This window comes from Cupressus sempervirens, chromosome 8 (genome assembly GCF_028749045.1).
Source record: "Cupressus sempervirens isolate cs-2001-9-10 chromosome 8, ASM2874904v1, whole genome shotgun sequence".
Lineage (NCBI taxonomy): Eukaryota > Viridiplantae > Streptophyta > Pinopsida > Cupressales > Cupressaceae > Cupressus > Cupressus sempervirens.
In genome coordinates this window covers 715,927,569-715,999,657 of record NC_143125.1, presented here as the reverse complement: position 1 = coordinate 715,999,657, position 72,089 = coordinate 715,927,569, and positions in this window count along the sequence as shown.

The window sequence follows — 72,089 nt, the reverse complement described above, 5'->3', positions numbered from 1 at the left end:
TTCTCTTTCTAAGGCATTTCCTTAGTTCCTCTCTTGCTACTTCAAGTTTCTACAGTATGAGTTGGATGTCAATCACTTGATTGTCAATAACCTTTCCCAATGTGTAGGTCTCCATCTCTAAGATCTTAACTTATGAGCTATTAGACTTCCTTTAAGGGAACCAATTCTTTGATACCAATTTTTGGAAGTTTAATTGAGAAACTAAGATATTGAGAGGAGGGGATGGGTGGGGTGAATCAAGATCTATCAAAATTTTATCCTTCAAAACAACTTTACTACATTCACCATATTGACATTCTCATAACTAGTTTATACATAACATAACTTATAAAAATCAAATGTTGTAATAAATATATCTAATTAGTAATCACACCAATGAAATGTAAATACTTCACACAAAAGATTTGGTTACCCAGAAACCCTCCAAGGTGAAGGTAAAACTAGGGTGGGGATGACACCCAAAAATCTTCACTACTATAGTAACAAAGTTAACCTATTAGGGTTATAATTTTGATCACTTTTGATGATTTCTTTAATGAAGGCATTTAAGACTATTATATCTTACCCTACTAAAGGATTTTACACTTACAATGACTTTAGGACTCTATTATGAGATTTAAAAAGGTTTGTTTGTTAAGAGATTTGTCCTAATTCAATTTGTTAGAAATGTCTTAGTACTTGATCCTTCAGTCTTCACTATAATTTCTGATTATGGATCTCCTCCTTCCAATCTATGATTTGATTTCCAATCTAATATGTCTTTACTCAATCCTTCACTGCTTCATAATGTTGCAATACTCTTTTCTTCTTAACTCTCACATGAATGTAGCGTCCAAAACTTAGCTCCTTTTCTTCCTTTGCACACTACACAATACCTTCTGTGATAGATCTCCTTGCTTGTATATGAAATAAGTTTGGATCTGCCTATTTAAAGACTTCTGTGGAGTATTATAGATGCTTCCCTTTTTGCCTCATCATCTAATTGGTTTTTCATTCCACATAGGGATCAATGATCAATGCCAAAAAGCATAACATTTTTTGCAAAAGGCTCTAAAATCATTAAATGTCATGTCCATGTTAGCTTGATAGCTCCAAGTTTGTAACATTTCAGACTTTTATGTTCTCTCTGTGTTACACGACACTCACTATTTTTGATACTTGGTCATAACTATTATCTCTATTGTTGCTCAGCCTTAACTATACTGAGACCATTCTATATAAACTCAGCATCAATGTTCTCTTCTTTTCTTTTCATTCACTAGTCTTGAATTGTATTGAAAATACTCAGTGACCAAAGACTTTCTTGGCTCCTATGGAGCTCTACATATACATGATTATTTACAAGTCTTTACATTGCTTGGCCTATATAGAGTAGCTCGATCACAATGATGACAATCTAATGAGTTCTACATTACATATGACTATGTGTTTGACACTTATAGACAACAAGAGTTAGATATATCAACACTTTATAATTTATTGACATTTGGAATTAGTTGAGAGAAAAGATATGTTGAAGACCTAGAAAACATTATAGGGAAGATAGGAGGTTTGGTGGTTTGAATTATTACTCCCAAAATCCATTTAATTAAACTTTTTTATTAGTCCTCAAATCATTCTTATTATAGAAAAACATAACAAACATACTAAGAAGAAGACAACCTATAATTTTACTATGGAAAATCCAAATGATTAAAATAAAATTGAGTATTAACTCAGAATATTGTATAGATAGTTATTGAACATTGTAATTTCTCACCATCGAAGTGCTCACTACCAAATATATAAAGGAAAGGTCATTGTAAATAGCTCATTATCCAAAATAAAAAATAAAATAAAATACTAAAATTAAAATATAAACAAAACACAACTATTATAATTTTATTCTATGCATGCAGAAATAGGTTCATTTAAAGATCAAAACATATAAGCTTCATGTACCAAAAGAATCCATACAATTTTAAGTTCAAAAATATTGATCACCTATTTTATTTTAGAGGAATAAGAAACTAGCAAATTAAGTTACATGAACAAAATTCAAATCCAACAAAATAAATGAAAATCATGAGATATTGACTATAGAATAAGTAAGTATACAAAAATATGTCATAAACAATTTATATTTTGATATATTTATTTGGAGACACATAGAACAAAAGAACATCGATTGTATCACTAAATATTTGAGATCCAAACTAAATAAATCAATAAAATCAGTATTGACATCAATGAAGAATTAATATTTCATCAAAAAATATTGTCCTTTACAAATGATAACTTTCTAAAAATCACACCTTTTTCATTGATGATAATATCCTAAAAGAAAAACTTATTGATAACTTTTAAGATACAAAATATCCCTATACACCATTATTCATCTTAATTTCAATATTCTATTATACTTATCTATTATTTTTTTCTACTATTCTCTTTCTTTTCCATTAAGGATAGAGTGTATAAAAAAAGGATACAAAAAATGTGAACAAAAAACTTAAGTTATGTTTAAGTGAAACTCTCTGTGTAAGTGAAACTCCTTGTATTCAATTATAAGTTCTAGATTGGAACCTCTCCAATGAATAAAACCCCAAGTATTTCACTTCACCTATCAATTAGAAATAATGATAATAACATATTATTTTGACAAACTCAATTCTTTCTCAATTCTTGTTTTCTATGCTTCTTTCTATAGCTTGATATAGTATTCTAGTTTAGCTTCTACAATCTCCTTATCTTTCTAAAAGGTTGTGGTGAAGTTTTCTATGCTTCTTTCTATAGCTTGATATAGTATTCTAGTTTAGCTTCTACAATCTCCTTATCTTTCTAAAAGGTTGTGGTGAAGTCATTTCTATGTATTTGAATCTAGATCAATTTTGACTCTAGTGTATTTATTCATTTACTTTTTGTACCATCCTATTTACAAAAATATCAAATGGAAATGCTAATTCATTTAATTTGGACTCAATAATGTTAATATATGTTATGTATTTCTTGAAGGATGTAGTCCATCTAAAATAACATATATACTTACTTACCATAACACTAGCATAAGTTCTCATTTTCTTTATGCAATAAATTAACCTCTAATGAGCTAAAGTATATTTAAATAGTTTCTTTTTAGTAGTTTTTAATATATAGTCACCTTGGATTAGAAGTACACATTCAAATAGAACACCTTGGACTATTTTCAAAATATCATAGGGAATAATGCCTTTCTGTAGTAATTGACAAACTAGTGCATTTTAAAATCTTACCCTATCACACAAGGGTCTCAAAATAAATATGGAAACCATTTTATTAACCCCATCTTCTTCTTTTATTACTAGTTTTATCTTATCCACCTCATATGGATCTTCATAAGAATCTTCAGAGACTTCTTTAGGTGTTGTCTTCATGCACACAAATAATTTATTTGTAGGTTTCCTCTTCTTCCATCATGGTTTTAGACTTATTGTCATCTATAAGTATTGCCACCTTCTTATTTATTTTAATTTCTTATTCCTTTTTTTGTTATGTTGAAGATGGGGAGGTCTCAAAGGATTTTGCAAGCCTTCTCTTTTTGTAAAAAAATCCTCTTAGAGTATCATGGACCACACTAGTTTTTTCAATTAATTCTTCATAACAATTAAACTTCTCATTTTTCAAATCCATGGAACATTTTAGTAGTTCCTCTTCTTTCAACACATACTCTTCCATGCTTATCTCATAGACAAACTCTGTTAACCTATGACTACTAGTTAGAATTTTTTCCCTAAATCTCAATGATCTACATTCACTAAGAATTTAATATATTTTATTACAAAGAAGAAGTTTTTGAAGCAATATAAATCCCTTTCACAAAAAGTCTTAGTGAATACTACATTAAATAGTAGAGGCCACAACCATAATATTAGACAGATAATAATAGAAAAATAATAACCAACAAAAAGTAGACAACTAAATGTTAACAAAAAAATTAAAATAGTCCAAAATAGAGAAATAGAACCAAAGAAAGATCTCCAACATTTTAGCAACCCATAATTGAAGGATATGTATACATTACTCTACAAAGAAACCCATCATCAATTGTTCAATATGGGTGTTTTTTTTTAAGGACAATTGGTTTCATCTTATAGGGGTTGTATTTCACACCTTAGCAAAAAAACATGCTGATGGCATTGTATTTGATAACATCGCCTTAAACTTTAGTTATAAGTAGGGAATCACCAAGTAAGTTAAGGTAAAAAGATGAGGATAATGCCAAAATTCTACATAGGATTTTGAGAAGGAAAAAGTTTAGGTGCAAAACAATTGGGCCCTCTCTCCTAGATTCTTTTATTTGGAAAACAAGGTGATTTCAGATCTATAGAATTTAGATTAAAAAAAAAAAAACCAATGCTAGCACTAATATTTTTTACTTTAGATTTTTCTAATTTTGGGTTAAATTTAAATCAAGGTGTTCCATAAAAGTGTTTTATAATTTAATAATACAAGTGCAATGTGAAGTAATAAATAGAATTAATAAAGATTATTTTATAAGGTCTGTAATATAAAAACAATTGTGAATACTATTGAGATTTTTAAAAAGTATTTAAAAAAAGTAATATTATGAATTTCATAATTTGATTTCAGTTAAAAAATTTAAGCTCTAAAATTTATGAAAGACAATGGTCTTTTTAATTTATTATTTTAAAGAAAAAATATAAAAAATTATTTAAAAAATCAATTTATATCAATTGAAAAACTTTAATTAAGTTACAGTTAAAAAATCAAAACCTAGACTAATCGAACAATTTCTATGGCCCACAACAAATCATATCTGTATAATTCACTGAAAACAAATGAAGGCTGTTGGTTTCAAAGAACCGAGTTCTAATTAAACAAACAAAACCTAGACTAATAGAACAATTTCTATGACCCACATCAAATCATATCTGTATAATTCACTGAAAACAAATGAAGACTCCTGATTTCAAAGAACCGAATTCTAATTAATCCAAGTTCATTAGATTTCCCACTCTTAAGAAATAGATCTATAAATTCCTTGCATAGAACCCTGCATTAACATTAACAATTATATTACAATACTTCTACAAAATAAATATGAGTAATCAATGTCTATCGTAAATAGAATTTTACAAAAGAATATCAGAAAATAGAAAGTTGCCTATAAGAGACATAGATAGTGGAAGAAAACGCAGATCTAAACGAAATGGCGTAGTTGATAGAAGAAAACTATGGATCCGACCCAATTTCAAATCAACGAAGAGGTTGCTTATTTCATTTAGAACGGTCTCACGTCTCACCCTATCATGGACGAGTTTATATTTTTTAAGAGTTAGCTTAATCGTTTTTATGATTACAATCTGCTACGCCTCCTATTCCTGCAAGAATAGGGTATATGTCTCTATAACTAATCAACATGTCAAGTTTCTTTATCTATATGATGCGCAATACCTCCTCCTTTCTAAAAGTAGAACATCAAATTTCTTTTATCAATCGATGTATTCCTCTTAAACTTTCAGAGGTAAATGGCAAGGAAGCATAAGGTTGAGAAGAGTCCATGTCCACAAGAATATCAATATAAGAATTGGCAAGGTTATTACCACCTCCTATAGAAAACACTTTTCCTCCCCATATTTTACATTGGTTGAGATTTGAGCTCGCTCGCTCAGTGCTGCTGCTTTAGGTTGTGTTCTTTCTCTCTTTATTTGTTCATTGCTTGGGTGAAATGGCAGGGCGTGCTCCTTTGAAGTCCACCACAGATGTGCTTTTTGACGAGTTGGTTGAGATCCTTCTCGAAAATGAGATCAGATTTAGGAAGAATTTATTAGGCAGCAATGGAGCGGAAAGGATTTACCAAGGAATGTGGTGATCTGATTAAATCTGGATGCGGTTATCCTTATTACAAATTGTGTCTTTAATTAAATTTAAAAAAAAAACAAAAATACAATGATTTTTTTTGAAATTTTTAACATTTGATCTTCATGATCTGTATATTTTGTGATCCAAAACAACAAAATTTTTGAAAAAATTTTACTGTGTTTTATGAATCTTAAAAAGAATATGTTTGACTTTTTTTTGTCTTTAGTACATTTTGTGTGAAGATTAGCTCAAAGTATCCTCAGAAAGTTAGCAGTTGAAGCTTTTAGAAAAATGGTGATTTTAGACAATAACGAATGGGATTTCAAGGATGTTGTTGCTTTTTCTAGGTTGTGTAGGAAAAAGGTAAGCACGGATGCTATTGTTTCACTTACAAAGGATCATAGTATAGGTAAAAGAAAAAGAGAGGATGCTTCTTTTAGCCCTCAAGATTATGCTTGGGTTTGTGTTCTTGATATTCAACTGGCAGAATTATCTGCAGATGCTGTTTCATACAAGGTGGAAGCCAAGAAGGAGAATTCTGAGCTCAATAATAAATTTCAAACGATTAGAAGAGGAATTGAGAATTATGAGAAGTGTAGATAAACATTGTTGATTGCTACCAGGCATTATAAAACTCTCAATCCCAAACAAGCTGCAAGACAATGCTGGGAGAGATACATACGTGAGTATCAAGAAGATGGTGTCCCTCCCCCTACGTTTAATGAAAACAATCTTTTCTGCTGTAATTGCTAAGCATAAAGACTCAACTTATGAGGAGCATAAAGCATTTTTTGTGTGCAGATAACTCAGTTCTTGACAACCTTGAGAAATATCTCAGGGAAAAAATCAGCAGGTTGGAGTCTATCAGAAACCTTGGTCTCGCCAAGAAATACAAATATTTTCTTGTTGCTACAGGTTGTGAAGTTGATGAGGAAGTTGTTGAAGTTGAGGCAATTAGAATTGATACCTGTGGATAGGGTGAAAGTCTTTAAAACAACCCCTATATCCTCAATGCTCTTAAGGTTCCTTCCATGGGAGGCACTGGTGAGGCGAATGCAGCTAAGGATCAAGATGAGGTGCCACCTATCTCAACTAATTCATAGACAATTTTGCATTGCTATGATGGTATACATGATCTATTAGAAGTCATGGTTGAAGCTCTCTTAGATTAGGTACCCTTCTTACGCTCCTATTAGGAGGATCATATGCTAGTAATTTATTTTCCCTAAGCGATACATTAGGCTATCATCCATTTTAAAGAGTGCGCTTGGTTCAACACTTTCTCTTTTGGCCATCAATATTAAGCTAATATTGAACTTTAAAAGCAACCAGAAAATGGGGCTGACCTGAAAGAACAAAATATGGTAAAATAGTTATAAGTCAGAAGAGACTATTAACTTTAGCCTAGCACCTTTTTTAATTCCGAATACTCCCCATTAAAGTATCACAAGATCTAGCAAGAAAACATAAGATATACAAAAATCACACCTTATGTTGCTTGCTTGTCAAATAAATCTAGATTTCAATCCATATAGTATATGACTGTTGATGCGTCGTTGGTAAACACCTTATAGCTGTCTCTCTGGAACTTGTATTGCCAATGCTTTATAACTAAATAGTTTGACATGATCGTACATATGTTCAATGACTTTTTCATTTAATCTAACAATACTATTTCTTTAAATTGTGAGCTTAAAATTTGCAATACAAGGTTAAGGAAATTTCCTCTTCTATTTTGAATGACAGGTATTACTATTTCAGCATTCAATATTATGGAGTTTCCTAAAAACCTAGGTGTTGCATAAAATGATAAAAATAAAATGGCTAGTTGTGAAGAACATCATAGAAAATATCAATTTCATGCAAGGAAAACAAGTGCCACATAGCGGCGAGTACTTGTTGTTAAATTTAATCATAGAAATTATTATAGTATTATTGTAATAAAATTATACATCATTGTAACTATTTCTAGTAGTGAAAGATAGACTAAATATAATTGTATATAAGATTTATTAATTGAAAAAGAATTCTAATCAATAATAAATAAATAATTCTAATAACAAGAACTAATGATATTATATTAAGTATAAGCAACCAATATTATGTGGGTGAGAGTAATGTAAATCCAAATAGACAAAGGGGTTCTTGATTATCCATTTGTAAACAATTAAATATGTTAAATAAATAAATCTATTAAAATATTAATATTTTTATAAATGTAAATGAAGTAAGAAAAAAATACAAGTTTTAGAATATTATATATTTTCTAAAATAAAAATATAATGTATTTCATTGAAACAAAGTTTGTTGAATGTGTATTTTAATATTTATTAAATAAAAAATCAAAATGAATTATTTAATATTGAAAATAAATTAAATTGATAATTATTTTATTTCTAATGCACAAATATATTATTTTAATTTTAATTTTTAAAATTTAATTTAAATTATTATTATTGTATTCTTTTATATATTCTTAATTATTTAAAACTTTAATCCATTTGTAAAAGAAAATTTAGAATTTATTTTACATAAAATTTGAAATATAATTATTTTATTCTCTCTGATATATTATTAATTATTTTAATTTTTAATCTTTATTTTTTAAAGACAACCGATAGCTTATTTTTGTAGTAGATTTTTATACTTAAAAGTTTTCTAAAAGAGTAATTCTAAATACTTAAGTAAATCAACAATTGCTAAATAAATTGAATTTTTAACTAAATTAATATATAGTTTAAAATTAATGCAGAGTATTAGTAAAAAGTTGAAAAATATTATAAATTGCTAATTTCTATTAAAACCCTATATTCACATCTACTAATAACAAAATTATTCATAACAAAAAATAACGCAAACCAATAAGTTTTCCAATATAATAAGATAAATAAGGAAACAATAATTGTTTTCAAATACTATATGTTTTCTAAACAAAAATTATAATACATTTTATGAAAACGAAATTTGTTGAATGTAGGATTTTAAAAGTTTTTAAAAAGAATTAAAACTTAAAATAAATTATATAATATTTATATTTTTATATATTTTTTAATTATATTTTCTAATTTAAAAAAAAATAATCGATTAAATTAATTTTTTTGTAAAAAGAGTAATTTACATAAGTTTTAAAATCAAAGTTTTTTTTAAAGGTACTCTTTTATTGGAAAGAGTTTCATTCTATTATTAATTTATTTCTAATTTTAAAAGAGATATTTTGAATTAAAAAAGAGATGGTTATAATTGTGATATTTGTCAATGAGCCCTTGGTCTACTAGTGAAGTTGAATGGCTCATAAAGAGTCCACTAGGGATCAAGTCTTGCAGAGTGCAAGGCTTGAAGACATCATAAGAGATGAGGTTGGGATAGTGCTCAGGTATCTAAAACTTATTTGTGATGACCTCCATAAAAATAAAATAAAAATTGTGATATGTGTATAAGAAAATTTTTAAATAAAAATTTAATTATTATTATTCTATTGTATTTTTATATATAATTTTCCTATCACTTCAAAACTTCACATTTTAAATTAAATTTTGTCTTGTAAATACTTTTATAAAAATTTTCAAGTATTTGATTAAACTATTAATACAATTAAAAATCAAATGAAATAAGTATTTTACCAAACCAATCTCATTTTCATTGTGATGAATTTGAAAAGGAAATCTTCATCTTTCTACAATTATTTTCACCTAACACATTTTTAATTAGCCCTGCACATCATTATGAGATTGTTATAATTTCGCAAAGCATAATGAATCAATAATTGGTAAATCTAAAATTAATTCCTTCTTTTTTTAATATTAGAATAAAATTATAAACTAAAAAAATATGTTTTACATATTCGTATTTTGTATATATTATACGAGATTACTTTAAAAAATAGTAGTAATAGAATTATTCATTATAATTTTTTTGAGGCGCAAATTAGAATAAGAGTTTTATGAATTAAAAAATAATTTTAACTAAATTAGTTAAGAAAAATAGTAGATAATTGATTTACTTGCTCACTAGAATGTTTTTAGACCATAGGGTGATATAAGAAGAGAAATGTGTAAATAAATATAATTAAAAGCATTACATAATATTAAAAAAAAAAAATTGGTTTCCACCAAAACACTTTACACATAGTTTGATCACATGAGATTTTTATAGAAAAATATTGCTATCTATGTATTAAACGTTAAAAAAAAGTTTTTATACAAAAAAATCATTCTTATGTTATGAATCGCAAAACTAGTTTCTATTCACAAACAAAAATTTCAGAGTGAATGATTTTCCATATCCCACAAAAAGTGGTCTTATAAGACATATTTTTTTGAACAAATCATATTAGAGATAAATAAGTTCTTTTTAAAGAAAAAATAAGAATGATGTGTTACCTTTTGATCATAGTACTTTATTTTGAAAAGAAGAAAAATAGATTATTGTGATTGGTGCAATATGAGTAATTAATTGAACAAGTACTAATAATAACATGTTCTAGAGTGCCACCAAGATTTTTAGCTTCTCCTTTAAATAATACAAAGGCTTCAAACAATGTAAGGATGATCAAACTCAATAAATCAAACTAATAGTTGCATGCTATTGTGCATGCAACAATGAGCCAATAGAGATGATATAATTTTTCTTATATAAATAAAATGATCACTAAAAATTCCACCTAATTTATATATACTATAGGAGAAAAATCTATAAAGAAAAAGAACTCAAACACTATACAAAAATCATTTTGAGGCAATCTCAATTCACATTTCATTAAAAGTCAAGTTTTCCAATTTACTCAAATTTGATCAATACTTTTAATTATAAATCATTTAATTAAATTTATATTATTAATTATTAATTATTTAATTTAATTTTAAATAAGCTTTATTTCTAATATCTCACTTTTAATTAATTTTTTAATAAATCTTGTGAAATATTTTTTCATTATTATATTTTGATTATTAGTTTATATAATATTAAAATTTACTTCTTTGTATTTAATTATTGACTTTGTTCAAATATTTTATTTTTAAGTAATTGCTAAAGACTACAATTTTCTTTTTAAATTGTGAAAAATATTAATTCTAAAACTTAATAAATTTTTAATATAATATAAAAATTATTATTTATTTCTAAATATTTATTTGTTACTAAAGAAGTAAAATGAGAATTAAAAATTTATGTTAAATTGATAAATTATTGATTAGAAGGTGAAAAAATCACTCTTATGCTCATATTGCTTTCATTCCAATCATAAAAAATCTAAAAAATCTAAGTGTACACATTTCAACCATGAATAAACAAGTGTCATGTAGTAGCTAGTACTTGTCATTGCAAATTATAGTGATGGTTCAAGGAGATCTTTAATCTATAATTATAAGATGAGAGCTTTAATAGTATAGTTGTCTTAGTCTAAAGTTAACAATATTATAGTTTTCTTAATTTACAAAAGTGATAACAATTTTTGTAATAAAAAATATAATTATATTTATAATTATCATATTAATTGTAATCTTAACAGTAAAATAGTATTATGTATGTTGTAAATAAGTATACTTTATTAAAATTTATAATTATATATTCTATTTTTATGGTTGTAAGAATGAATTGATAATAACTGAATGATAAGAACTTAGTTAGACATGATTTATCGTATCATACATTCATAATTGATTTTGTTGATAAATGTTTTATTTAATAGGATACAATTTGTTACTTATGTTTCAAAATTAACTATGATAGAATATGTGCAATATTCTAATTAATGTTATTGATATTGTTGATTTTTTTTATTTTTTAAATAATCAATAAGTATTTTATTAATCTATTAGATAGTTAATCAAAATAATCTAATTATATTTCTATTTTTCTTGTTTTATATTTGATAATTACCAATACTCATTCTCTTTGTGCATCCAACAAGGCTTGAGTTTTCTAAAATGTAATTTATGGTTTGTATAAAAGTTAATGTAAAATTTGAAAGATCATTCTAAAATTGTAAATTATTGAATTCCATTAAAGTATCAATACAAATTCTTCCAAATCTACTAGGTGTCAATACAATTGCATTAAAAAGCTACTTTAAATCAATAAATTTAAATATAGAAAGAATAAAAAAAAAATGTTCTATAAAAGCTCATAGCTTAAATTTTGAATAAGTAAACCAAAAAATTTCATTAAATTATTTATTGATATTTTTAATTTGTTTGAATATTTTATTTTTCTAAATTAGTTTCTCTTGCATATTTTACACTTTTCAAGTAAATGTTTCTATTATTACCATTATTATTATCAAAATGAAATTTTTCTCTAAAATGAAAACTTTTTTTCCTCATTGCTGCACAAGATTTTAGTGGTAAGTATTATGATACTACCACTAGGATTTAACTATGTGATTTTGGGTCAAACTCATTGACTTGTGTTTCATGGATAGTGATTCAACATTAATCGATCTCTCATGAGAACAAATGGAACACTTAGCACTCATTTGATCTAGGTGATGCTCACAAAGGTGAAGCATCAAGACTTACTGAGAGGTCACTCATCCCAGTACTACTCCAGCTTGAGTGTGCTTAACTACAGAGTTTCCTCCATGGTTAAACCCAAAGCTTGCAATCCCATTTGAGAAACCTTTACCAAGTGTTTTTCCCTATGAACCATTCATTAGAAAGCCCCTTAAGCTCATCAACTGATAAGTAGGAGATAATTTCCATAGCAAGTCAAATAGTGATATTGCTATTAGGATTTAACTGTGTGATTTTGAGTCAAACTCATTGACCCATGTTTCATGAGTAGTGATTCAACATGAATCCATCTCTCATGGGAATACATGGAACACTTATAAATCATTGGTTCTAGGTGATGCTCATAGTGGTGAAGCATCGAGACTTCCTACGAGGTAACCCATCCTAGTACTACTCTAGCCTAAGCGCACTTAACTACGAAGTTTCTTCGATGGTTAAACCCTAAGCTTACAACCCCATTTGTAAAATTGTCATCAAGTGTTGTGCCTTATGAACCATTCATTAGAAAGCCCCCAAAGCTCATCAATTGATAAGTGGGAAATAATTTCCACAAGTCAAATTATAATATTGCTATCAAGATTTAACTATGTGGTTTTGGGTCAAACTCATTGACCCGTGTTTCATGAGTAGTGATTCAACATCAATCCATATCTCATGAGAATAAATAGAACACTTAGCACTCATTAGATTCAGGTGATGCTCATAGGGGTGAAGCATCAAGACTTCCTAGGAGGTCACCCATCCCAGTACTACTCCAACCTGAGTGCACTTAACTACAAAGTTTCCTCCATGGTTAAACCTAAATCTTGCAACCCCATTTGGAAAAAATTTACCAAGTGTTGTTCCTTATGAACCATTCATTAGAAATCTCCTCAAGCTCATCAATTGATAAGAAGGAGATATTTTCCACAACAAGTCAAATTGTGATATTGCTATCAAGATTTAACTGTGTGATTTTGGGTCAAACTCATTGACCTGTGTTTCATGAGTAGTGGTTCAACATGAATCCATCTCTCATGAGAATAAATGGAACACTTAGCACTCATTGGATCTAGGTGATGCTCCTAGGGGTGAAGTACCGGGACTTCCCAAGAGGTCACCCATCCTAGTACTACTCTATCCTAAGTGTGCTTAACTATGGAGTTTCCTCCATGGTTAAACCCAAACCTTGCAATCCCATTTAAAAAACCTTCACCAAATCTTGTGCCTTATGAACCATTCATTAGAAAGCTACTTAAGCTCATTAATTGATGAGTAAGAGATAATTTCCATAGCAAGTCAAATTGTGATATTGCTAGAAGGATTTAACTGTGTGATTTTGAGTCAAACATTGACTCGTGTTTCATGAGTAGTGATTCAACATGAATCCATATCTCATGAGAATAAATGGAACACTTAGTACTCATTGGATCTTGGTGATGCTCACAAGGGTGAAGCACTTGGACTTCTCGGGAGGTCACCCATCCTAGTACTAGTTCGGCCTAAGTGCACTTAACTATGGAGTTTCCTCCATGTTTAAAAACAAAGCTTGCAACCCCATTTGCAAAAACTTCACCAAATGTTGTGCCTTATGAACCATTCATTAGAAAGCCATGGAGGAAACTTCATATTTAAGTGCACTTAGGTTGAAGTATTACTGGGATGGGTGACATCCCAATAAGTCCTCATACTTCACCCCTGAGGGCATCACCTAGATCCAATGAGTGCTAAGTATTCCATTTATTCTCATGAGAGATGAATTCATGTTGAATCACTACTCATGAAACATGGGTCAATGAGTTTGACCCAAAATCACATAGTTAATTCCTAATAGCAATATCACAATTTGGCTTGCTATGAAAATTATCTCCTACTTATCAATCGATGAGCTTAAGGGGCTTTCATATGAATGGGTCATAAGGCACAACACTTGGTGAAGGCTTTGTAAATGAGGTTGCAAGCTTTGGGTTTAACCATGGAGGAAACTTTGTAGTTAAGTGCACTCAGGCTGGAGTAGTACTAGGATGGGTGACCTCCCAGGAAGTCCCGGTGCTTCACCCTTGTGAGCACCACCTAGATCCAATGAGTTCTAAGTGTTCCATTTATTCTCATGAGAGATGGATTCATGTCGAATCACTACTCATGAAACATGGATCGACGAGTTTGAACCAAAATCACATAGTTAAATCATGATAGCAATATCACAATTTGACTTGCAATGGAAATTATCTCCTACTTATCAGAAAATATTAGTTTTAGGTTTTCTTTTTCTACCTTGATATTGATATTGATTTATATAAATATTAGTATATAGAATCCATAAGATTAAAATTAATCTCTTACTATCTCTCAAATTCAACCAATGAAGCATTTTAAAGAATTTTTGTTAGAATTAAATGGAAACAAAAAATCTATTATTATTAAAAATTTTTGGAACTTAACATTTAAAATATATATTATATTTAAACTATGTCATAAATGAATTTTTTAAACCTTGTTTTAATCTAATGTTTATCCAACATTTATCTTAGTAAAACATTTAGACTATTTTGTATGATAATTCTTACTAAGGTGCTTAAATTTTTTTAATATATAATTTATTTCAGGGTGTTTATTGTTTATTTGAACCAATATCTACTTAATCTATTAGAATAAATTTAGTTTTCTTTAAAATTATTATAAAGACATACTATTATAACAAAAATACTAAGTTTATTATTTAAATTGAAATATTTAATTACTATAAAAACTATAGCAACAAATACTTGTGTGCCATTTGTCATACATTCATAATTTTTTATTTTGTTGATAAAAGTCATTTTTTAGTACGATGCAATGTGTTGCTTATCTTTTTATAATTAAGAATGGCAAAATATGTGTAATATTGTATTATTCTTGTTAACTTTAAAAATAATAATTAATCAATTAGTATTTTATTAATCTATTCAACCATTATTAAAACAGATGTATTAAGAAAAATACTATATTTTAATTTTTCTTTTTAATTAGGAATTCTTTATGAGTTATAAAATGGTATCTTGATTTTAAGAAAATACTCATTATGAAGATAATTCATTTTTATTTTTCAATTATTTTGGACATATTATTTCTCATATTTGTTTGCTGTATTTTTATTTTTTAGTTTAAATAGTAAAGATAAAAAAACTATTCAGACTTTCTAAATGTGATATCAGTGTTGTTAAATTTGTGTAAATTAAAGTTTCTATGTACAAAATTATTATTAAAGTAAACTTGAGAAAAGTTGAAGTTTCTATTTAGAAAAAAACTTTCTTATTGAATGGTTCCTTAAAAAGAATCTCTATAAGGGACAATCATTTAAACCAATAATATCAATAATATCAAAGATTTAAAAAATTAAGGAAAAAAAGGGAAAAGAAAAGTTAACTTGCCAAAATAGATTGCTAGTTTTCTTGTCAGAAAAAATTATCAGCAAGGGGGTTGACAAATTTTCAGTGAAATTTTATACAATCCATGAGCAAAGCTCCCACATATAAGCCTATCGGCTTAACTATTGGCTTAATTATTTCAAAAACATTCTTATTTTGAGGGAAAATTACAATATAAAGTATGGAGGTACAAATGTAAATGATGTAATTCTTTTAATTCTTTGATTAGAAACTTAGTAAACAAGTGCCACGTAGTAGCTTAGTACTTGCCTTTAATAGTATTAGATTTAATTTTGATATAAATTTAGTTGTAATTTTATCATATGTATCAAATATATTAATTGTACTTTCATAATTTTTAATAATCATATTCAATATTTTTCAAATATTATTTAATATATAATTAATTTTGTACAGTCATGTAGTTGTGGAAAATTGTTCAAATTAAGAAGCATCAATTTTTGAAACCAAGACATTAATTCACATAAGATTCATGTATTATAATACATATGAAATAAGTTGAATAATAATTTTAATACTTTGACAATATATTATTAAATATAATAATTGAATCAATACTTTTTGTGTAGTATACTACATAATTTGAAAAAAAAAAATTAATTTAATTTTATAATATATTATTTTTCAAATTTTATAATATAATATTAAATTTAAATAATGATAATTGAAAGAACTATTTAATAAATATTAGCAGTGGATGAAATAAATAAATATATAAAATTTAACAATGGTATTAATTTTTTTTAATATAATCAATTATTATAAATCTTTCAAGCAAAAGTTGAAGAATTGGAGGGAATAACACTCACCTAAGAGTTACAAGTAATTAAAGTAAATGATTAAAATATTTTAAAAAAATATTTCAATGTATTTCTTTATAATTAAAAAAAACTATGTATAATAGTTCTAGAAAATAAGAAATATAAATAATTGATTATATTATTATAATACATAGTTTTGTATTCTAAAATCCATATACAATAATTGAAATTTTCAAAAAGCACTTTGAATAAAATAGATAACAAATGTGCTAAAAATTAGGAATAAGAGAAACAATACAAATATTCTATAAAAAAATTACTTCAAACTCACAAATTCCCATATAAGACTCTAATCCATTCATCCAATTAAAAGTTAGAATATATATATTGTGAAGTTAAAAAATTGGCATGTATTTCTTCACAAACATAATATTTAGAAAAAAATTAGTAATGAAATGGATTTTAATTGGTAGAATAGAGGTCATTTAATAACAAGTTAATGTGACTAATCCAAAAAATGACACAATAGTACTTAGCCTACCGGAAAGTACTAATAAGATTTTTTTTGGTGTTTATTATTTCTAGATTGATTTTTTTATTTTCCTAATCTTTTTATTTTTTATTTATTGTTAAAGCATTGTGTTATAGAAATTTGATCAAGAATTTGAATTTGGTCCTTTCCCAAAACTACCCAATTTGAATTAAAAATATTTATTTAATTTTTTAACTCATAGTTAAATTAATTATATATTTTAATTTATAGAACATTCCCTTTGATATTATTTTCTTTTCTATAATCATAAAAAGAGTTGGTGTTATGAAATTCATCTTTCCTATAATTCTACCTCTGTCTTTGGTTTCAACTATAATTTCATGACAAAATAAATTGAATCTATTTAGAATCATTTTAGTCATCTCTACTTCTAGCATCAACAAAACTAATGCAATATATTATATTATTGTTAGATGAGCTCTTTCATTGAGAGTGAGAAATATAATTTTATTCATTTATAAAAGTATTATTTTGAGAACCAAAGTTTTAAGCACATGTCCAAAATTTCAATATCTAGACAATAGCTCTTCATAAATGAGATTTTGTGGCTAAATGTTGATGCTTATATTATTTTAACTATTGTGCTATACAAAGAAATAATAATTAGTAAGAAATAATAGTGCAAATTCATTATCAAAATACTTATATAATTAATGACCTAGATGGCTCCTTCAAAGTTGGTTGTTATTTTTTTAGTAAACTATGTTTGGGTTTCCTATTCTTGATATTCAACTGGGAGAATTGTTTGCAGATGTTGTTTCATACAAGGTGGAAGTTGAGAAGGAGATTTATAAGCTCAAAAATAAAGTTCAAACAATTAGAAAAGGAATTGAGAATTATGAAGAGGGTAGAAAAATATTGTTGAGTGTTGTTGGGCATTATAAAACTCTCAATCCTAAACAAGTTGTAAGACAATGCTAGGGGAGATACATACATGAGTATGAAGAAGATGGTGTCCCTCCCCCTACTTTAAATGAAACCAATCTTTTGCTTGCAATTGGTAAGTATAAAGACTAAATTTATGAGGAGCATAAAGTGTATTTTTGTGTAGATAACTTAGCTCATGACAACCTTGAAGAATATCTTAGGGAAAAAAGTAGTAGGTTGGAGTCTATGAGAAACCTTAGACTCCCCAAGAAATATAAATCTTTTCTTGTTGTTACAAGCTATAAAGAGGATGAGGAAGTTGTTGAAGTTGAGGTAGTTAGAAGTGATACCAGTGGATAGGGTGAATTTTTTTTCAATGACCCCTCCATCCTCAATGCTCTCAAGGTTCCTTCCATGGGAGGCACTACTGAGGTAAATGTAGCTGAGGAGAAAGATGAGGTGTCACCTATCTCACCTAATTAATAGATAATTTTGCATTGCTATGATGGTAAACATGATCTATTAGAAGTCATGGTTGAAGATCTCTTAGATTAGCTACCCTTCTTAGTCTCCTACTAGGAGGATCATACACTAGTATTTTATTTTCCTAAACGATACTTTAGGCTATCATCCATTTTAAAGAGTGGGCTTGGTTCAACACTTTGTCTTTTGGTCATCTAGATTAAGCTTGTAGTGCCCGCCCCTAGTTTGCATTTTCCTATTGTTCCCAAACTCTTTATTAGTGAATTTTCTACTAATTAAGTCTAATTAAAAGATTTAATTGATGCTTTAATTATATTGAAAATTATTATGATATTTTAATATTTAATTTTATTAATTAATAAAAAGAATTAAACTTGAAGATAGAAGTTATAGGCTTAAAGCTGGAACGTGACAATAATTATTTTATTTAATAATAATATTTAGAGTTCATTTTTAAATAAATGCTAAATAATATTATTATTTAATTTAATAAATATTTTATTAATTAAGTTTCTAAAATAAATTTAAAAGTGGAAAAGAAATTAATTTATTAAAAATTTCATGATCACCTGATAAGTGCATGAGATTTAAAATTAATAAATCAATTTAAAAAGGAGTCAAGTGAATATTAAATAAAGAAATTTAATTAAATAAGTTAATGTGCATTATTTTAATATTTATCCACATAGGAGTATGCGAACTCTTGTGAGTTGTCATGTTGACAACATAGGAGTTTGCACTCTAATCATGCACATGTCATCTACACTTAGGAGTTAGCACATTATTTGAGCACATGGTGTCTACAACATTCTAGACACCTCATCATGTTTATCTTCTTCTTGTGAAAGATATGTGCTTAGTTGTCATGCTTATCTCTTAGTTCTTTCTAGACACATTCTAGATGCATCTTAGAGGCCTTTATAGGCATGCTCCTACATCCTCAGATGCTTCTACAAGCTTGTATGCTTTGACATGCTTATATGCATCTGCATGCTTCTACATGCTTCTAGTCACTTGGGGATTCGATTTTTAGAGGAATTGCGAATGTTGGAGAAGGAAGGAATTTTCGGATAGGAGTATGATCTGAGAGGAGGAGCTTCTCTACGATTTTTTAAGGTGTAGCAAATTAGCATCAGTGTCTAGGTAGGCACTCTGATAATTTCACATACTCTATTATGCTCTCTCTCTTCTTGTCTTCATCATGTCTACTAGATGACTGCTTGGATAATTGTTGTGATGAATGTTTTATATTGTGGAATTTTGGGTATGCTTGTTGATTCTTTCTTTATGCTAAGAATTCAAGGAAAAGACCCGATTAGAGAACCCTCATTCCATTGATGAAACAAATAAGATTTTAAATCGGGTTTGGGTTTGAATTAAAGAAAATAGAATTGAGAATTAAATTTGGCTAGGGTTTGAAAGATAAAGAAAATTTTGAAGTGAGGAATTTGTATGGATGATAGCAATTCGTCTATCAGACTATAGTTACAAATTTTTATAAATATATATATTAGAGTTTTATTATTATTATGGGGAGGAGTTTGTTTTAATTAAACAAAACCATAATTGAAATTATGGATTTAATGCAATGATGTAATTATATTTAGTAGGGGAAAATTTTGTTATACAAAAACTTGATATAAAACAAGTATTATAACATATATGAAACAAATCAAATAAAAATCATAAAAATTACAACCTACCCTCCCCGGACTTCATACGTTGGCCAGTATAAAAATTGCAGGCTACCTGCGGGTACCTGCATGTCATAGAGAACCTGAGATGGGGGCGGGTTTCTAAGACTGTCGCACATCCTTTTACTACACGGCTTATTGATAGGGCTGATGGCCTTTAAACAAAGCAGCGCCATGTTATAATTGATACGTGGGTTAATAAAATCTGCCACACATTACATACCCTACCCCTCTTACCCTAGAAATGGTGACAATTCCCACGCGGGCCTAAGACTGCAGTGTACTTGCGGGCTTTCAAAACTGACGACTTGTATAAAACTGCCGCATGGCTATCATATGCTGGTAGCTTATATAATATACCATCGATATTAAATCGCTTAATACTTTTATTGCTCCTCCTTTTAGTATATGGTAAAGTTTTTAAAAAATATTATTAAAGTTATAATAATAGGTTGAAATTAATATTTATTAATATTAATATATGTTAAATATTAGTTGATATTTAATATATATTAATGTTGTTATTGTATTAACAATGTAAAAATAAATAAAATATTAATTAATAATAACTTGTTAATTATTATTAAAAGAGGAGAGATATTAATATAGTTTTATATTGAGAATTTAATAATTAACTTAATTAAATTTAGTTTAATCAGGGTTAATTATTAGAGTATGTTATAGTTGAAGCTTTTAAAATTATTCAATTATTGTCATTGATAATTTTGGGTTTATTGAAAATTGAAAGTTGATTTATTGGGAAGCTATAAATGATTTAAAATTTTATAATGTGAAGGGCTACTATGAAGGGGTACTAGAAAACTACTTTTATGCTACTAAGGAGTTGTTGATCTTTATTTAGTAATTGTTTAATTACTTGGATAATTACTAGTTAATCATATTTCATGAACCAAGGAGGGACATGATATTGAGAGTTATGATTTGGAGAAGACATTCAATTTTTGAGGAACTCAAATTTTGCCCCAGACGAGTCAATTTTAAATACAAAGGATTTCTAACAACATTAGAAGAATTTTATGATTCAAAAACCCTAATAATTATTATACTCTATATAGACACATGCTGGTCTCTGTCTGAATACGAGAACTTTAGTGAATCCGATATTCATTGAGTTGTTAACATAGTTATGTAATTATTAATTAATTTAATTAATTGTAGAATTAAATTAAATTTAATTGATAATTAAGTTACGCAAAGGAGTTTTGATTGATATGATTATCAAAAATACCGATATGTTAAGGAAATTGTAAATTATTTATTTGAGAGTTGATAAGTCTCATTCTAATAAGTTGAATGATGGGAGATGCTTCTTGGAATTATTAGTAACATTGATTTTAGTAAAATAATGCGAATGATTTTATTAAAAGTCTATGGGAATTAGTTCAATGATTTAAGTAAGTAAATAATTATCTTTTGACTATTTTAGAAAATTGTTTTAAAATAATGGAGGGATAATTCTATGTTTTAATCGAAGAGATAAATGGGTTGACTTGTAGATTAAATGAAGAATCTTATACACTTCAATGAAAACTGAAACCTCATATTTGGCTTAACCATGTGATTCCAAAAACAAACTAAAATATGTGCTTGTATCTTATTCTTTATGCTATCTATGTTTTGGAATTTTTTGGTTGACTAGATTGTTGACCAGTTATAGGACATCTACTAGAGGCTTGGGAGTTATGCGAATGTGATGGCATGTTGATGCTTTTTGGTTTTGATCTTTTTAAAACCCAACCATGGTAATGTGGTGGTGTGCTCTATGAGATGTTTGTATTTACTATTGGTTGATGCTTTTTAGTCTTCTTGTTTAAAGCTGAGGTGTATGTATATGAGACACTTGAACTAACCATTTTTGAGTCATCGATCAGTTATACTTGGATTACTTTACAGTCACCTTGATGGGACTAAACTGTTTGTTTTGATCTTGATGATGTCATGTTGTGACATGTTTTGACTTGACCATTTTGGGGTCTTCGACCAATATTATTTGGAATATTTTTCAGATGCTCGTTGAGAACTGATGGATATTATGATTTATCATTGATACCTTCAGTTGCTTATAGAGAATTATTGTGATCATTATGATTATTATTTGATGCTTCTCAGTTACTCATGAAGAACTAATGTGATTATTTTGATTATCTTTTGATGCTTTCTAGTTGCTTGTATAGGGCTGAGGTAATTTTGTTATTTGTGATTTCATGAGCCTAGGGTAGGTTATCTACTTGTAGTGTTGGGAAGTGGCTTGCAATGGGGGCCGAGACCCTAAGTGGCTACTAGGGTAACTCATTGTAAGTTATTTAATAAGTGAAAACATTAACATTAAATGGGGATTAAAATGAACCTAATAAGATAATTGTATGTTCTTGCCCATGCCTCGAGTGCTAGTATAGACTAGGATGAGAGTAGAGAGAATGCTTGGTTGCAACCTTGCATTCCATAGTATGCCTTGTTAGTATGAGAGGATACTAGTGGCTACATAGGGATCACTTGGGGGTTGGGGTCTATTGAGAGACTACTAGGGTAACTCTAGTCTGATTTGTGTGATTGCACTTTCCCACTTACATAGTAGGTTTCCTACATGTCTTTGTTGTGCCTCTGGGTGTAGATGTCAATCTATGTGTTGGAACCCTTGAGTTAGTATACTTTTAGGATTCCTGGACTTAAACAGTACTTGTGTTATGTGATTTGATATCCTGTTTGGGACTTGAGAGTATCTCCTCCAGTGCTTTCTTTGTTGGCATTTACCTTCATTCTATTCATGGATCATCATGATGGATGTTATATCTTATGATGAGTGTTATTTACTAATATGTTTCTTTCTATTGATGATTAGCATGTGATGGATGATGTTATCTACTTTGTAGGATCATCTTATGCTTTATTCTTGTATGTTAGATTTCTTTATGCATATGTTGTAGCATGTTTTAGGAGTGACATCCCTATTACAATAGTACCGATGATCCCTTCGGTGACTTGGGATGTTATGCGTGAAGGGATGGCTAGGGCCCATGATGGTCTAATGATGTTATTAATAGTTGGGAGGAACCATGCACTTAGGTATCTTTTACAATGGTTGTTATATCTTTATTGATGGATGGATGTATCATGTATGTTATTGGTTTCATTTACTTTATTGCACTTGTATCATGGATTCAATGAGGATGATGTATCTTTATTTTTACATATGTTTAATCGTTTATACTTTTCATACCTTGTGATATGTATAGTGGATGATTGAGTATTCTGAATTTAATTGCCAAGAGGCATTCAGAAAAAAATATGTTATGGACTATGAACCTTTAATTATTCTTTCATATGGATTTGGTAGATGTTAGACTTAGTATTAATTAGATTAAATGTGACTCAACATCTTGGGATCCTTAAGGAATGTAACCTATTATGTATGCTTATGTATGCTTATAGTTGATTGTATGTTATTACTTCTACTACTATGTGTTAGATGTGAGTGAGTTATCTTTCATGTTTTAAAAAAATAATGTTTGGAAAACTTAGTAAAACTTTAGGTTAATTCTTTTGGATCCCTTGGTGGGGCATTACATCTAGTATTAGAGCCTAAGTTTCTACGTTGGGAGCTTTGGGTATATTGGAATGCCACTAGTTGTTAACTAGTTGAACAAAAATGAGAACTTTGAAATATCATGTGTATCTCTTTCAAACTGAAACTTGAAACTTGTTAAACTGAAATAGAACTTAAACTATTACTTGCATATTTTTCATACCTCAACACTTAGGTTTCAAACTTGAAATTACACTGAAATCTAAACTTGGGAAAAATTGAAACTTATTCTATTTTCAAAACATGTATCTTTTATTTATGTTTTAAGGTAGTATGCCTTTGATTGTCATTGTGAGTATTATGTTGCTCTTGTTTAGAGTGTTTAGGAAATCTATTTTAGTAGTTGTTAAAAGAGCAAATGTTGGATCAATATGATTTTTGGTTTACTATTAAACCATAATCATATTTCTCTAAGTGTGTTGTAGTGTCCTCAGTGGAATCATATCCTCCTTCAGGGTGAAAGGGTTCAATGGGGCCCACACAATGAGTTCCTTAGTATTATCATTCATGTAGGCTTCTACGAGTAAGCCTAATTGTAGGAGGGGTGGATGTAGTGCCTGCCCCTAGTTTGCATTTTTCTATTGTTGCCCCTAGAACAAAATGTTGTAGAATAGTTACAAGTCAGAAGAGACTAACCTTATCCTACCACCCTTTTTAATTCCAAAAACTCCCCATTAAAGTATTTGAATATCTAGCAAGAAAACTACAAATAGTATGTAACATAAGATATACAAAGACCATAATATTGAACTTATGTTGCTTGCTTGTCAAAGAAATTTGGATTTCAATTCATACAATATTTGATTGTTGATGCATTATGAGTAGTTTAACATTGTTGGTAAACATCTTATAGTTGTCTTCCTCTATGAAAGGAACTTGTATTGCCAATGCTATATAACTAAATAATTTGACATGATTGTACATATGTTCAATGACTTTTTCATTTATTCTAACAATACTATTATCTTAAATTGTGAGCTTAAAATTTGTAATACAAGGTTGAGGAAATTTCCTTTTCCATTTTGAATGACATGTATTACTATTTCATTATTCAATATTATGTTTTAAAAAAGAACAAATTCTTCAAATTAAAAATTGTTATATCTAAAATTGTTGCAAAACTAATCTTCTTTAAAATAGTTTTTAGATTTTTATGCTTAAAAGTTTTCTAAAAGAGTAATTTTAAATACTTCGGTAAATCAACAATTGCAAAGTAAATTGAATTTTTAAATAAATTAATTTAAAATTTAAAATAAATACAAAGTATTAGTCAAATCTTGGAAAACATCATTAATTACTAATTTCTATTAATAAGCTCTATGCATATCTACCACAACTTTTGTAATGCTCTACAACTTTTAATTTCCTCCTCAATTGATGTTTTGAATTTGGATGAGTGTGGATGCTCCTAAGGGGCCAGGCCTAGTCTCAGATCCCTTCCTAGACCTACATCTTGTTCTAATTGTGACTAAGGTTACCCAGGGGAATGTTGACACCATTTGTCCTATTAGGGGAGTGTTGGTGGAGTCAATGGCTCAGTTATTCTTGGAGAGAGGTGGCTAACACCCCGTTGGAAGCTCCCAAACTGATCAGTGGTGAGGAGGGGGTGGAAATAGTGGTATCAAATAGCTTGGTTAACAGTGTGTTAGCTAACCTAAAGCTCTACCTCATAGGTAAATCTATTCCTTCTGCCCATCTATACAGATGGTTAGGAAGTGGATAATCTAGAGATGGAAGTTGAAAGGGAGTGTGATGGTTTCAACCATGTTAGGAGATCTATTTTGCTTCAAATTTAAAGTAACAAAAGATATGACAATGGTGATGGTTGGTTCTTGGTCATATGGAAAGCATAACCTAGTGGTGGCTAAGTGGCATCAAGTGTTGGATCTAGTGAAAGAACTAAATATGATGGCTTTGATCTAGGTCAATTTACCAGGCCTTCCACTAGATTTTTTGGATGAGAGGATCTTGAAATCCATTGGGGATTCCTTTTAGCACTTTGTAGCTATGAATATGGGAAATTTGCAGAGGTCCCAGCTAGTCTTTTCAAAGTTTAGTGAAAATGTGGTGGTGGGAACTTCCTTACTTGATTCTATTACACTAAGCTCAGAGTGGGGTAAGAAGATTCAACCCATCATTTATAAGAATGTGGGGTATTTTTGCTAGAAATTCTCATCATTTGGGCATTTGATTGTAGATTGTAAGAAGCTAGATAGGATGGCTAAGGAGAATATAGAGGGTCAAATAGAACGGGAGGCTTCTCCTTAGGATTTAGGGGTGGTGGGTGCTATCTCTCTTGATTGTGATGGCAAGGTGGTGACTCCCCCTCCTAGGAAGGAGCTAGAAATGAAGATTTCTTAAGAAAAAATGGAGAAGGGGTTCGCTTCCCTTCCTAGGAAGGAGTTAGAAGTGAAGATTTCTCAAGAAGAAATTGAGAATGGGTTGACTTCCCTTCCTAGGAAGGAGCAAGAAGATAACCATCAAGCTGTGATGGGGAGGGTTAGGATGGAGGAGTTGGAGGGGAAGTCTTGTTTAGTTTAGGACCCAAAGGCACTTTGCACATGAGAAGGGGAGTTGGGGGGTTTGGTGGAAGGGGAAATTGATTCCTTTCCCTTTCTACAAGGCATTGAGGAGCTCCTTAGTACCCCTTTGAGAAACCTAGTGATTGAGGAGGTTTTTAGAGGGGACATAGATAAGGCCTTGGAGGATAGTGAGGTGAATGTCTAGAAGGAGGTGGAGGTTTCCAAGTTCCTTTGCTAGAATGAGGATGAACATTCAAACAAGATGGTGGATTCCCTAGCCTAGCTGGATGATATGGAAGGGAAGTGGAAAACTCAATGAAGACAAACAATGAAGCCAACATGTGATCTTTCTTACCAAGTTGGCTATTTTCATTATTACTATTAATTGTGATTATCATCTCCACTTTTGGATTTTTCTACCTAAGTGTGAAGTCTCTTTTAGAAATAGTGTCTAGGCTTTAAGGAGAAAGAAAGGAGAGGAAAATTTTGTAGAGATGGGTGGTGATTTGATGCGCATTGAACCAACTGTGATTGATAAAAATATGAGGAAGCCCTTGGTGTGGTACTTATTAAAGGATGGTGGTTTTGTCTCATTTATGGCGGCACTTAATGAGCATGATGAGAATTTCTCTATGTAATTTGTTAACTCCTAGGAAAATTGTAGAGTTACCATAAATGGTATCTTGTTTCATATTTCGAAGGAGGCAATTGCTCTAGTGATGGGCTTGGCCATGAAGGGTAGGAAATAGTAGAAGGTGATGAGGGTGACAAATGATGGGAGCCTAAAATTTTTATTTGTGGATGGTGAGCAACCAAATTGGCATAGAGGTGGCTTTATGTGGGAGAAGCTTCCTGACCCATTGAATGAGGGTTGTCTGGTTTTGATGAAATATCTTACCCTGGAAGGAAGGTATGGAGTTTGATACTCCTATCACTTTCCTCTCCTTAATCATTTTCACCACTGAGATTTTATTTTGCTTCCTTTCTACCTATTGTATGAATTAAAGGATATTGTAGTTGATGTGAAAGAAAAAATGAAAAAGGGGGTTAATTTTATTGTTTTACACTAGGGTTTAATTTTTAGGCTGTATTAATTTCACCTTTCCCTGCTCCCCCTAGGATTGTGGAAATTGACATTCCTACCCATTTGAACCCTCAGCCTCAAATGGTTCCCCTTAGGATCATGGGTCCCAAAACCCCTACCCCACAACCTTCACCTAGTGGGTCCCCAATAAATCCCTCCCCCATGGAGAAAAGAGGGAGGAAGGATAAAGGGAAGCAGAAGGAGTTGGTGTAGTCGAAGGATGAGGGGTGATAGGGTAGGAGTAGGTCAAGGATGTTAGCAAAATCTAATGCTAAAAGGAAGTTGAAGAAGGGAGCCTCGTAGGAGGGGGATTCAGATTTAGAGGATTCAGGCTACCCCAAATAGAGGATGAAAGAAAAAGAGGTTAACTTTGGGGTGGGATGTATGGATAAGGTGGAAGAGGAGAATTTAGACTCCTCTAGGTTAGATTCAAGTGAAGGAAAGGAGAATAAGGAAGTGTTGCATGTTTCAATGACAGTTGAGTTGGGGTGTGTGGACCTAACAAAGGATCAGTTCCTTGATACGATAGACAGGATGCCTTCCCCAATAATGATCTCCTCCCTTGTTAAGGCTATTTCTAAAAATGCTACTAACCCCCTGATTGTGTAGGATACTACAAGGACTGGTATTGATGGGCATTAGGGTGGTTTGCATAAGGCTTGTAATGAGGCATGGGAGAGAATTCATGCTTGGAGGAGAGAATGTGCTTACTGACCAAGTTCATGGTAGAAGTTACACATGCAGCTGCCACCACTCTATGCCCGCTCAAGGATGTTAAAGGTGACCTATCTAAAGAGGACTCTAAGATTCTATTTGACTTCTTGGTAGAAGACTGGGCAGACATCCTCCTATGGAGGAAAGAGGCCAAGAAATATTAAGGGCTCTCTCTTTTTTCTTTTTTATGCTATTAATCTGCTGGCTTCCAGACTTATTAGGTTGCAAGGCTATTATACCTTTGTTAATATTTTTCTATAGTTTCTAAAGTTTGATAATAGGCATTTTGTTTAAGCCTGTTGATACTCTCTTAATTATGGTTGTGAACTTTGTTTTTGTTTCTAGTAGCAAAATGGGTCAGTTTAATTTTGATGGTTTTCCATTGGTAGTTGACCAGTTTTTAAATTATGGGCTAGCCCCATTGTTTTGGTTGTTATTAATTCAAAAACATTATTGTTCATAATGAAAAAATAACACAAAGCAAGAATTATTTTAATATAATATAATAAATGAGGAAAACTTATTTTTTCCCAATACTATATGTTTTCTAAAGAAAAATTATAATACATTTTATTAAAATAAAATTTGTTGAATGCAAGATTTTAATATTTTTAAAAAAGATTCAAACTTAAAACAAATTATTTAGTATTTATTTATTTATTTTCAATTATATTTTCTAATTGTAAATAGAATAACTGATCAAAAGTTTTTGTAAAAAGAATAAAACACATAAATTTTAAAATTGATATTTTTTTAAAGGTACCCTTTTATTGTAAATTTTAGAAAGAAATTAATACTCTTATTAATTTATTTCAAGTTTGAAAATAAATATTTTTAATTTAAAAATAGATGGTTATAATTTTGATATTTGTATAAGAATATTTTTAAATAAAATTTTAATAATTATTATTGTTTTCTATTTTCATATATAATTCTCATACCGCTTCAAAACATTACATTTTTTATGAATAGACCTTTTTCCATTAAATTAAAACTTTAAAGATACATATTCACAAAAGATGAGTCGAGGATACATGACTACCCTGCAAGTTCATACGGCCCAAGGTCAAAGATCAACTATAGATAAAAAAAAATATATAAATAAAAATATAAAACTTCAGGCTACGAGAGTAGTGCCAACTGAAGGAGGGTCATTTTCATTAGAACCCCATAAATCCTCGGTGTTATTGGTTGGCTCAAGGAGAGCCCAACCATCAATTGCAGCAACATCTTTATCTTCCTTAGCCCTGGGAGGAGAAATGGCTAAATCCAACTAGGAAAACAACCACTTGGGGTCATGAGGAGTGGATGATCAACCCACATTAGTGTAGCAAGAGGAGCCACAAGGGACCAACCTGAGCCTAACCTCCAAGGAGGTGAGGGTGAGAGGCAATGGCCACAAAAGCCTCTAATGGGAGAGCGGCGATGAAGCTATAACCTGGAGGTTTGCGAGTGGTGAGAAGAACTGCCCTGGCCTCTTTGGCAACTGTGAGAAGGAGTACACTCACCAAATAAAGCATCCAGAGGCACTCAGATAACCATACAAGGGGCGTTTCCCTAGTGAGTATGTAGCTCTTATAGGTGGGCCACTTCCAGTGTGACTTTGTTAGTTTGTACTTGAATCTGCATCATGACATTATTACATATATGTGCTTTAGAGTACATTGCAATATAAATATCAAGAAATCCATGAGAGAATAAAAAAACATTGCGATCTTTCCAAATTATGAACAATAACTCCATTTTGAAAGCATGCCAAATATGGGTTTATCTAAAAGGGAGTCTAGGAGCATCACCCAAAACCACCATGTACCAAGTGAAGGCCTTTGGATGAAAAGGCTTGAAGAAATAAAAAATCTATAGCTAATAATTCTGAGCTCTTTTGCAAAACCAAAAAATATGCAAAAAGCTTTCAGATTGGCCATAAAAAGGGCATCAAGGATTAAGAACTCCCAGATGCCAAAACTAAAGACCCAAAGGAATGCCCTAGAAGAGGAGACACCAAGAAAAATAAGCAATCTTTGGCTTAGTAATAGCATGCCAAATAGTAGAAAATCTAAGACAAAAAGTGTTATGAGAAGAATATAGATTCCAATGCTGATTAAGGGTATCAACCATCGGAAGATGGGGCACTAGCCACTGATATCCCAACCTTGGCTTGTAGCTAGTCATTGGAGTGGCAGGGCACCACTTCCAATCTTTCCACCATGGATGGGATGAGTGAATTCCAAGTTTGTGTAACAAATTGGGAGAAATTGCTGAGTGGTCGACTTTAGAAAAGAAATACTATGCACTAGACCTCGTGAGATGGCATTGGCCAATAGATAACCAAAGCCCTTAGCTACCAAAACATAGAGAGAAGGTACAAGATGAAAACCTTGGTGAATATATTTGAAGAGCCCAAAAGCTTTAGATCGACAACTATTAATGGTGATGCAAGTAGAGGCATCCCCAAATAGCATCTACACTGATTGACAAAAAATTGGGCCAAAACCCAAAGCTTGAAGCATAGCTAGAATAAAGGGCCATTCAATACAGTCATATGCTTTGGCAAAATTGATCTTAAGGAAAAGGGCCTATTGCTTAGACTACCTAACCCATTCCATTCCTTCCCAAACAACAATGATGTTGTCCAAGATATAATGAGACTTGATGAAGCCAGTTTGTTTAGGTCGAGCAATCTAAGGGAGAAAATGTCAAATTTTAAGAGAGAGGGCTTTGACAATGATCTTATAGGAGATATTAAACAAAGTGATGGGTCTCCAATTGCAGATTTCTTCAAGATCCCCAACTTTAGGTATGAATTTAATATTCCCTTTGTTAACAATGTTGCCTAATGAATTAGAATTGTAAGCTTCAAGATAAACTTGAAGCAGATTAGGGCCAATGTCATCCCAAAACATCTTGTAGAATTCACAAGGGAATCCATCACATCTAGGGGCTTTGTCATCAACCATCGATAAGATAGCTTCCTTTAAGTCTACAAGAGTAAGATTTTGTTCACAAAAGACATACTATTCAAGAGCAAGTCTATTGGGAGTAATGACAAGGTAGGCTTGTAGCACTTGATCATGTGTAATAGAGGGCCCTTGAGCCATAAAAACCTACTCATAGTGATGCATAAAAGCCTAGAGAATATTAGGAAGATTGGTGAAAAATTGCTGATCTTTATGGATCTGCTTGATAGCCATAGTAGAATGATGAGCGCTTAGAGCACTAAATACTTTTCTAAATTGTTTCTAATTTTTTTTAAAATATAAATATCTTAAAAATTATTTGTAACTCTTTGATATAATTTTTTAAAGAAATATTTAGGGTGGGAGTACAAAGTTGTGTCACCTTTCAGGCTGACTTATCAGAATGAATAAATTTTTGTATTTTATCTAAAAATCAATTTTGTTCAAACATATGATCTTGATAAATTTATTTTAGCTAAGTTATATATGGTCTTACACTTTTCCAATTGGAAATGTCTATTAAATGCATGTTTGTAGTATTTAGTATCCAATTACTAAAGAAATAAAATTATTTTAGAAAACTGACATTTTAATAACTCTTCCTATTTTTTATGACATTTTTTAATAAAATATAAACATAATTTTATAGACCTCAAAGTAAATAATATTCTCATATAGATTTCTTAGTATTTTAATTAGATATAGTATATTATAATTAAAAAATCTACAAGTACAGGGTATGTGCAGGATCATGGTGTACAAAACTATGGCCTTAAGTGGCAGTGAAAAATCAGAAAATCAGGGTTATGTCAACTTGACATATAATTTTAAAGTGGTTATGGACTTTATATCAAAAAGTTGTAAGAAAATAATCTGTAAGAAATTGAATGTAGTTTCTAAACTACTAGGCCTTATCAGGAGAAAAAAATAATTGATTGGTCAAAAGGTTGAATTTTAATGTAGTACTACAAAAATTTCAAGGCAAAAATAAAAAGTAGATGTATGTCTGACCATCTTAATCAAAATCAAATGATAATATTTTTTTAATATAATTATAGATATGAAAAGTAGACTCATGCCCGTATGTGACGCATATTTTTTTGGTATTTTTATTCCAAATAAATAATTAAATATGAATTTTTTACCAAAACTTTTTTGAAAAAAAAAAGTCCTGTGTCTGACCACCTTAATTAATAGAAAATTTTACCAAATTTAATTTTATTTTATTTTTTCTTATACTAGGCGAAGCATAGAATGTGACACAACTTTTAGATTTAAAAAATGTTATACCGTTTGAAAATTATAACTATTTTTCAATCAGTATGTCAATCAGCACTTTACAATAATCTTCATTGATAATTAACTAATAAATAGTTATCGATCTCAGAATTTGACAGAAATTATATTGATGGAATCTTCAAAGCGATATTAAAAAACCCTTTTCATTTCATTCAATTTCAATCAAAATAACATTGTCAGACGACTACCCGAAGTCTGAGTATCACTAAAACCCTCTTCAAACACGTCTTTTGGGTTGACCAGGTAGGCTTGGTAAATACCAAGCCTAATCGGATATCGGATTTGAAATCGGATATCGGATTTGAAATCGGATATTCGATATGGCTAGGTGAATTTTGGTGGGAAATTTGAAATCCCAACCCATTTTGGAGGGAAAACCGGATTTAAGACTTATAGCTTATGATTTATAAATTATTTTTGTTATATTACTATGTAAATATGTATTATAATACTATATATATATATATATATATATATATATATATATATATATATATATATATATATTATAACGTAATGTAAAGATATAACATATAATATATTAATATATAATAATATATTATGTTATTCTCATTATAATCTATAAATATAATTTATATTATTATTATTTTTACTAAATATAATAATGTAATATATATATATTATATATATAAGTATGTTATTAATATATATAAATAATAACGTAATATTTTTATTAAATATAATAACATAATATATATATATATATATATATATATATATATATATATATATATGTATGTATGTTATTAATATATATATAATAACGTAATATATATTATAACATAATATTTTATAGCTTATAATTTATAAATTTTTTTTTTTATATTACTATGTAAATATGTATTATAATATATTATATATATATATATATATATATATATATATATATATATATATATATATATATATATATATATATATATATATATATATATATATATATATATATATATATATATGTAATGTAAAGATATATCATATAATATATTAATATATAATAATATATTATGTTATTCTCATTATAATCTATAAATATAATTTATATTATTATTATTTTTACTAAAGATAATAACGTTATAAATATATATAAGTATGTTATTAATATATATATAATAATGTAATATTTTTATTAAATATAATAACCATATATATATATAGATATATAGATATATATATGTGTGTGTGTGTGTGTGTGTGTGTGTGTGTGTGTGTGTGTGTTATTAATATATATTATTATATTAATATCTATGTTATTAATATATATATTATTAATATATATGAGTCAAAGGGGGTCATAGGTTGACCTATGACCCCCTTCGACCCATTACATAACAACATATGTCCCTAGGGGTCCTAGGAACCCTAGTGACATATTAGAATCGTTCTTATGGGTCGAAGGAGGTCATAGGTTGACATATGAACCCTTTCGACGCATTACATTACGACATATGTCCCTAGGGATCTTAGGACCCCTAAGGACATATTAGAATCGTTCTTATGGGTCAAAGGGGGTCATAGGTTGACCTATGACCTCATTCAACCCATTAAATGATGACATATGTCCCTAGGGGTCTAAGACCCATAGGGACATATTAGAATCATTCTTATGGGTCAAATGGGGTCATAGGTTGACCTATGACCCCCTTCGACCCATTAAATGATGACATATGTCCCTAAGGGTCCTAGGACCCCTAGGGACATATTAGAATCGTCCATATGGGTCAAAGGGCATCATAGGTTGACCTATGACCCCCTTTGACCCATTACATGACGACATATGTCCCTAGGGGTCCTAGCACCCCTAGGGACATATTAGAATCATTCATATGGGTTGAAGGGGCTCATAGGTTGACTTATGATCCCCTTCGACCCATTACATAATGACATATGTCCCTAGAGGTCCTAGGACCCCTAAGAACATATTAGAATCATTCTTATGGGTCGAAGGGGGTCATAGGTTGACCTATGACCTGCTTCGACACATTACATGATGACATATGTCCCTAAGGGTCCTAGGACCCCTAAAAACATGTAAGAATGCATCATATGGATAAAAGGGTGTCATAGGTTTACCTATGACGCCCTTCAACCCATTAAATGATGACATATGTACATAGGAGTCCCAGGACACCTAGGGACATATTGCAATCATTCTTATGGGTCAAAGGTGGTCATAGGTTGACCTATGATCCCCTTCGACCCATTAAATGATAACATATGTTCCTAGGGGTCCTAAGACCTCCAAAGACATATTAGAATCGTTCTTATGGGTCAAAGGGGGTCATAGGTTGACCTATGACCCCCTTCGACCAATTACATGACCACATATGTCCCTAGGGGTCTTAGGACCCCTAGGGACATATTATAATCATTCTTATGGGTCAAAAGGGCTCATAGGGTGACCTATGACCCCTTTCGACCTATTAGATGATGACATATGTCCTTATTGGTCAAAGGAGGTTGTAGGTTGACTTATGACCCTCTTCGACACATTACATGATGACATATGTCCCTAGGGGTCCTAGGACACCTAGGGACATATTAGAATGCTTCATATGGGTCAAAGGGTGTCATAGGTTGACCTATGACCTCCTTCGACCCCTTAAATGATGACATATATAGCAAGGGGTCCTAGGACCCCTAGAGACGTATTAGAATCGTTCATATGGGTCAAAGGGGGTCATAGGGTGACCTATCACCCCCTTCGACCAATTACATGACGACATATGTCCCTAGAGTTGCTAGGACCCCTAGGGACATATAAGAATCGTTCTTATGGGTCTAAGGGGGTCATAGGTTGACCTATGACCCCTTTCGATCCATTACATGATGACATATGTCCCTAAGGGGTCCTAGGAACCCTAGGGACATATTAGAATCGTTCTTATGGGTCAAAGGGGCCCATACGGGTACCTATGATCCCCTTCGACCTATTAAATGATGACATATGTTCTTAGGGGTCCTAGGACCCCTAGGTAGATATTAGAATCATTTTTGTGGGTCGAAGAGGGTCATAAATCAACCTATGAGCCACTTTGACCCATATGAACGATTCTAATATGTCCCTAGGGATCGTAGGACCCCTAGGGACATATGTCATCATGTAATGGGTCGAAGGGGGTCATAGGTCAAACTATGACCCCATTTGACCCATATGAACAATTCTAATATGTCCCTAGGCGTCCTAGGACACCTAGGGACATATGTCATCATGTAATCTGTCGAAGGGGGTCATAGGGGTCATAGTTCAACCTATGATGCCCTTGAACCCATAAGAATGATTCTAATATGTCTCTAGGGGTCCCAGGACCAGTAGGGACATATGTCATCATTTAAAGGGTCAAAGGGGGTCATAGGACAACGTATGACCCTCTTTGACCCATAAGAATGATTCTAATATGTCCCTAGGGGTCCTAGAACCACTAGGTACATATGTCATCATTTAATGGGTCAAAGGGGGTCATAGGTCAACGTATGACCCCCTTTGACCCATATGAAGCATTCTAATATGTTCGTAGGGGTCCTAGGATCCCTAAGGACATATGTCATCATGTAATGGTTCGAAGGGGATCATAGGTCACCCTATGACCCCCTTTGACCCATAAGAACAATTCTAAAATGTCCCTAGGGGTCCTAGGACCCCTAGGGACATATCCTGTCATTTAATGGGTAAAAGGGGGTCATAGGTCATCATATGACCCCGTTTGACCCATATGAAGCATTCTAATATGTCCCTAAGGGTCTTAAGACCCTTAGGGACATATGTCATCATGTAATGTGTCGAAGGTGGTCATAGGTCAACCTATGACCCCCTTTGACCCATAAGAATGATTCTAATATGTCCCTAGGGGTCCTAGGACCCCTAGGGATATGTGTCATCATTTAATGGGTCGAAGGGGGTCATAGGTCAACCTATGACACCCTTTGACTCATATGAAGCATTCTAATATGTCCCTAGGTGTCCTAGGACCCCTAGGGACATATGACATCATTTAATGGGTTGATGGTGGTCATAGGTCACCCTATGACCCCCTTTGATCGATAAGAACGATTCTAATATCTCCTTGGTGGTCCTAGGACCCCTAGGGACATATGTCGTCATGTAATTGGTCGAAGGGGGTCATAGGTTGACCTATGACCCCCTTTGACCTATAAGAACGATTCTAATATGTCCCTAGGGGTCCTAGGACCCCTAGGGACATATGTCATCATTTAATAGGTCGGAGGGGGTCATAGGTCAACCTATGACCCCCTTTGACCCATATGAAGCATTCTAATATGTTCGTTGGGGTCCTAGGATCCCTAAGAACATATGTCATCATTGAATGGTTAGAAGAGCGTCATAGGTCACCCTATGACCCCCTTTGACCCATAAGAACAATTCTAATATGTCCTTAGGGGTCCTAGGACCCCTAGGGACATATCTTGTCATTTAATGGGTAAAAGGGGGTCATAGGTCATCATATGACCCCATTTGACCCATATGAAGCATTCTAATATGTCCCTAAGGGTCTTAGGACCCCTAGGGACATATGTCATCATGTAATGTGTCGAAGGTGGTCATAGGTCAACCTATGACTCCCTTTGACCCATACGAACGATTCTAATATGTCCCTAGGGGTCCTAAGACCCCTAAGAACATATGTCATCGTTTAATGGGTTGAAGGGGGTCATAGGTCAACCTATGACCCCCTTTGATCCATATGAATGATTCTAATATGTCCCTATGAGTCCTAGGACCCCTAGGGACATATGTCATCATATAATGTGTCGAAGGGGGTCATAGGTCAACCTATGACCCCCTTAGACCCATACGAAAGATTCTAATATGTCCCTAGGGTTCCTAGGACCCCTAGGGACTATGTCATCATGTAATGGGTCGTGAGCAATTTTAAGACGTTCTTAGGAAAATATGTCATCATGTAATTGGTCAAAGGGGGTCATAGGTCAACTTATGACCCCCTTTGACTCATAAGAATGATTCTAATATGTCCCTAGGGCTCCTAGGACCCCTAGGGACATAAGTCATCATTTAATGGTTCGAAGGGGGTCATAGGTGAACCTATGACCCCCTTTGACCCATATGAACGAATTTAATATGTTCCTAGGGGTCCTAAGACCCCTAGGGACATACGTCGTCATGTAATATGTCGAAGGGGGTTAGAGGTTAACCTGTGACCTCCTTTGAGCCATAAAAATGATTCTAATATGTCCCTAGTGGTCCTAGGACCCCTAGGGAGATATGTCGTCATTTGATGGGTTGAAGAGGGTCATATGTCAACCTATGACCCGCTTTGACCCATATGAAGTATTCTAATATGTCCCTAGGGGTCCTAGGACCCCTATGGACATATGTCATCAGGTAATGGGTCGAAGGGGGTCATAGGTCACCCTATGACTCCCTTTGACTGATTAGAAGGATTCTAATATTTCCCTAGGGGTCTTAGGACCCTTACGGACATATGCAATCATGTAATGGGTCAAAGGGGGTTATAACTCAACCTATGACCCCCTTTGACCCATAAGAATGATTGTAATATGTCCTTAGGGGTCCTAGCAGACCTAGGGACAATGTCATCATTTAATGGGTTGAAGGGGGTCATAGGTTAACCTATGACTCCAGTTGATCCATAAGAACAATTCTAATATGTCCCTAGGGGTCCTAGGATCGGTAGGGACATATGTTGTCATTTAATGGGTCAAAGGGGGTCATTGGTAAACCTATAACCTCTTTTGACCCATATGAACGATTCTAATTTGTCCCGAGGGATCCTAGGACCCCTAGGGACATATGTCATCATGTAATGGGTCGAACAGGGTCATAGGTCAATCTATGACCCCCTTTAACCCATATGAATGATTCTAATATGTCCCTAGGGATCCTAGGACCCCTGGGGACATATGTCGTCATGTAATGGGTTGAAGATTCTAATATGTCCCTAGGGGTCCTAGGACCCCTAGGGATATATGTTGTCATTTAATGGGTCGAAGGGGGTCGTAGGTCAACCTAAGACCCCCTTTGACCCATATGAAACATTCTAATATGTCCCTAGGGGTCCTAGGACCCCTAGGGACATATGTCATCATGTAATGGGTCAGAGGTTGTTAGAGGTCAACCTATGACCCCCTGTGATCCATAAGAATGATTGTAATATGTCGCTAGGGGTCCTAGGACCCCTAGCTATATATGTCATCATTTAATGGGTCGAAGGGGGTCATAGGTTAACCTATGACACCATTTGACCCAAATGAAGCATTCTAATATGTCCCTAGGTGTCCTAGGACCCCTAGGGACATATGTCATCATGTAATGTGTCGAAGAGGGTCATATATCAACGTATGACCCCCTTTGACCCATAAGAACGATTCTAATATGTCCTTAGGGGTCGTACGACCCTTAGGGACATATTTCGTCATCTAATGGGTCGAAGGGGGTCATAGGTCACCCTATGAGCCCGTTTGACCCATAAGAATGATTCTAATATGTCCCTAGGGGCCCTAGGACCCCTACAGACATATGTCATCATTTAATGGGTCAAAGAGGGTCATAGGTCAACCTATGACCCCCTTTGACCCATATGAAGCATTCTAATATGTCCCTAGGTGTCCTAGGACCCCTAGGGACATATGTCATCATGTAATGTGTCGAAGGGGGGGTCATAGTTCACCCTATGACCCCCTTCAAACCATATGAAAGATTCTAATATGTCCCTAGGGGTCTTAGGACCCTTAAAGACATATGTCATCATGGAATGTGTCGAAGGGGGTCATATGTCACCCTATGATTCCATTCGACCCATATGAATGATTCTAATATGTCCCTAGGGGTGTTAGGACCCCTAAGGACATATGTCATCGTGGAATGTGTTGAAAGTGGTCATTGGTCACCCTATGACCCCCTTCGACCCATATGAATGATTCTAATATGTCCCTAAGGGTCCTAGGATCCCTAGGGACAAATGTCGTCTTGTAATATGTCGAAAGGGTTCATAGGTCATCCTGTGACCCCCTTCAACCCATATAAACTATTCTAATATGTCCCTAGGGGTCCTAGGATCCCTTAAGGACATATGTCATCATGGAATGTGTCGAAAGGGGTCATAGGTCATCCTGTGAGCCCTTTTGACCCATATAAATGACTCCACTAGAAATAATATAGTAAAAATAATAATAATATAGTATAACAATCATATATATATATATATTATAATAATAATAACATAATATATTATATATTATAATTTACATATGATAATAATAATAATATATTATAGATTATAATTTATATATGATAATAATAATAATATGTATTAATAACATATATATAATATATTACGTTATTATATTTAATAAAAATATAGTAAATATAATAATAATATATTATAATAATATATATTATATTTATAGATAATAATAATAATAATAACATAATATATTATTATATATTAATAGATTATATATTAAATGTTTACATTATGTTATATATATATAATATAATATTATATTATTATATAATATATAGATTATATATTATTTTATATATAATAGTTATGTTATTATATTATATATTTATAGATTATATATTATATCTTTACATATTTCATAACTCAAATTAGTTATATCACTTACAAATTTGTTTTTCCCTCTAATTTTTGTCCCTTTTCCCTCCAATTTTTATGCCGCCGATATCGGATATCGGATCTCATATTGGATATCCGATATGAGATCCAATATCCGATATGAGATTCGATATTCGATCTCATATCGGATATCCGATAAGGCTTGGGCCTTACTTTCTAGGTTTGGTACCTAGATAGGTGAAAAAAAGTCAAAGCGGATTTTGAAGCGCTTTTAGACATGTTCAAACTCTATTTTTTTCACATTGCCACTTTTTGGCACACCATGATCCTGCACATACCCTACATATTTTAACACTCGAGAAGATGTTGATTTTGAGAAAGAAAAATATATTATATCCTATCAATTTTTAAAAAAAAATTATATGACATTCTAGAGGAGAGAGTCCTATTCAAGAGTCTATAATTTTCATTTTGGTTGGAATAGATTTATTTTGAAAAATGTGGTGGAAGATGAAAACTATCGATTTGAATAAGTTGAAATTTGAATCATTATAAAAGAGAAAATATAGTTCTAAAACCAATTTATATTTTTGATTGTTCTAGCTACATATGTTATCTATAACATAATCTAAGATCAAAGGGAAATAAGTTTATTTCCATGTAGTTTTGGAACTAGACACCTAATTTCCAACATTTTTTGGCAACTACAAAGTTGTCTTTAAAAGAAAGGAAATTATATAATTTCTTTTTCTAAATAATTATTAAAAATTATAATCCTAAACTTAATCCATTTGTATACATTTCATTATTTTACTTCATTTTCAAATTTTAAATAATAATACAAGATTTATGTCATTGGAGGTGAACAATTATACTTTTGTTAGCCTTTTCTTTTGTAAAAGGGTGACACAGGTTCATGCTTTCACCCTTTAGTTAAAAGTTGTCTATGATTTTGGAGTAAATTTTGATGTCAACTATAAATCTTCTCCTAACATTGAACTTAGAAGTTATAATTAAAAATATTTCATTGAATTATAAATAGTCAAGAGTTAATTAGATAGTTAGAAACTAAATAAGAATATTGTGTAAAAAATGCTTAGTACTAATGGATGATATTTGTTATAAATAAATTTAATATTTTAATATTTGAGTAAACTATGAATACAATTAAAAAAATTAAATGAAATAAGTATTTGGCCAAACTAATCCCATTTTCATTGTGGTGAATTTGAAAATGAAACATTCAGCCACCTACAATTGCATGATAGTACAAACATAAAGAAATGAGGTACAAAAAAAAATCACTTATTTTTAGGTGACACATTTTCAGCTAGTCTTGCAAATCATTATGAGATTGTTATAATTTTGCAAAGAATAAGGAATCAAGAATTGGTCCTTTATTTTTTGTATTAGAATGAAATTATAAACTACACAATTATTTTTGCATATTCCTATTTAGTATATATTATATGACTTTACTATAAAAATAAGTAGTAATAAAATTGTTCACGATGATTGTTTTTGAGGCATGAAGTAAAATAATATTTTTATGAATTAAAAATTAGTTTTAACCAAATTAGTTAAGAAAAATAGTAGACAACTGATTTACTTGCTCACTAGAATATTTTTCCACCATGGAGTGATATAAGAAGAGAAATCTATAAAATATATTAGATAATAAAAATATAGTTAAAAATTCATTACATAATATTTAAAAAAATATTGGTTAAATATTGACAATTCAAAAAATAAAAAGCTCAACCTCTCCACCAAAATACTTTGTAAAATATTTCATTGCATGAGAGTTTTAAACAAAAATATTTTTATCTATGTATTAAACATTTTAAAAATAAGTTTCTATATAAAAAACCATTCTTATATTATGAATCCCAAGAGAAGTTTCTGTTGGAATATTCAAATAGGAATAATGCTTCTGAGAGGGGGGGGGGGGGGGGGGGGGGGGGTGAATCAGAAGTACTGTACTTTGACCATTAAAACTTTTAATTGAAAGTAGATTGCATGCATATAAACACATCAAACAATTATGAGAAACACATATGCATCACCACATAACACTTGAGATTTTGGTAACCCAAAAACCCTCCAGGAATAAGAAGGTAAAACTGGGGTGGGGATGATACCCATAAAAATTACTATAGCAATAATGTTTAACCACTTCTGATGGTCTACCCTGTTAAAGGCTACAACACACTTTTAAATGTGACCTTGTTAGAGGGTTTATAAACACTTTACAAGAAGTGTTACCCTGTTAAAGGATTTAATCACCTATTTAAAGGATCTTCAAAATAGCTGCTAAGCTAACCTATCACCATAGGGTTTTCTTTCTAATACAATTGTTGGAGAGTATTAGGTATAATAAACCTGATAGCTTACAATCCTTTGATTGCTGAATACAAGCACTTGATCTTCTTTCTCTGATCTTGATCCTCTATGATCTGATACTTTCCACTCTGAAAATTAGTTTTCCTTACACACCCTCATCCATCCACACACATACAATGAGATTTTTTCTTCCTTATAAAGACACTTGAAGACTTAGGGTTAGCTATGGAACTACGATCCATATTGAATCTCTATTTTTTGCTCATTCCTTACACATTTACTATTGGTTGCATGCCTTCTCCATTTTTCTTATTGGCTACATGTAGATCGCATAGGAAAGACAAAAGATTTGTTCTTATCTTTTTAATTCTTTGAAATTTGTCATATGTCAGCCATGAAAATGATTTACATCTACATTTGTAAAGTTACAAACTCATATGTGCATTCTGTGTTGCTTGGGACTTACTGATTCTAGATTCTTGGCACATGTAACAAACTGGCTTACTCGGCTCTTGTTATATTTCTATATTGCTCGACATCGTCAATGACTTGGCACTCAAATACCACTCGGTACTTGTATCATGCTTAGTACCTAAAGTCATTCAACACTTGAACTTCACTCGGCACCTAATCTTCACTCGGTACCTGAAGGCTGCTTGACACCTAAAGATCACTCGACATCTGAAGGCTTTTTTGACTCAGCTCATGTTGTGGCTCAACATACATGGTGCACTTGGCTCCAATGTAGAAAGTGGTTAAGTGTGTTGGCACTCAAGTGTCAAAAACCATTTTGAGGTTAACAATCTCCCCCTTTGACATGAGTGACAAAAACACTTAACTGACCTTATGAGTACATTTACTAATCTACTCAGTGTACATATAGAGGTTTTAAAACCTTAGTCAAAATTTTGTAATTTACAATATATATATCTCAAAATCATTGTAACTCCCCTTGAATTGATTGTGCCATTATCTATGCTATCTTGGTAACCAAAATTTGATGTTGTATATCATGCTCCACCTTTTTATCTTATCTCCCTCATTATCTTGTCTCCCTCTTATCTTGTCTCCCCCTTTTTGACACTTATGTCAGAGGGTTTTAAGGGTTAAGACCATATTTCACCAAAAATGTGCTATTTACCTCCATAATCATCCTAAGAGCTGCATCCCAATTATGCAAAGCAATTTCCAATTATTTATGTTGGAGGGCAATCTCTACAGCAAGGTGAATAAGTCCTTCTAAATAGAAAGATTAGGGTCTTTCTTGAGAATAGTTTCAGAATAGACTTGTTTTTATGGAGGATTTCTAAATGTGGGGTAATGGAGGATTGGAGCTGTAATAGTTTGCCTTGATGGTGGCCTCTTCTACTGTTAATACAACTATTTCTTTTTGAGTGTGAAGCATTTGAGCAAAATGCTTTTCACTTTGAGCTGGATCTTTTGGTAGCTGCATGCTAGAAATATTCAAATTTCTCTCCAGGTTCATTATCTTTTGGTTGGTTTCTTGTGTGAAATATGAAAAGTCACACTACTTTTTGTACAATGAGAATATATTCTCAAGTACCTTTTTCACTTTTTCTATGACCTTTGCCAATTTAATCTTTGAAAGTGTTATTTCACTAGATATTTTCTCATTAACTTTTCCTTGAAATTTTCTTTCAGACCATTCCACGAGTTTTGTGTTTGTCTCTAGGACTGCATTTGTCACCTGTTCAACAATATCTGATAATTGTTCCATGATATGCTTGGACTCATCTGGTGATTAAATACTGAAGGCATCCATAAATATTTCTTTAATTTCATGTAAAGTTTGTTTTTGTTGATGCTCCTTCCTGAGTATCTCTTGCCTCTTTCTTTTGTTTAATGCTTCTTGCACCTCATTAATTTGATCAATGTTTATTATTTTTGAGTCATAACTTGGTATGACTATCTCCTCATCTAGTTCAGGGTCTCCATAGTGAAATACCCTTGCAACTTTTGTAGAGCTTGATCTTGGTGCTGATATTTGTAATGGCTTTTGTGAAAGAGTCCCCGAGGTAGGAAAATTTATCAATGTTTGTATTGCCTCTTGCTCTTTAGGGGTTTCTTCTATTTTCTCCTCCTACTGTCTACCTTGATCAATTATTGTAATTGTAGGAAGTGTACCTTGAGTTTGTGTTGTAGGATTAGATGTAACAGTTTGTCCTATTTGTTCTATTTCTTTGTCTACAACTGCACTCGGCTTCTGAACTGTGGTGTCAACTATGCCTGTTGAAACAACTGTTGGCATTTGAAGTTGACCACTAGTAGCTGTAGAGATGATGGAAGGTGGTTCTTGTGGATTCACCTTATCTCTAATTGTATTTTCTACTAGTTTTTGTAATTCATCCATACTAACCAATACTGGATCTGCACATAATCTTACTTGTTACGTAGATTGGTCAAGGATTCTTTTGAGATCCTCTACAGTTAATGGATTGATGTTCTGAGCAGAAGTGTCAAGAACATCCTATACAGTTATAGTTTCTATAGGTATGATGGGTACATGAGGAGGGTTAGAAGGAAAAAATTGTGTGTCTTGCACACTCTGATCTTGTTGTTGCTCTTCCTCAGTTGTTGTTGTTTCATTTTGCTTTTGTGTCTCCTCCTCTGTTTCTTTCTTTTCTTCTTCCTTCTTCTCTTCTTCTTGTTTCTTTTCTTCTTCCTTCTTTTCTTCTTCTTGTTTCTTTTCTTCTTCCTTCTTTTCTTCTCTACCTTGCTCTACTCATGTCTTCTCTTCTCTCCTTTTTCTTCTCTCTTTTGGTGGAGCAATAGCTTCTTCCTTGTATTCTTCTTCAAGAAAGTCTTCAATCTTTTTGTACAAGTTCTTACATGATTTTGTTGTTCTATGTACAATATCTTCCATTTTTTTTTGGAGAATGAAGAATGCCCTGTATTTAGGTGTAAACCTGGCATTGTGCCTTTTGATTGCTTTCTCTATTTGCTCCTTAGTCAAATCAGGCAGTATGCTTGCTAGGGTTGTTTCTCTCATCTCCTTCTCTATTCTTAAATAGAAATGCCATCTGTCGTCTACAATTTTAGATAGTTCATCTAACAAATGTCCATCTAGTTCAAGAGGAGTATACTTGAACTGTGCCATCATTTCATAAACTAATTCTTCTATTCTATTCTATTCTTCTTTAGTGAATTTATTGAAATCAACTTTATTTATGTTGCTTAAATCTCCATTTCCAATCTTTTTACATAATGTATCAACTGAAAAATTGCTTACCTTTTCAGATTGATCTTCTTCATTAGTATCAGGTTGAGCTACACATTTTCTTCTTTTCCTTGGCTCTTCCTATGTCTTCTTGATTGGTTTCTTCTTTGTAGCTTCCTCTTTAGCTTTTTGAGTAGAGGCCCTTGTTGTAGCTCTAGTTGTTGGCTTTTGGGGTGATGGCGTGGCAATTTTCTTTGGTTTGGGCTGAGCTGGAGGCTGATCTTTTGCCTTTCTCTTCTTTGGCTTGGCCTGGATTGGTGCTTCCTTGGCTTCTTCTTCCTCAACACCTTCCTCCTTGTCTTCACCTAGGCCTTGAGTTAATTCCATTGGTCCTTGCTCTTGTTCATCCTCTTCATCATCATTGTCATCATCATCTTCTTTAGCTTCAGCCTCTACCCCTTCACCAAATTTCTTCTTAATTTTCTTCATCAATTTATCTTTCTTTTTCAATGTGGAGGTAGGTTTTAATTCCATATTTATCTTTGACCTTACCACATCATAAGTGCCAAAGTGTGGGGCACTTTTACTTGTCTCTTCTGCCAATAATGCAGTTATTGTTGTAGATGCTTAATCAATGTTAACCTCATAACCAAATGGCCTTAGCCATCTCACCCTTGGAATTTCTACTTGAATATAGGTGAAGTCAATATCAACTAAGAAGCATATATCATTAATATGTTTTTCTACTAAGGAAATTTGTATTCTCACTCTTTGCTTCATGGATTTCTTGAAATCCTCAAAATAGCTTGTCATCAGGGTATCAAAATTGTCTCCCATTTGTTCTATATATTCATTTATTTGGGATATGATAGTCCTATCACTTCTCCATGTAACTTTTCCAAAAGAAGGAAATTCATTCTGAACATAAAAGAATATACAAACCAAAATTGCTCCAAATTTACATTAACCACCCTTTGTCCTTCTTATGACTATTAAGTTTTCATTTATCTGTTGTAGTTGCAGTTTAGCAAGATCATAAGTATGATCCTTTTTCACCAATTTCTAACCTATATCTACTGCTATACATGGCACACTATTGAGTCTACTAGATTGGTAGAATTTGTGGGCAATAACTCTAACAACAAAATCAACTAGAGGATCCTGAATGGTATGAATAGTCATTCCTCTTTTGTTCCATTGAGCACTTGTGTTCTTTTCTATAACTTTCTTGGATTTAATTCTCAAGGTCTTGTGCTGATCTAGGGTAGGATATCCAGTTACCCTATGAATGATTCTTTTTTGTGAGTTTGATAGGGACATCTTCCAACTACAGACTACCATCATGAATTTTTCTCAATACAAGTCTGATCCACTCTATCTTGAACATGGTGGGAAAACTCAAAACTTATGTTAAGCCCTTCCTTTCAAAAATTTTGTATTCATCTTTTAATATTGAATCAACACACAGCTTCGCAAAGGTTTCTCTTATTTCCATGTCTCCTAGGGCTCATATCTTGCAATTGTAGCATCTTCTTACATCTTGGACCATAACAATGTTTGGGGGTATGCAAGAAAGGGCTCCAGCTGGGTCATTTTTGTATGCAACTTTAGGAATAGGGTGAAAATCAGGCTGCCTAACCTCATTTGATACTAGTTGTACTTCAAATTATTCTTTTTCCTGGGTTTCCTTAAAACTCGAAGCCATTTATGAAAACTAGGGTTTCCTTTACAGAAATATGAAATTGCATAGCTCAGCACAAATGAAAATGCCTCAAGATTGATGAAAACATGTTGTAGGAGGTTGTAATATACTTGGAATGCTAGATTCTCTGCTATGAAGTCACTCTATTCTCTTTATCTCCTTTGCTTCTTGATCGCGATGAGGAAAAATGATTGAAATCGTGATAACATACCCTATTTCCATCGCATTAAATGCTCAACTACAAACTTAGCTTATGAAGTATTTTAACATCACTCATCTTGCACTACATTTCCATTTTACTCAACTTCCATAGGAGTTACTCAACTCGGCATTAGTCATCCACTTGGTCGTTGTCAAGAACTCGACTTCCACTAGAATTTTACTCGGCATCCAAAGACAGCTCAACATTATCATTTAAATTTTGTCTTTGCATCTTGTTCCATGCAAATTTATACTTTGCATTGCTTCTTCATGGTTTAGGGTTGATGTATGATACTTCCTTATATGTATCAACCCCATAGTCCCATCTTGAGAATAATTGGATGAAAAATGATCACTTGACCTTGTGGGTGAAGTGACCTTTTCATTGGATGTACTTGATTCATTCTTTTTCTACCATGTCTTCTTCATGTCTGTTCTGATGTGTTCCACATCAATCTTTTCTTTGCCTTTGTTTAATTCAACTTTTGGTACTTTTAACCTTGTAGGACAGTTTCTGTTGATATGACCAGTTTTCAGGCAACTGAAACATGTGGTTTGGCTTAGCCAGTTGCTATAATTCCCTTTGAAATGTGTTCTTATGAAATTGTAGGGTATATGTCCATATTCCTGACAATAATGATAGCTATACCTTGTGTTGTAATCCCAATGGTACTGACTTTCATTTCCTTTTATTTTTGTTGGTTGAATTGATGTCCACATAGGCTTTGATCTACATTCAAATGCTCTATGTCCATACTTCTTACAATTATGACAATGTCCATCAAATATTTGTGTCCTTGTAACTTTGGATCTGCAATCTTGTGTCATATGTCCTTGCATGTTGCACTTGTGATAGTCACTCTTGTTTTTGGGTGTGTTTGTCTGATTGATTCTTCTACTCCTGCAAACATTAGTAGTATGCCCCCTTTTATTACAGTAATGACAAGTAGGTTTAGAATCCTTACCTTTGTCACTTCTTTTCTCAACACTCTTTGATGATTCTCCAATTTTAGTGCTGTTGTATCCAAGTCCTAATGTATCATGGGCTAATCTTGGAAATTTCATCAATTGATCAAAGTACTTGATGACTTCACTTGATTTGTTGAGATTCTCTGCTACCTCTCTTTCTCTATTTAATTCATTCTACAGTTTTTCATTCTGCATCTTAAAAGTAGAGATCTCAATATCTTTCATATTGAGTTCATGATGAAGATTCATCATTTGGGCAAGTGTATCCATTTGCATGTTTGAGATCCTTGATAATTCAGTACATTTTTCTTCGAGTCTGTTTGCAAGATTTCTTTTGTCATCTTCCATCATGACTCTATCCTCAATTGCTCTTTTCTTTTGTTCAGTGATTTCACATAACATTATTGCCTGAGATTCATGTTCCATCTTGAGAGATCTTATCTCATCTATTTGAACTTTTTTTTTCTCCATCAGTTCTGCTATTACTGCATCAAACTCTTTAGTGTCTCCATTGGAAAATAGTTTTGTGGTACCTATCTCCTTGTAGTTTTTATCATTTTTAGCTATGGCTATATCCTTTCTTCTTTTCAAGGATTTTCTCAATTCCTCCCTTGTTTCCTCTACTTTTTGTAGAGCTAGTTGCACATCAATCACTTGATTGTCAATAATCTTCCCAAGTTTGAAGACTTCCATCTTTAGATCTTTTCCTCCAAGCTATTAGGCTTCCTTCTTGTGAGAACTTGCACGCTTTGATACCAATTGTTGGAATATTCAAATAGGAATAATGCTTCTAAGAGGGGGGGTGAATCAGAAGTACTGTACTTTGACCATTAAAACTTTTAACTGAAAGTAGATTGCATGCATATAAACACATCAAACAATTATGAGAAACACATATGCATCACCACATAATACTTGAGATTTTGGTAACCCAAAAACCATCTAGGAATAAGAAGGTAAAACTGGGGTGGGGATGATACCCAAAAAAATTATTGCATCAATAATGTTTAACCACTTCTAATGGGGTAAAAGCACAAACTTGTGTCACCTTTTATAAAGAAACATGATATTAGAATGTGACAGTTCAACATTAGTGACAAAAGAAATGGTATTTGTGTTTAAAATATGAAGATGATGTAAAATGATGAAATGTGTAGAATTGGATGAGTTTTATGCCTATAATTTTTATAATTTTTCTGAGTAAGAATTTATTCATTTTATTTTATTTTGAAGTCCCTTTTTTAACTATAAAAGATATAGGGTGTAGTTCCTGTCAAACAAGTATATGCAAATCATCTTTTTTTGTTCTGATTTGAAAATATCTTAGAGATGACATGTATAGCTAGTGCACAAAAAAAGAAATAATTATTTTTGATGTATATTTTCTTTGTTATAAGTACTCAAGTTCAACCTTATCAGAATCCAATAGTTTTTTCCTCCCGTCAAAACTTTCCTATCAAATCTATATCTTCTTGAAAAAAAATTATATATTCATGAAGATGATTCTCTCCTCTAAAGATAAATATAATTTTTAATTTTTTTGATATGATTTACTATTTTTTTCCTTTTTTGAGGGAGCATCTTCTGAAATGTTGAAATATCGACTTATAATACTTTGAGATTATAACATATTATAACTAATCAAAACACTCAAAAATTTATATAATGATGATATTGAATCTAAGATCTATTAAAGGGTATTTTTAGTTTTTGAAAAAAATTGAGTTTTGATAGAGAAATGAGATTTGACCAAAATAGGTTTTCGTATCATAAACGATGACATAGATCTGTGCTTTTACTTGATGGTCTACCCTGTTAAAGGCCTGTCCTATTAAAGGCTACAACACACTTTTAAATGTGACCTTGTTAGAGGATTTATAAACACTTTACACGAAGTGTTACCCTATTAAAGGATTTAATCACCTATTTAAAGGATCTTCAATAGTTGCTAAGCTAACCTATCACCATAGGGTTTTCTTTCTAATACAATTACTGGAGAGTATTAGGTTTAATAAACTTGATAGCTTACAATCCTTCGATTGCTAAATATAGGCACTTGATCTGCTTTCTTTTATCTTGATCCTCTGTGATCTGATACTTTCCACTCTAAAAATTAGTTTTCCTTACACACCCTCATCCATCCACACACATACAATGAGATTTTGTCTTCCTTATAAAGACACTCGAAGACTTAGGGTTAGGTATGGATCTATGATCCATATTGAATCTCTATTTCTTGCTCATTCCTTGCACATTTACTATTGGTTGCATGCCTTCTCCATTTTTCTTATTGGCTACATGTAGATCGCATAGGAAAGAAAAAAGATTCATTCTTAGCTTTTTAATCCTTTGAAATTCGTCATATGTCAACCATGAAAATGATTTACATCTTCATTTGTAAAGTTACAAACTCATATGTACATTCTGTGTTGCTCAGCACTTACTGATTCCAGATGCTCAGCGCATGTAACAAACTAGCTTACTCAGCTCCTATTGTATTTCTGTATTGCTTGGCATCGTCTATGATGCGGCACTCAAATACCACTTGGAACTTGTATCATGCTCGACACCTAAAGTGATTTGTCACTTGAACTTCACTCAGCACCTGATCTTCACTCGTCACCTAAAGGCTGCTCGACACCTGGAGATCACTCAGCATCTGAAGGCTTTCCTGACCCAGCTCATGTTGTGGCTCGACATACATGGTGTATTTGGCTCCAATGTAGAAAGTGGTTAAGTGTGTTGGCACTCAAGTGTCAAAAACCATTTTGAGGTTAATAGTTTCTTTTCACAAACAAAAAATTTCAGAGTGAATGATTTTCTATATCCCAAAAAAAGCGACCACATAATCATATTAGAGACAAATAAGTTCTTTTATAAGAAAAATTAAGAACTATATGTGTTACCTTTTGATAGTAGTACTTTATTTTGAAAAGAATAAAAATAGATTTATGTGATTGGTGGAGTATGATTAATTAATTGAACATAAGTCAATACAATAGCAGTTTCTTTAGGACAAGTACTAATAATAACATGGAAGATGATTAATTTTGAAAGTTAAAATATAAATAACTATGAGTTGCATGTTTATGTATGTGCAATGATTAGTTGATAGGAGTGATTTGTATAATTGAATGAAAGGGAAAAAAAAGTACTATGGTTAATGTTAGAATTATAATTAGACTAGGTTTTCAATTTAACAATATGTTTAATTAGGCTTAGAGTTAAGTTTGAGGTTAGATTTCAAGTTGGATGGGATTGGAGTTAGGATTAGGATTCAAATATATCTTAAATTTTTAATATCATCTAGGATTAGGGCCTTGGTACATAAAAAATTTCTTAAAATTAATTATATGGTGTAGGACTAGGTTAATTTATTTAGATTTTAAATTGTTTAGGATTCAATTTGGTTTTGTCTAAGTATTAGAGTTAGGTTCAAAGTTTAATTTATTGGAGAAGATTTTTGAAAGTATTGAAAACTCATTTTTTTAAGGGTAAGGGTTCAATTTCTACTTATGATTTAATAAAGATGAATGTTAGGTTAATGTTTAATTTATTAAGATAGATAGATTTATATTTATAGTTGGTGAATATGCATTTAAAGCCACACACAAAATGAAATTAAGTTAGGATTCACATTATGTTTAAGGTTTAAGCTACAATTAGGGTATCATTGTAGTTACATTATGATTAATATTTAGATTAGTGTTTAGCGTAGAGTTAAGGTTATGATTATAGTTAGGATTTACATAATGGATAGTTCTAAGATTTGTGAGAATATAATGACCCTAGAATACATTATTATTATATAGGTAAATAGATGCTTATGTTATGTATTATGTTGGTATTACAATAAATTTGTTTATTTTAAATGAATAAATAATTGCTATAATTATGAAAACAAAAAGACTCGAAATAAATTTACATATATGGAAAAAAACTCTAAGTTTTAAATATTTTTATGTAAAAATATTAAAATTATAAAATTAAACTATAAATTTAAAACTAAAATCTAGACACAATTTTTTTTTTTTAAGATATGTAAACAATATTTTTGTGCATGGATTTCATTTTTATCTTAATAATTACTAGATTTTAAAAATAGAAATAAATATGCACAAAACATATATTTTAATTTTTCTTCTTTCTCATAAGTCATTAAATTTTTTATAATTATATAAAATTATATTTTCAATTTTCTAAACTGAATCAACTTAAGTTTAGAACTAAAAAACTAAAAGTCTAAATTTAATATAAACTTTATATATTTTTCTTAAATGTAAGTATTTCTATTCTATTTGATATTTTTGCATTCATATTATATCAAATTATAATTTATATGAGAATAATATTTCTATATTTTTTCTATAAACAACATTTCTATCAAATAATAAGATCTAGATACAAATGCAATCTTTTAATTTCATTTAATCATGAATCTAAAATAAAAATTTGACATATAAATTGATGATGGTGATTATTATTATTATTAAGATTTATAAAAATTATGAATCATTGTCAACATATTTGATGATAAAAATAATACAATTTCCATATCTTCTATAAAAAACATGGATTTACAAGCACGTGAGGTTTCCAAAAAGATGGAAAATTTTTCAAATCAAATCAAGCCTCTTAAAAATGGTTTGAGCATGAAATTGAAACAAACCTATAGTTGCATGAAATAGAGAAAAAAAAATATAACTAATATGCCTTAGTTATGTTTACACTTCTTTGTTGACATGCACATATTACCATTTCCATTTGTTTCCTCAACTTCTCTATAATATATATGCATGCATTTTGTAACTACTCACTACCTATTAACTATGATGTTAGACTTGTCAAGTAGTTCAAACTAGTATATAAACTTGTGGCATTATAATCTCTACATATATGAACAAAATTAATCAACATGTAGAAAAAGAGAAAATGATAGATATTGGTGATAAGAAAGAAAATCCAATAGAGCCTTCACAATGCAAGAAATGAGAGAAAACATAGGTTAATTAGTAAATCATATAAGTTAAAAAGAAGAAAAATTAGGAACTTATAAAGAAGAAATAAAAAATAAAATAAAAAAATTTTCCCACAAGACTGAAAATGCTAAAGTCCAAACTTCCATTTTCAAAAATGAGTTTTTTTACATCAACAAAAAATCATAAAACTAAGAAGTCTTACAACATTTCCATTGAAAAAAATAAATTTAGGAGAAAAGCTCCCACAATAAGCCTATCAACTTAATGAGAAGTCTTATAACATTTCTGTCAAAAAAATCAAATTCGGGAGTAAAGATTCCACAATAAGCCTATTGGCTTAATTAATTAAAAATAAAAATAAGTGTGTTCCATAATCATTAATAAACTATTCTATATCACCACCAACATTTTTAGCACTATAAGGAGTGTTGAATTCTTTGATTACAAATTGAGTAAATAATTTTTTTTTGGTGTTTATTATTTCTAGATTGATTATGTTAATTTTCTAATCTTTATTGTGTTATAGAAATTTGATCATTATTTTATAAGAATTTGAATTTGGTCCTTTAAAAAACCTACCCAATTCAAATTAAAAATAGTTTAAATAAAAACTAAAAAATCATACTTAAACTAATTATATTTTCTAATTTATAGAACATTTCCTTTGATATTATTTTCTTTTCTATAATCATAAAAAAAGTTGGTGTTGTGAAAGTTATCTTTCCTTTAATCCTAGTTCTATCTTCAGTTTCAACTATAATTTCATGAGAAAATATATTGAATCTATTTATAATTATTTCAATCATCTCTAGCATCAACAAAACTAATGCAATATATTACATTATTGTTAGATGAGTTCTTTCACTAAGAGAGAAATATAATTTTATTCATTTATAAAAAAAAATTTGCGAGAACCAAAATTTTAAGCACAAGTCCAAAATTTAAATATCTACACAATAGCTCTTCATAAATGAGATTTTGAGGCTAGCTTTTGATGCTTATATTATTTTAACTATTCTACTATATAAAGAAATAATAATATATATTTTGATCGGTAAATGACTGAAGCCTTTTGACTATATTAATTAAATAATTAAAAAAAATCCAAGTATCATTGTTCAAATGGGCACTAGTAGGAAAGAACAAAGACAAAAACCTCTAGTCTAGCCTAGGATTGAAGTCCAAAAAATATTATGTGTTGAAAAGGCGCATACCCTAGTTTATGGCAGTCCTTATGAGATTTTTCATACAATATCATAATGAGAGTGCCAAAATTTATCATGTAGAATAAAACATGATCCAAAGAGATCAAAATAGATAGGCACAAAGCTGAACTATGAGAACAATAGAAGGGTAGTGACAGGGGAAAGAGAGTCATCCAAGACCATGAAAACTTGTAAAGACTCTTCATTTTTTGTGGTACAAAAATAACACTATGATCTCCTGCTACTAAGAAAATCAACTAAAGAGTGATGTTAGTGTAGTTAGTAAAGAAGTCAATAAAATAACCCTATATAACATATTTGATTTGTTTACAAAATAAAATTATCTTTAGATTGATGAGGACAACATAATGTTGGAGTTATGAGTAGATTAATGTTAAAGCTGAACATAATTCTAAACACCTAGTGAGTGAATCTAACAATCAAATAGTTTCCAGTTAGGTAAGTACCAAAAATAAGGTGTTTAAACCTGAGATCACTAATTAACCACCATCTATGATAAAACATACATAACCATATTCATTCGAATTGGAATGATCATAGAAAAGAACAAAGAGTTAAGCATTATAGGGTTGTAGTGAAAAGACAAACCACAAAAAGTGGCCAAGCCTAAGTACTCCATGGAAACATAGAAAACTCCATGAAGAGATAAAGACAAAGAAAATATAAGATTTATATTCATGATATGATAGATAAACATCAGACCCAGAAGTATATAGAATAACTAGAAAATCACAAGAGCTAATCACAACTAAGAAGAAACCAGAAAATAACCAAGAACAAAATGCAAAAAGCTTAGAATCTATAGATATATAGATAAAAAGAGCACTATTGGCCAAACTAAAAATCCCTAGCAAAATATAACACAAAAAGATTACCAAAAATACAACCCAAATGTCCGACCATAATGAAGGAGAAAGAGCCACCACAATTGCAAGAGCATCAAGAACACCAAAACCCTGTCAGAACTAGAAAAATGACCCCAACTACACAACAACATCCTTCTTCCAAAAACCATGATGATTTTAGAAGCTTCACTAATGTCTTTGGCCTGAGAACTAGGAGGAAATTCATAGGTGCTTTTGGCTCTACTCGACCCTTCCAAATTTGGAAGGTAGAACTCCATGGCTTCCAAATCTACGAAGTCCACTCCCAGATGAGTGTAAGCATAAAAGTTGTGTAGGTAATTCAAGAGCCAACCCTTAGTAGAATCCTCCAAAATACCTTCCCAGCATAGAAGGAACTGAATGCTATTTTCCATCCTAGGCCATTCACAAAAAAAGGATATTATCCCAAATAAACAATGAGGAGCATCTAGGTACAATTACAAGCTCAAAACACTCTAGTGGGTGAGCCATGTAAGATTCTAGAAAAGGGATTTTGGGCTTCTCATCAATGCTATAAACCACATGTTCTGGGCCTACCAATAAGATAGGATCAAGTATGTTAAAGCTAAGCTAGATAATATCCCATTTGCTGACTTTGGCCCTAACTAGGCATCCAATCAAGGAACTTATAATTTCACTAATAGTTAGCAATGAAAAGTCATAATTAAAGATGCCTCTACCTAAAACCTTGCTAATGGCTACCTTGCTCATATCTTCTATGGGTTTGACCAAATGAGTCCATCTCTCAAGCTTCATATTACCTTGAAAGGAAATAGTTCAGACTTCAATAGCATGACATAAACTGATATTAGTATCCATGCTGACACCTACCTCAGCTAAAAACTAGAGTCCTTAGATACATGCAAAGATAAAAGGACCCAACACTGATTTATAAAAGCTAGAGATCATAGGTAATTTGAGTGATGAAACTACATGAGATGAAATTGGGGAGTATAATTCACATGAAATGGGATAATCATATAACATAGTGCCAAAGGAGAATGCTTGAGAGGTCTACATTTCTTGATTACCTCAATGAACTAAATTTGATTAATCAAATGAATGTTCTCTCCATCCATTCCTTTGTTAGCCAACAAGTCTGCTTCTATATTACTTTCTCTCTATATATGTGTAAACCTTCTTCAAATTTATCCAAAAGTTAGATAGTTTTCTCTAGTTTTGAATTTAATATTCAATTAGGGGTTTTCCCTTTTCTAAGCACATTAAGGATGATCTGTGAGTCTCCTTCAATTATAATATTCTTGATTTTTAATTTTATACTCTATTTTATCCCTTCATGTATTTCTTCTAATTCTACCATATTATTTGAGACTATTCCCAAGGGCTTAGCTCATTTCATAAGCCAATTTTTGGATTCTGCTCTAATTATACACCCTATTCCTACTTCTCCTAGGTTACCTCTTGAGGCTCCATTGAAGTTAAGTTTCTTCCATCTTTTAGGTGTGGATTCCCATTTGCATTCTTTTTTGGCTATACTATTCTTTGTTGAAAATAGATTGATACAATATGATAAATGTGTTTCATTCATTGTTTTTTCATTGATTGCAAACTTGCTACTTGCTAGTAAGATAATTTCTTATATGATTTGAGTACTATCATTGATTTGATTGATGAAGAGGATTTGATCAAATGAGGTAAAAATAACACCTATAGGAAAGGTTGAGTTATGATATGGAAAAGGAGTACAATGATCAATTAATATGGTGGTATTATAGTGCATTGATAATCTACTTAAGGTTACAAAGGATGGTTACAATGATTAAGTTCAAAAGAACAAGTTAAATAAAGTATGTCTGCCAAGCTTAACAATTTGCATAGTAGGTGCTGAGAAAAGTTAGTGTAAGCTAAGAAGAAAATTAGTTGGAGCCAAGCAAAGTCAAATTCAGTGTAAGCTAAGTGATAAAGTGTAAGTCAAGTAAAGTTTAGTTGATGCCAAGTACTAGTATACTTTAGTTCATGCCGAGTGATTTGATAGTGGATGTTGAGCAATGCAGTATGTGCCAAGCACCAGAAGCTAGTTAATGCTAAGTGTTAGCATTATGAGATAGATTGAGAAATTGATGAATCTAAGATGAAAATTTTGATTTCTTGGATTGTGTGAACTATGTAGAAGATAAGCTTGATGAGCTAGCAACATAGAATTCATGGTGAACCATTTTGAGGTGAATTCAATGATAATTGAAGGAGAAGTTTCAAGAAGGGAATGTAATGAAATAATGGGTAGATTCATTGAATCCCACCTGATCTAACCTAACCATAAATGGAAGATGGAGGATGAATAACAAAAAGATCTTAATTTTATATTTATAGAGATGTCTGGTCAGAAGAAAAGGTAGTCATGTGCAAGCACCTAAGGAAGACAAGGAGTACATGACATTGCTTTATTGGGTGACCTAAGAGAAGAGACTGCATTGGAAAACAAAGCAAGAAGGCTTAATGGTATGAATTCTTGAAGGGTAAACAAGCTATCAAAGATGAGGACTAAAAAAAAAATCTGTAATTTGTAAGTGTATTGTAAGTTTTTATAAGATCAAGCCTTACTATTACTTTCTAATCATTGTACTAGTCTAGGGTAAATCCTTTGGATTAAGGTTGACATAATAGTCATTTGTAAATCCTTTAACCAACTAATGTTCTAAGTGAATGATCTAAAGTACTCTAACAAGGCTCACTCCTAACCGAGTGATTGAAGTCCTTTAACTAGGTCACATTTAATAGTGTGTATTGTAACCTTTAACAGAGTTGGCCTTTTACAGGGCATCACTTTAGAAGAGTGAGAATAAGTAGCATGTTACTAGTGGTTTTTCCAAAAATGGGTTTCCACATTAAATCATTGTGTCAAATGTGTTATTGAATCTGCTATGTTTCATGTTTACATTTCTACAAAGTTGATTTGATAGTAACCTACAATTTTAAGTGATTGTATGATCTAATAGATGCATACATGATGAAAATGTTTTGTGGACTTGGGTTCACTAAGTTGTGAAAATTTTTAATTGTTCATCTAGACCTTGGATAACTCATTCATCCCCTCTCTCAGTTATTCTAAAGAATTAAAAAATATTTATTTTAATAAATGAGAGGTGGATTAATCAGATGTTGTCACTTCTTTTTAATTTATGCATCCCAAACTAAGAAGGAACCTTCTTCTTTTGTAATTTTTCTAAGATTGCAATTTATAACTTCTGCAATACTTGCTTCAATCTTATTAAGGAGAGATGAAGTATTGAGTTCTTTGTCATTGAAGATCCATCTATTTCTCTCCTTCCATATGTCTCATGCTATGATTTTTGGGGTGATGTTCCAGAGTCTTCCATATACTTAATTATTAGTTTTGTTTTCCCACCCCACTAGGTAGTCTTGCCACTTCCCAAAGAGTGGGGCTAACTAGCTTAGTTTAAGTCATTCCCAATATTCTTGAGCATATATAGAGTGCTATAAGGGATTCTCTATAGTTTATGAGTTTTCTTTGTAGAGGGTGCATCTGGAAGGGCCTTCGAATCCCATTTTCCTTATTCTATTTTTTGTTAGGATTCAGTTTTTAGAGGCTTCCCGTAGAAAGATACCTACTTTGGGTAGATATGTTGGGTCCCAACATAAATTTACAGGAATATTAATTGCTTCACATCTTTGTGAATTAATTATTTGATTGTATCCCTCCTTTACCTTGTAAATTCCATCTTTGATGGCTACCTAGATGTGTTTTTCCTCCCTATTGTAATAGTTGATTGGATACTCTCTAAGAATTTATTCTAATTTTTCCTAGTCTGTATGGTTGAGACCTCTATTTTTCTAATGATTTTCATCTCCATGGGGCTTCTTCATTTGAGGATCATCTTGGATATAATCCTCTACCATGGTTGCCCATATCGATATTAACATAATTTTTGCATTGTTAGTTATATCAGATTGATCTAGAGTGTGGTGTCAATTTGAAGAGTGTTCCAATAATAGAGCTTTTTCACCTCTACCTATATCCCATGTTACATATTTTTAAATCAAAAGGGAGATATTTTAGCATAATATTCCATGTTGTAGAACCTTTGGGGTGGGGGGGTTCCTAGTTCTTAATAATGATGTGCTATCTGCTACATTTAGATATTTATTATACAAAATTCTTACCCATTTGTTGCCTCTTCCTTGATACATTCTCCAAACTTGTTTTGTACCTAATGCTTCATTCTACCAATCCCCTTGCTTCTTTAGGCCTACAATTTTTTCCCCATTTTATTAGAGTTGCCTTCTTCTTATCCTCTAACAAAGAAATCTCTCATTTTCATTTCTATTTTCTGATTGATATTCTTTGGTAATTGTAAACATGATTATTGATAGATGGGTATTGTTGATAGAATTTCTTTTATTTTTGTTTCATTCCTAGCTTTGGTTAACCATTTTCATTTCCATGCTTTTGTATGATTATCTATTCTTTCCAATATTTTCTCCCATCCTTGATTCTTTATAACCCCTTTCTACAAGTATATTCCTAAGTACTTACAAGGGAAGGTTCCTTTCTTGTATCCTAATTCATTGAAAATTTATTCTTCTCTTTCTAATGGTGTATTAAGAAAAAAATTCTGATTTTTTTGCATTAATTTTTCCCCCCAATGCTTTTGCATAGTTGTTTAGGATTGTTTTAAAGTTGTCTATTTCTCTTTTACTACTAACTCTAGCTAGTATTGTGTCATCAATGAATTGATGTTGCATGGTTTAACCACATTCTTTGTGACCTTAATTCCTTTGATTTTATTTTCAATTTTTTCTATCTTAATTTTCATCCCAAAGGTTTCAGCCACGATGATGAATAGGAAGGGAGAAATAGAGTCATCTTGGTAGATCCCCCTAGAAATACTAAAGAAACCTTCTGGGGTTTTTTTCATAAGGAGAAATTTTTTCGGGGTGAATATACACTAAAAAATGATGTTAATCCATTGATGTGAGAATCCCAATGCTTCTAAGGTTTTATACAAGAATCTCCACTCCACTTTATCATATGCTTTGTGAATATCTAGTTTTAGTAACGTGTATGCTTCTTTATTCTTTGATGTTGAATGGATGGTTTCTTGTATGATTGAGATGCCATCTAAAATAGATCTCTTGGGTGAAAACCTAGTTTGTTCTTTTGACATTAATTTAGGGAGATATTCTTTTAGCCAATTCCCTAAAGCTTTAGATAAAATTTAATAAATCGTGTTGCAAAGAGCAATAGGTTTGAAGTCTCCTGGTTCTTCAACCTTTGTCTTTTTTGGGATTAGAGTTAGCAATGTGTGATTAATTTATGCTAATATATTCACCCCATTTCTTGATTATTCTATTACTTTCCACAAATCTTCTCCTATAATTTCTCAACAATTTTGGAAGAAGAAAACTTGAAATCCATATGGTCCTAGTGATTTATCTAGATTAATATTAAAGAGAGTTGTTTTAAACTCTTGCAAGGTCAAAGGTTTATTGAGAGCTTTATTATCTTCTTTGTGATGATCTTAGGAATTTCTTTCAACATTTCCTCTTGTGCTACTCAATTAAAGGATTCATAATTATTAAGGATATCTTTATAGTAATTTACAAAAAATTCAGTGATTTCAGCTAGATTATCTATTGAATTTTCTTATGTATTTTTTTTTTTTTGATATATTATTAGTAACTCTATGTTGTAAGGAACTAGTATGAAAGTATTTTGTATTACGATCTCTTTCTGCCAACCATTTCTCCCTAGATTTTTATTTCCATAACACCTCTCCTTTAGTTAAAATTTCTTCTTATTTTGATAGGAATTCTTTTTCTTGTGAATATGTTTCAGTATTCATTCCATTTTTTATAACTTCTTTATTTAATTTTTCCAAATTTTCTTCCATATCCAATTTATCTTTAAATATGTTGTTGAATTGTGATTTACTCCATTTAAAAAAAAATTCCTTTACCATCTTTAGTTTAGATACAAAGTAGAACATTTTTAATCCTTAGACTTGTCCTTGCCACTAGTTTTTTATTGAAGTTTTTGTCTAGGAACCATATTTTTTCACATTTAAATAGATTTCTAATAGGTTTAGATGGTTCCATGATATCTATTTTTACATGAAAATGATCCGAACCTACTAGTGGTAATATTTTTGCCTTAATTTCTCTATGTAAGCTGCTTAAGTTTCCTTTAAAAATGAATATATCCAACCTTTTTGCTATATAGCTGAAATATTTTCTTCTATTATTCCATGTATATGTTCCATTCATAGTTGATATATCTACAAGTGAGTTATTCTCTGCCCATTCTCTAAAGTCCACTATTGCTCATAAAATTGTCTAGATCACCCCATATTTTTCTTCCCTTTTTAGTATTGTGTTGGAATCTCCTTCAATGATAAAGTTCTCATTCTATTGATTAATTAATTAGGTACTGATCTCATTCCACACTAGTAATTTATCTATTCTTTGCATAGGCCAATAGACATTTATTATTATGATTTGAAGATTATTTTTAAGATTTGAAACTCTAGATCCCATCTAATTAGAATTAGTAGCTATTATTTTTAGGTCGATCTTATGATTTTTCCATAGCATTCCCAATCCACCTAAAGCTCCATTTGATTATTTAAATTAAGACTTCCATAGTCCTAACTTCTTTCCTAACTTAGTTCCTGCTTGTTTATTTAATTTTGTTTCTTAAATTAATAATATTTCTATTTCAAAGAATGTAAGGTTATGCTTAAGAAGGCATTTCTTGCTAGGGGCATTTAGGCCCCTAGTATTCCATGCTGTTATTCTCATTGGTCCTTGGGAAGGCTCTTCCCCTTCTCAAATTGTAGTATTTCACTAATCTTAGTTTGTTCATTTGCTTTCTCTACTTCCTCCCTAAGATCTCTCCATGATTTTTGTCCTCTTTTAAGTTTTTTTTCCATAATTAGGTATTCTCAAACCTTCCTGATTAATGGATATTCCCAAATTTTCCAAATTTGAATGATGTTTGATTGTTGTTGAGACTTTTGATTCTTCTGCTTCTTGTTCTCCCTCTGATAAAAGCTCTCTAATCATTAGATTTTTTAATGGAGTTTCTATTGGAAATATAAGAAGAGTAACTAAGAGGGGAGGGGTGAATTAGTTACCACTAAAATAAATCCAAAATCCCTTAGATGTCAATACAAATCAAAACTATAGTTAAACTATATTCTATTGTAACTTGGCAAACACACATGTACTCGATTTACACTGGCAAATGTTGTAACTCCATAAACACTAAAATAACTTGACAAATTCTTATCATGAAAATATTAAGATATTATCTATGATTAATCTTACTTTAACTTAGTTGCATACACATGAAAGTAATAGCATAAACACAATCAACAACAATATTTAATGTGGAAACCTAATTTGGGAAAAACTACTGACTGCAACTAGTTATTGATTTTCACTCTTCTAAAGTAAGCCCTATTAGGAGCCAACCTTGTTAAAGGTTACAAAACATATTGTTAGGTATGACCCTATTAGAGGATTTAATCACCCTAATAGGAGTGGCCTTTCAAGAGTTCTTTAGAAACTTCGAATAGAAATGCCTCCTTGTTAGAGGATTTACAAATAGTTATTAAGCCAATTCTATTAAGAGATCTAGATCATTGCTATAATGGTTTGGGAGTAACAATGAGATGATCTAATATCTGATGCAACTAAATTGCCAATTATAGATCTTAGTTCTGTCTTGTATACTTGATCCTTTATGATTGAATGTATTGTAGCTCAACAAGGATATTCTTCCTATCCTTCTAATTCACTTCCTCTAAGCATTGACCATCAAATCTTCTATTATGTTCCAAACATTCAATCATCAACTTGAACTTATATTTATATCTTACATGTTGTTATGTTGGCTTGAATAAAACTTAGAATAATTAATATTCATCTTCTTAGTTAGATAGAACCAACAAACAAATCAATCAAACTCAATGTGCCAAGGAAAGCAAATCCTTCGTTAGTTGGCCCTGCTCAGGGGATACTAGCTCAAAGAAATTTTCCTATGTTAACCAAGTAAACTTGGTTAACATTGCATATTAAAAAAGTTCCCATGGTAACCGAGTAAGCTTGATTAATACTAGTTCTATCCAACATTTCCTTTATTAAGCAAGTGATTTTGATGAACACTCAACTTCTGTAAAATTTCCTTTGACAATCGAGTGAACTTGGTAGACACTGTCTTCTAAACTAGACAAGCTTTGGAATGCTCTGCAAACACAAGACACTATCTTTAATGCCCAAGTGAGCTTGACATACATTGACTAGAAATGATATGATATTTTTTGTAACATCAAAGACAACACATAGTTAATCAATTATTTCCAACAATCTCCCTCTTTGGCATTAATAGAAACACAACATGTCATAATGCAATTAAATTTTAGAGCAAGAATAAGGTATGGAACATATCCTTAGTTTCATTTTGATTCTTATTCATGAGAACTCCCTCAATTAGCATGAACTCCCCATACCTTCAGTTTCTCCCTCTATTAACACAACTCTATCTTCAATATCAAAGAACGTTCTTCCTCTTTGAGATCTCTAGAAATATATACTCTTCCTCTTTATTAAATTTCTATGAGATATGATAGTAAACTTCTCCCTTTTTGACATCTCATGGCAAAGACATATACAATGAATATCAATGTACCTCATGTATTAATTAATTTGCAATGTGCCCTTGTCAATACTGCATCAATTGACTGATCTTCAACATGCCCTGCTTGATGCATCACTAATATTCATTTGGTGATACCTCTTAGATACAAAAAAACATCCTTATGTAATGGCTTAGTGAATATATCTACAATTTTCTCTTTAATATTCACATATTCTAATCTTACCTCTTTATCTTTTATCAATTCTCTCAAACAATGATATTATATAGTAATGTGCTTGGTTTTGGTACACATCACATGATTCTTTGATATATTAATTACACTAGTGTTATCATATAAGATAACCATTGGATCCTTGATTTCTATCTTCATACTTGGCAATAGTTTTTTGAACCAAAAATATTTGAACAATTAACTATTGCTACCACATATTCTGCCTCTGCTATGGACTAAGAAATATAATTCCGCTTCTTACTTGTCCAAGACACTAGTCTTTTACCAAGAAAGAATACTTCACCACACATGCTCTTTCTATCATCAACACTTCCTGCCCAATCAACATTTGCGAATGATTTAAAATACAAATTGCTTCCTTTTTGTACCATAAACCATATTCTTCAGTACATTTCATATAGCTCATGATTCTCTTGATTTCAATCATGTGATTTTCTTTGGGATTTGCTGAGAATCTTTCCACCATACTAGCTGCTAATGTAATATCAATCCTTGTGTGCACTACATATTGCAATTTTCCAATCATTGCTCTGTATGTGGTCTAACCTACCTCTTTGGAATCATCAATTTTGGAAAGCTTATGTCCAATAGACATAGTTGTTCCAATTGGTCTTGAATCTTCCATTCCAAACTTCTTTAGTATCTCCTTGATATGTTTGTCCATTGAGTAATGTAGATACCATCTTTCTTCTACTGGATCTGCAATCCAACAAAGAATTTTTTCTCTCCAACATAGTCATTTCAAACTCTTTACTTATTTCTACTAAAAATGCCTTGCATAAGTCATCATTTCCTATAAATAAATTGTCATCCACAAAGATTTCTACCAAAACAATCATCTTGTCTAGTCTTTCTTTGATATAAAGAATACTATTATCCATTCTTTGAAAATGAATCTTTATCAATTAGTTATGAAGTCTTTCATACCAAGCTTTGGGAGCTTGCTTGAGACCATACAATGCTTTGTGTAATTTTTAGACTATATCACTTTTGGTAGGATTTACACAACCTTTAGGTTGTTCTATGTAGACTTCCTCATCAAGAATGCATATTTTACATCCATTTGATAAACTTTAAATCCTTTATGTGTTGCATATGCTAGTAAAGTTCTAACACCTTCTAGTCTTGCAATAGGAGAAAAAGTTTCACCACATCTAATTCCTTCTTCTTCAGAATAATGTTTACATACTAACTTTGCTTTATTTCTAGAAACTTTTCCATCTTCATTCACCCTATTTCTAAATACTCACTTTGTACCAATTAAATTTTAATCCTTGTCTCTTGGAACAAGAGTCCAAGTCTTATTCTTTTCTATCTATTCTATTTCTTCATTCTCAACTTCGATCCAACTTTCATTATCTAAAGCATCTTTAACATTCCTAGGTTCAAATTTAGCAAGTAAACATGTGCCTTTCAATTTGTTTCTTGTCATTGTTCCATCTAACTTTACTCCAATGATTTGATTAGGTGCATGATGTCTTCTAACATATCTTGCTAACATTGGTACTTTGGATTTGGAGTTTTTTCCACTAACCTTTTCATAATTTTATATATCAAGCTTGGGTCCCACTATCTATGACTTGGGTCCATTAGACTCAGTTTTCTTTGGCAATAGCTCAGTAGCTTTTGATTACAAATTTGGTGCTTCAGACTGTGATTTGGGTTGCACTATTTGCAATTGAGTAGCTTTAGGAGATTTTGGGGACTCGGGGGGTGAAGCCTCCTAAATTCTAGATAGATTTTCCAATTTATCAAGTTCATAGTAAACAAATCTTTTGTAATCCTCAAGTTCTTTTTTTCTCTCTTCTTCACTCTTTTCTGCAAACTCATCAATTCTCACATGTACACTTTCTATAATTTTATGAGTAGACAAATTCAAACATTTGTACATTCTTTACTTCTATAGGAGTATCCTAGGAATATGCCTTCATCACCTTTGACATCAAATTTACCTTTCCTAGATTCCTTCAAGATATAACATTTGCTACCAAATTCTTTCAAGTAACTCACACTAGGTTATAGCCATACCATAGTTCACAAAGATTTTGATTTGAGTCTTTCTTCAACTATACTCTTTTCAAGGTATGCATTGTAGTACTAATTTCTTCCTTCTAGTATTTGATTGCAACATTCTTTTCTATCGTCAATGTTCTTGCACAATCCATGATGGATCTGTTCCTTGTTTCTTCTATACCATTTTTTTGAGGTGTTCTAGGGGCCAACACCTATCTCTTAATTCCTTTTTTCATGCAAAATTCATTGGAAATGAATTCACCATCTCTATATGATCTCAAACATTTCAGTTTCTTTCTAGTTTCTTTCTCTACTCTTGCTAGATACCATTTGAATTTTTGAAAATCTTCAAAATTTTCTTTTAGATACATTATAGTCATCATTCTAGAATAATCATCAACTAAAAGAATAGAATATTTATCTTCACTGTAACTCTCTATTCCAATAGGTCCATATAGGTCCATATGAACTAGCTCTAGAATTTCTTCTAAATGATAGTCCTTGCTTCTAAAACTTGTCTTTTCCATCATACCAATTTGACAATTTTTGCATAGACCCATATAAAGTTTCCTTAGACTAGGAATACCTCTTACTCTTTTCTTCTTTCTTATCTTGATTAGATTAGCAAAGTTTACATGACATAATCATTTTTTCCATAACCAACTTTTTTCTAATTGAGCAATAAAACATGGAATTTCACTAAAATCTAGGTAGAATAGATTACCTTTTGTTTTCTTACTAGACCCAACCAGATTTCCTTTTCCATCCAATAGTATGGCCTTCCCATTCATGAATTCTACCTTGACTCCAATGTTATTCAATTGTGCCACACTCAATAAATTACACTTTAGTCCTTCAACCCAATAAACATTTTCACATCTAAGTTCATTTTTTAGTGAGATACAACCTTTTCCCTTTATGCAACAAGGTTCATTATTTCAAAATCTCACACTACCACCATCATAATGTTCCATGTGTTCAAACTTTTTTTTTATCACTAGTCATATGATGTGAGTAGCCACTATCAATATACTACATATCATTTATTCTAACATGAGAGTTAAGTGTGATTTTATCTCCTTCGTCATCAGATTCATCTTCACTACTATCTAAATCTTTAGCTATGAAATTATATTTCTTACCCTTTTCTTTGTAGTCTTTTTAGTTTTTGAAATCTTTAAAATCCTTCTTGCCTTTGAACTTGTTGTGCATCTTTTCATCCTTATCTTCTCTATTTGGGCATCTTGCAGCAATGTGTCCAACTTCTTCACAAGAGAAATAGATTAAAGGAATTTTACCTTTATACTTTCCTTTTCCTTTGGGATACCTTCTTGCAACAAATGCTTCAATGGCTTCAAGATCACTATCAAAACTATATGTTTTCATTTTCAGATTGTTTTCTTCTAGACCTTTTGGCTTTCTTCTTGAGTGATACCTCAGCTTCAAATGTAGACTCAATATTTCTAGAACTAGGAATTGTTGGAAATATTCAAGACATGACAAGTTACTAAGAGGGGAGGGGTGAATCAGTAACCTAAAAAATTTTCTTTAATTTACAACACATACATCTATGCTACTACATACATTAGTTTTGAAACATAAAACATTCATTACAAAAAAGAACACAATATATTTGTGACCCAGAAACCTTCCAAATAGAAAGTAAAATTAGGAGCACAAAGGACTGCTAGGTCCACCTTGCTAGAGGATTTACAAATATACAATGAATTATGTAATCGATTAGGATATTTATACAAAGACTGTTAAGTCTACCTTGTTAGAGGATTTAGAAAACTAATTCACCTATTAAGATGAAGCAGTGGATTTACTTACAACTAATTGCTGATAAGATCCTTTATGCACTGATCACTTTATGTGATAAATATAACTTTTTTGCCTCTATATTGACCTTGCTGTATTCCTTGAAATGTTGTTGAAAATCCTTCACAGATACTTTTCCTAATTACTTCACGTTACTTCACTATTCCTTTCATATATTTGATATCTTACAATACATCTTACATATATACCTTTCAAATTTACAAAATTGCAAGGTTGACCAAGATACAAGTGAACAAATACATTACAAAGTTGGCCCAATAGTAAATAACTTGAGTTCATTGAACTAACTCGGTGACCTTATGATACACAATGTCCACTACATTACTCGGCATCATCATGCACTCAGTAGAAGTGAAGACTCGATCCATACTAATCATTCGATGTAGTTCTAAACTTGGTAACCACTGGTGACTTGGTAGATGTAGTGTCACTTGGTAGATACTGCACACTGAGTTTACCTTGATTTACTTGGTAAAAATTGCTTCTTCCAATGCTTGGTTTACACTAAATATCCATGATACAAACTTACTACTTGATAGACACTGTGAAGCATGGTAGACACTGAGAAACTTGGTAGACAATACTGGTCTTCACATTGCTTATATTTACTCGGTAGCTTCAGGAGTGCTCAGTGTAAACTGCATAACTGCCAAGCTTACAAGGTAACCATTGAATGCTTGGTAAGTATTCAAAATTGAGTAAGTTTTGCCACTAATGACAAAAATTATCATAATTCTAACAATCTTTCCCTTTGGTATTAGTGAAAAAAACACTTATGAACCAAAACTTATGTTAACTGACATTCTGATTTTGATTTACCAAAATTGATGTTTGTAAATCTGCTATATATACATATCTTACATATCTCCCCCATACATATGGAATACATAGCTTTTATTTGTACATATGTCAATTTATTTTTATTTCTTCACAAGTCTCTTTTACTCCCCTTGCTCTCTTCTCTTGTTCATCTCATACTCCCCCTTTTTATCAATAATGCCAAAGAATATATACAATAAATTCAAATAGAGACACTAAAATGTGAGAGAAATTTAGAGTGTACCTTCAGAATAAGAGACAATGTTTTATCCCAATTATCTTGCAAAATTTTACAGGTGGAGAGAGCCACTTGAACTTCTGCAAAAAGTTCAATCATATGATCTTCTATAGAAAAATTGTTGTCTTGAATCAATGTTTTTAAATAGGCAATATGTTTTTGCATTTGGTCCATGACTAGAAGGATCATATTCTAGATGTCAATCAGTGTAGATTTGATCCTGGCTTCTTCTCTAAGTAATTCTGCCTACATTTTTGACAAAAATTTCACCTTCATGTGATGTGAAGAGCTTGAACTATGGTCAAGCCGTAACTTTTGAGCACTAGCCTTCATTTCCACATCTATCTTATTTAATTTTTCTTTAACATCCTTGATATACTTGGTAACATTAAAGAGCTTGCCAAAACGTAATGTTACATTTGTAAAAGATTGCTCAAGGTTGCTCAAAATTGTGGATAATTCTACCTACTTTATTGCAATGTGCTGAGCAATGTGCTCAAGCACCTTATTGTCAAATTTCTTCTCTGCCTTTTCAATGAGCTTCTATTGCCGAAAAGTGTCCTCATTGAACTTATTTACAACCTCTTATAATTGTAACAAAATGTGTTGAGATGGATCAACATCAACATCAATAGCTTCAGTAATTATATTTTTGGCATTCTCGATTATTGTGTATTCTCTATCCCTCTCTTCTCTTAGCTGCTTCTACCTTGCTTTTAGCTCTAAAAGCTGATTGACCATTCTCATTTTCTTGGCTGAGGTAGTGTCTAAATCTATCTTGGGAATAGTAATTTCTTTATCCAAGTCTAAATCTTCATCAATTTCCTTACCAATAAGCCAAATTTTTAGAGGAGTCTTAGGTTTTACTTCAGTGCTTACTTCCTTAGATTTAGAAATAGCAACAAAAGTTGATATAGATAGACTAGCAGAAAAAACTTGAATTGGTCCAACTAGAGGAAAACTAAGAGAAGTACTAGATGTATCAAAAATTGATGTTCTTCCCAAAAATGATGTACCAATAGGTAATGTATAGGCTGGAATATTTAGTTAGAGCTGTGGTAGACAAAATTGTAGAATGGGTTGTCAAACTTACTATACATGGAGAAAAAGAAGTTGGTATAGTTGATGATGCTATGATTGATTGCTCAGGTGTTGATGAAGAGGGTTGTAGCTTGGTAGATGAAGTAATTGATACTTCCATAGAAGATGCTTGCAGCTGTGGGTTGGTAGGAGTACATGATATTTCTGATGTAGATTCAATCAATCCTGCTGAAGTTGTCTCCAGCCCTAATGATGTTTCCGGCTTAGGTGGAGAGTGAGGAAGGGAAGCATGACTTCTGCTGCAATCTTCATTAGGTCATCTTCTTCATCCACTTCCTCATTGTCTTCCTCTTCATCTTCTTCCTCTTTCTCTTCATCATCAGCCCTTAGTGCCTGATAATCTCTAATATTAATAGTAGTACATGGAGTGTTGTCATCTTCTTCATCATCACTATCACCATCATTATCCTTGATCACAACTAGATCATCACTAGGCTTATGTAGATGATAGATATTCTTCCACATATTTTTTGAATCTCTTACAACATGCTCAATGTTCTTAACTAGAATCAAACATGTGTGAAATCTAATCATCATTTACCTTCATTATTCTTCATGGCTGCCTTTACTTCTGTCTCAATGAGATTTGGTAATAGATTCTTCAAGGATTTTTCATAGATGTCTTTTGCTATTTGTGTGGCTGATTCCCACCTTGGTTGTAGTCTTACTAATAATTCTTTTGAGATCTGAGGAGCAATCCGGTTTGGGGAATAATTCCACTTTCCCATTTTGGTGAGTACCAGCTCCTCAATCTGCATCTTCTCTGCATCAGTTCTGGTTTCAAACTTTAAAGCTTTAAAGTTTGTGATGCCAGATCCTTCTTCCATCTATTTCAACCTTTCTTGGAAGGTAAGTTGGGGCTTGTTGAATACTACTTCACCTTTATTTTTACCTTTGGCTCTCATGGTGAAAACAATTGTGGAGGCCTTTGGAGGTTTAGTAATGATGATCCTCCCTTTCTTCTTTGCTAGCTCTACCTCTTTTTCTAATTCTTTCTCTTCATTTTCTTGTTCTTGATCCTCTCCTTTTCCCTCAGTAAGCATTAAGAGATCAGTGATAGTTTTCATCTTAGCAATCTTTCTCTAACCTTTGCTGATTGCTTGAGGTATCTTAATTTCTAATTCAATCTTGGCTTTTTCCTCATCATAAGTACCAAAAACTAGATGCTTGGGATCTATAGGCTCATTTACTAGTGCTTCAATGATGTCCTTGGTTTCATCAATATTGACCTCATAAGGGAGAGGTTTCATCCATGCAATTCGGGGCCTGACTACCTGAATGTATACTCTATCATAGTCTACCATGAAACATACATCATCTTTGTAGTCCTCAACAAGTTTAGGAGGAATCTTGAACCTATTGTTCATTCTTTCTTTGAAGTCTTCAAAATTATTATCCAGTATACTATCAAAGTTTACACCCATTTCTGCTATAAAATCATTTATTTGATACAAAATGGAAACATCCTTTCTCCATATGATAGAACCTTTGGATGGAAAGAATTTTTTCACATAAAAGAAGAGACATGTTAACAAAGAACCAAATTTGTAGCGATTGTTCTTTGATGACCTGATGCTATCCATATTCTTGTTTAGTTGCCTTAGTAGTAGCTCTGACAGGTCATATTCCAAGTTTTTCTTCAGAACTTTGAATGTTGTCTATTGCCTCACATGGCATGTTGTTCAAATGACTAGAACTATAAATCTTGTGAGCAATTACATGAATTTTTAACCTCAACTCTATGTCTATAACAGTGCTAATTTTTAAGCCTCTACTATCCCACTTAGCTAGGGTTTTCTTTTGGAGTTCATCCTGACCTAGGGTT